Source organism: Amphiura filiformis, chromosome 20 (assembly GCF_039555335.1).
Source record: "Amphiura filiformis chromosome 20, Afil_fr2py, whole genome shotgun sequence".
In the NCBI taxonomy this organism is placed as follows: Eukaryota; Metazoa; Echinodermata; class Ophiuroidea; order Amphilepidida; family Amphiuridae; genus Amphiura; species Amphiura filiformis.
The window spans coordinates 32,964,582-33,036,670 of NC_092647.1; the positions used below are offsets into that span (position 1 = coordinate 32,964,582).

At 37.0% G+C, this 72,089-nt stretch overlaps 1 protein-coding gene across 1 annotated transcript; it reads right to left on the reverse strand.

The window, feature by feature from the left end:
• Positions 1-20,018: 20,018 nt before the first annotated feature.
• On the reverse strand, positions 20,019-54,318 carry LOC140142959 (beta-1,4-galactosyltransferase 6-like). Its single transcript, XM_072164987.1, has 6 exons — positions 54,246-54,318; positions 53,239-53,537; positions 44,543-44,659; positions 36,957-37,144; positions 23,019-23,252; positions 20,019-20,214 (listed from the first exon to the last, which is right to left on the reverse strand). Exons 1-6 carry the CDS (start codon positions 54,316-54,318, stop codon positions 20,019-20,021), a joined length of 1,107 nt encoding a protein of 368 aa, XP_072021088.1.
• Between the last annotated feature and the right edge of the window lie 17,771 nt (positions 54,319-72,089).

Sequence of the window (72,089 nt, forward strand, 5' to 3'; positions counted from 1 at the left end):
TGTTAAAGATAGTTCCGAAAAATGGCCAAAAGCAATTCGACAAATAAAAAAATAGGCAAATGTGGTGGCTAATTTGCATATCTTGCGAAAAAAATTGATTCGGATCTTACGACTGCCGATTACCACAACCTCATCAAGTTACATCCCTATACGTCTCACCAGTTCGAAATGGCAAAAACAAAAACACCCAAAAACAAGTTTTAAGTTAAATATGCAAATTAGCTACCTAATTTGCGCCAAAAATTGTATCAAGTCTTAGGGCAGCCACTTACCACCACCCTACCAAGTTATATACCCCAATACACCTCACCAGCTCCGTGAAATTGCCGCTTACTACAACCTCATCAAGTTATATCCCTATACGCCTCACCAGTTCTTCGAAATGGCAAAATAAAAACCAAAAAAACTATTTTTAAGTTAAATATGCAAATTAGCTACTTAATTTGCATATTTTGCGCTAAAAATGCATCAAGTCTTAGGTCAGCCACTTACCACCACCCTACCAAGTTAAACCCAGATACACCTCACCAGCTCCGAGAAACTAACCTGGAAGCCAAAGGCATTTAAAAACAAAGTTCACACAATACAAAATTATAAGACCCCATTATAGCATAAGGCAATTTATAAGTCATTTTAAATGATTTTAAATGTGACGTATACAATTTGTCTATAACACAGGGAGATATAAAATGTAGGGAATTGGGTACTTTTTGTTCAATTTTCACAGAAATTGAAGGATTTTGACCTTTTGTTTTTGTTTGTCTGTTTACCCCTGGGTCGCTGAAACAAAGAATTATATTAATTAAATCACCTAATTTATAATTAATAAAGGACAAAGAAGGATAAAGCAAAAGTATGCTTCATTTAGTTAAAACAATAGTAACATCCCTGTTGTGTACAAAAATATAACTCTATACGACAATGCAAATCAGGATCAATTCATGGACTAAGTGCACAGGGAAATGTTGAGTATGTAAATTAAATGGTACAGCCAAAATGCCAATGGGTATGTAATTTAACTAGAACAGCCTTAAATTGATATCGATATTAACATTGACGTCACAGATTCGATTTGTCACGTGATCGTCAAACCTGTACTAAAGGTGTCAGTTCTGCAGGAACTGACACAAAAACATCTTTATAAAAAGGCGAAGGGCACAGAGGGTACCTACTTCCAGTAATAACCTTGTCATAAAACTTTAACCTAGCTTTAAAAATTAGAAAATCTTCTGCTGAGAAATTCTAAATTATATACTAACAGCCTATATAGTGAAACCTTATCTTGGTTTCTAAAAAGAAATATCAAAGACTTCTTACATAGTTGTAATATTCATTTTAATATTATAGGCCTTGTCGAAACGTGGTTGAAAGATAAACCTCTTGAGTATTATCAATTAGATGGTTTTAATTTGGAACTCACAAATCGACAAAACAATCGACATGAACGAGGTGGTGGTGTAGGCCTATACATTGAAGATGGTTTAAAATATACTGTAAGAACTGATCTGAGCCAGGTAAAGCACCCTATGAATACTGAAACCTTGTTTATTGAAATAGAGCGTAAAAAAAAAAAAAATGTAATTATTGGCATTGTATATAGATCGCCAGATCAAGATATAAATGAGTTTAATCAATTTGCTGATAACATATTAGCCAATGTTACTAAACATGAAAACAAACTTCTGTATATAATGGGTGACTTTAATATTAATTTGTTGAATGAGGACATCCACACACCAACTTCTGACTTCATTAGTGTAATGACAAGTCACTCTTTGTATCCTAGCATTACTAAACCAACCCGAATTACTTCAAAATCAGCAACGCTTATTGACAATATATTTACTAACTCCCATACAAAGCAAATTGCTGGTATTATTCTAACTGACATTAGTGATCATTTACCAATTTTCATCTCAACAAATCTATCGATATATCAAAAAGATGTAACCCATACCAATGTAGAAGTTAGACAGATAAATGATCAAAATGTACAAGTTTTTAAAAACAAATTGAGTTGCGTTGATTGGGATATTGTTTGCTCATCAGAAGATGTCAATGTATCATACACTTCCTTCCTTGATAAGTTTAATCAATTGTACGATGAGACTTTTCCAAAAAAGAAATTGAAAAAGCATACTAGAAAAAACAAACCAAAATCACCTTGGATAACATTTTCATTGTTGAAGTGTATTCGTAGAAAGAATATTTTATATAAAAAATCACTAAATAAACCAACTGAATGTAATATCCAAAAGTACAAAATGTACAGAAACAAACTAAATAGTTTACTTAGATTGGCGAAACAAAATTACTTTAGTACCTTATTAAAAAAAGAAAAATACAATATGAGAAATACATGGAAAATTCTTAACTCAATTATTAGGTCTTCACGAAAATCAATTTCTGATAAATTTGTACAAAATGGAAAAACAATTACAGATCCAAAACAAATTGCTAATGAATTTAACAAGTATTTCGCTAACATAGGTCCTTCGTTATCTTCTAGTATCAAACATACTGGAAGCGATTATAACACTTACCTTAAGAAAACTTATTTCAGTGCTGCTTGTTTTTTAAAACCAACGGACGAAGATGAAATAACTAAAATAATAGGTAAACTTGGAAGCAAAAAGAGTCCGGGTCATGATAATATAAAATCTGATATTGTAAAACAAATTGCAAATGAAATTTCCTACCCCCTAAAAATACTTTTTAACCAATCTCTTGGTAGTGGAGTTGTTCCAAACGATTTAAAGATAGCTAAAGTTGTGCCCATTTACAAAAAGGACAACCCTGAAATATTTGGTAATTACAGGCCTGTTTCTGTGTTACCGTGTTTTTCCAAAATTTTGGAACGTATTATGCACAATAGATGTTATGATTTTTTGACCAAAAATAACATCCTGTACAAAAAACAATATGGTTTTCGAAACAAGCATGCTACATATATGGCTGTTCTGGATTTTGTAAAAGACATAAGTGAGGCTATATATAATGATATGTATACACTAGGTATTTTTATGGATCTATCAAAAGCCTTCGATACCATAGACCACGATATATTACTCAGTAAGCTGTATCACTATGGTTTTCGTGGCGTATCACACAATTGGTTTTCAAATTATCTCTCTAATAGGAAACAATATGTATCGTATAATAATGTTGTGTCATCTAATGAAAATGTAATTTGTGGTGTGCCCCAGGGTTCAATACTGGGGCCATTACTGGGGTCATTCATAATTTATATGAATGATATTTGTTTTACATCCAAATTATTATCATTTATTTTATTTGCTGACGACACAACTGTATTTCATACTGATCGTGATGTAAATGTGCTTTATGATACAATGAACTGTGAGTTAAAAGAAGTATGCAATTGGTTCAAATGCAATAAATTATCACTCAATGCATCAAAAACAAACCTTATGCTTATAGGGACAGCATATCGAACAAAACACGCTCAAATAAATGCTGATATTCACTTAGATGGTTGTAAATTAACTCGTGTTTCTACTGCAAAATTCTTAGGTATAACAATTGATGAGAATTTGACGTGGAAATCACAGATAAATGAAATTTATAAAGTGTGTTCGAGAAATATAGGTGTCTTAAATAAAGTTAAGCACTTCTTGCCAAAACAATCATTGTATCAATTGTACTGCTCCCTAATTTTGCCTTATATGACCTATGGAATATTGTTATGGGGTAATGCCAGCAAAGAGTACCTTGTGAAAATTTTTAAACTTCAAAAAAGGGCTTTAAGAATCATCTCTAATAGCTCTTATCTATGCCATACAAAGCCTTTGTTTGAAAAGTACAATACCTTAAATATTTTCGAATTGTACAACAAAGAACTGGGTATATTTATGTATAAGTATAAAACTGGTTTACTTCCTCAATCATTTGATAATTTATTTACAGAATTGGAAAGTATTCACAAATATGATACGAGAAACAAGACTGATTACAGACTCGAAATACACAAAATTAAATCTGTATTAACTTTGGGACCGAAACTTTGGAACTCGTTCCCCCATGATATTAAAGCGGCTCGAAATTTAAATTCTTTTAAAAAGCATTTGTCGTCTTTTCTCATGGAGAAAAATCTAAGCATATAATATATCTTTGTTGTAAATTATGTATCAGTATTTGGTACATGTATATAATTGGTTTAGGATTTGTTGAAACTATTTTTCTTATCACATCCGTAATTCTGACTTATTGATCAAATGATTTATTTTTGTGAGTTATTTTCCTACATTACCTTGCTTTTGTTGCATGAGACATCTGTTTTGTGTGTTTGTGTAAATGTATGTATCTGTATTTGAGTGTAATTCTTAATTTCTGTAATTCTAGTATTATATTAATTAGCCTAATATTTCTTTTAAGGTGGTGTAACGCTCAATTCAGGCTTTTGCCTTTTGTTACATCTCCGCCATCTTTTTTAAATTCTATTTTGCCGTTTTGTTAAATTTGCTTGCATGTATTTTGATATGATGGAAATAAATAAAATATGTATGTATATGTATGTATACATAACCAAAGTCATGCTTTTAGGTTTATAATATTCAAAACTATGAATATTAAAAGATCATTTATAACATTCAAAACTATGAATATTAAAAGATTATACCAATCATATCTGTCTTTTGTGAAGTTTTGGTGGCTCTGAAAAGAGCCGTTCATTCTGCGGTTCAAAAAGTTACTATCAATTCTTTCTGAGAAAGGTTTTTTTAACACAAGTCTCCACATACATAAATGATAGCCAGTGAAAAAATTTCACTGACCATCCAGGATTTGAACCTGGGAACTTCGGATCAATTCTTATTGTATCTGGTTTATAGGACCACATTGGATATTCATATTTTATATTTTTGTTGTGCATTTTCTTGTTTACTGTTATTTACTGTTATTCTTTATGTATTTAGGTTAATTCATATCAAGATAATTATGACAGCTTACTGTTACTTCTTCATTGAAATGACAATCTGATGCCATGTCAAATGATGAATTAACCAAACAAGGGATCACAGACTTCCAGGCCTCTTCTTGGTCTTTCCTGTGATTCCTTCACTCTCACTTGTATTATGAATGAATGAATGAACGAATGAATGAACGAATGAATGAATGAATGAATGAATGAATGAATGAATGAATGAATGAATGAATGAATAAATAAATAAATAAATAAATGAATGAATGAATGAATGAATAAATGAATGAATGAATGAATGAATGAAGATAGAACCATAATGGCAACATACAGTCTGCTATATACTGAAGATAGAACCGCAATGACAACATACAGACTGCTATCAGCTAAAGATAACACCATAATGACAACATACAGACTGCTATCTACTGAAGATAACACCATAATGACAACATGCAGACTGCTATCAGCTGAAAAAAACACAATAATGACAGTATACATTGAGAAAAAAAAATGATGAAAAAAAGTCCAATTAACAAAATGTATATTTCAGAATAATCCACAATTATCAAGTTATTGAACAGCAAGGATGAACAAAACTGACGAGTTTCTTTTTGTGCCTGGTGTATACAAAAGAAATGTTTACATTTCGCAGCGCAATATTCACGAGGAGAGAAATCGAGCATGTCAATCTACATTGAAAAACGTAGTTTAGAAAACCCAATAAGCCAGGGCTATTTTAGCTGTGAAAAAATATAGACCATCGAAATATTTGCATTCGACATTACAAAAGGGGCGACTATTGTAATTGTAGGTGTTATAAACAAAATCGATTCATGTCCTTAATCCCATGTACCAGAATTGACAGTGCAAAATTGAGCAAAAAATTTCACATGTGCATGAATTGATGGAGAAAAGTTGCCAAAATGCAAGTCTGATATATATCTAAAGGTTTCTCACGAGTACATTTGAAAAATTAATCTTACTATAAATAGGGAATGTTGTATCTATGTATCTATGTATGTATCGCTATAAAGGCTCCGTCAGTTTCGATCCAAATGTCGCCAAATTCATACGGGAGATCGAGGAATATACGGGAACGTGTTTAAACTTTATTTGGTTGAAAACGGTCAAGAATTGGCTGCAAAAACAGTGAAAATATGGGTAAAAACGGATTTTTTGTTATGAAAATCGGTTGTCCGCCTACGCGTCACTGCAGCTGGCCGGCAGCGCGTCGGCGCCTCGTGCGTAACGCGCACTACGCCAATGGGCGCGTAAACGGCGCAGAGCCACGCAACTGCGAGCCAGAGACCAGTGGACATGATAATACGGAAAGAAGGAAAAATAAAGGACAAAAAGGTACATATGGACGGGTCACGGGATTATGATAACGGGTGAACACGTCCGCAGACACGCTATATGAGAGGACGTAATAAATACGGGAAAAAGATGTTTGTTGTATAAACAACATGAAGCGGTACTATAAAGAAAAATTAAATTAAAATGAGGACAAAAAAGTACGAATAATAGGCCAACGGGTTAAAGTAACTAAATGAAACGGAACGAAACAAAGAAGGAAAGAAACTAATCAGGAAATGTAAGAAGCTAAAATAATGAGAACAGAGATAAATAAAAAACATGGAAACGGGAAATCACAAGCAGCAAATAAACAAAGAAGCTAAAGGGAAATGTAAGAAAGAACAGATTTAGAAAAATAAAATGTACCTTTTCAATGATTCTACCTGTTCAGTAATTATTCCTGTTATGGTGAACGCTCCCATCTAGCGGGGACCCGCGCGAAGCGCGGGTATCCCGCTAGTCTTACTATAAATAGGGGAATGTTGTATCTATGTATCTATCTATGTATGCTATAAAGGCTCCGTCAGTTTCGATCCAAATGTCACCAAATTCATACGGGAGATCGATGAATATACGGGAACGTGTTTAAACTTTATTTGGTTGAAAACGGTCAAGAATTGGCCTCAAAATCAGTGAAAATGTGGTACGTTGCTATGCTGGGTAAACAAAAAAGGGAGTCAGTTGTCAAGCTAGCCCGTGCGCGTCGTACGGGCGTATCTAATGCCAAGCCGCTCGCGTAGCGCAGCGATAGCGCGCGGGTAACGCAGCACTACGCCATGTCGCGCGTAAACGACGCAGAGTCGCGCAATGAATGATAATACGGGTGAACGACCGACCGTAGGAGTAATAAATACGGGGAAAAGATGTGTGTTAAAAAGTACAAACAACATGAAGAGGTAGGCCTACTGCAATTAAAAAAGAAAACAAAATGAGGTCAAACAGGTAGGCCTACGAGTATGTGGGTTAGCCTATAGTTAGTCACAGTAAGAAAATGAAAACGGGAATACAATAGGCTAAAGAAGGAAAGAATAATAAAATCTAATAAAATTAGATGATTTAAATTTTAAAAAAAGCTATTAAACTGAGGACAGAACTAAATAAATAACATGAAAACGGGAAATCACAAGCTAAGCAGCAAATAAAAAATGAAGTCAACAGGGAAATGTAAGAAAGGACAGATTTAGAAAATAATGGGAACGGGGTTGAGTAAATAAAAAACATGGTAACGGAAATTTGCAAGCTTAGCAGCAAAATGTTTTTAAAAAATGGAACAAAATTGGCCCATGTAGAAGAAACTAAAAAGAAAGAAAGAAGCTAAAATGGAAACTTAGGCTTAACGAGGGTCAGACTCAGATAAATGAAATTTACCTTTTCAATGATTCTACCTGTTCAGTAATTCCTCCCGTTTTAGTGAACGCTCCCATTTACTCACCTAGCGGGGACCCGCGCGTAGCGCGGGTGTCCCGCTAGTCATTCTAAATTGAAAACATCCAATATTGTACCAAATATGCTAAAAATTGAAGTAAAGTTGAACTTTGGTACTTTTTTGCAGTATTGAAAAAATAAAAATACAATTTTTAAAATTATGAAGAACTCTTTACAACTTTTTTCATTTTCTCATTATAAAGGATACTAAATCACATTCAAATATGAATTTTAAGTCATTTTAAGATCTTTTTTATTTCTGAAAATGAAGGAAAAATATTACTTTTGTGTCCCAGTTATGTTGGTCATTTTTCATGTTGGGTCTGAATTGGGACCTGCGAGTTTCCTATGTATGCCCAGCCAATTTACAACCATTTATTGTTTTGCATATTTTTGACCATGCTTTATCTAAAAACATCCTTCAAATTAATTTTTTGCCATATTGAAATTTTTGAGTCATTGTCACACTTTTGGACCCCTTATTTATGGACATACCCAGGGGTCATTTCGTCAAAGGTCATTTAGGGTCATTTCTGCTTAACGGCTATGGCTACGTTTAGATCTATAGCTAGATCTAGTTTCTTCTTCTTTCTTCTGGCAACCAATTAACTGCATCTAGCTCCGCAATGGATTAACAGATTTCAACCATACTTGACCCAAATGACCACTGGGCTAGGCCAAACCTTTCATTGGACTTCGACCGGCTGTCATCTAGCTACAATGGTAAAAAATGTGATTTATCTTTTAATCATATCTTCTTCTACAAATAACATGCGATGGTAACATGGTTAAGTCATGTGACTCGACTTTGGTCGGTGCATATGGGGTGTTCACTGATAAGGGGTAAAAGGTCATAAAGGGGTCATTTCTGGTCAAAGTCCAAAGAACCTCAAAAATTCATGTCTGCTACGTGTGAAATAGCTAGGTGATGTCACTTGCATTGGAGTCAAAGGTCATCTAAGGTATTTTCTGACACTCGATAAAATGCTTGAAATTTAGCCAAATTGGCTGTATCTCAGCCTATGGAAGACGGATAAGGCCCGTTATTGCTACAGTGATGCAACATTTATAGTAGGGAAGGTCTATGATAGTCTCGACCCCATAGGTTAAAGTTCAAGGTCAAATGGCAAAATCTGCAAACAAGCTCAGATTGAGCTGAAATTCACTAGGAATAATCCTTGTGACATCCTAAACATCCCCCCTTACATATGCAAGATTTTGGGGAACCTGAATTTAAAACCTTAAATTCATTTATCATATAATGCGAGCGCAGTGAGCAGGACATTTTGCATATTTGAACGTGTTCCTAACGTTTTCCTACACCTTTTTAGGACGTAATATGGAAACGGCGCTTAAAGTATCTGTGCCACGTCCTCGAAAGTTTCTTCCAGATATTAGAGATTAGATTCCCATAACGACGAAACAGTAATCTTTAGTCGGGACATAGGTAAAATTTACATAAAATGTTTACCATCAGAAAAAAAAAAAAAAATCAGAAAATATTTTGGCGTATAAAATTGAAATAAAATTCTCTGCCTCCTAAACCATATAAATTTGAGCACGATAGGGTGTTACGAATCGTTATACATAATGTGCAGTTAATATTAATATATTATTTTATATATAGGATGCTTCAGTTTTAACACAAAAAAATATTTAATTGAAAACCCTCCCACTCGGCGATTTCAAAGCAAAATAAAGCTCTGAGAACGGCTGATATAATGATATTGAAAACTGAATTTTGATTTTGATCGACATCAGACTCATTTTGCTTGATCGCATCACAATGTGCAATAAATTAGCATTAAGAATTTTCTTATTTTAGCAGAATTCTAGAAACTCTGGCGTACGGCGAGTACTACTGTAAGTCCCTACTACACAAATTGTGTTGTTCCCAAAACAAAATATTGTCCCATGGGTGGGGGAAAGGACATTAAACTTTACATGGGGTCAGATTTAAAACTTCATCCAATTGTGTCGAAAACATTACTAATGTATTCCTCTGGTCATAAGGATTCACAGTTTTACATATCTAGGATGTACTGTTCAAAAAGGTCAAAGGTCAACCGTTGACCTCTAAATGGTCAACTTTTTAGGGAACAAACCAAAAGATCGATGACGTCTTTTAAACGAAACTCGTTTGGGGGGGGAATAGTCGATTACGTTTGTTCAAAAACATCGGTGTGATGAATGTCTAATAACTATATTATTGCAGATATCAACATGTTTCTCATTTGTAGCAGTTGTAAACATATAAGGGCATGTAAGCGACGACGACTGAATAGCTTCAATCAATACTTCACCTACTTCACCTGGTATTTCAAAGAAGCACCGTACAACATTTGCATATTCCCTGAATTTGTTCTTTAGCCATATACATAATGTAATTGTATCTGCAGGTATAGACTTTAATTATGAAATACATAAAGCCGTCATTGGTGATTAAAGGAGGGAACGGGCAAGTTTCCCCTAAGGGGTGGTGCAATAATTATGTGTACCCCGGGGTGGTGAATTCTCAAAATGGTCTGCCAAAAATCGCTTGACCGAAATTGACCTTCAAAATACTGCAAACTTTTGTCCGCGTTCGTTTGTCCTTATAGTTTCACGGTCATTGGTTTTAAGAACAATAACATGAAATCTATTCAATGATCCAATCTGGGGATCCTGCAATGACCCGTGAGATCTGTCATTATACATATGACCTTAACCTATTCAATTCTGTACGAATGACTATATTTGTGGTTATATAGGACTTTTCAACGTGTTCCGATATAATGACACCAAAAACTCAGAAAATTCATAATTTAAATTTAACCACAGAAAATATGAACCCTATAGAAATAATTATGTGTAGGCTACATTGTATTCGTGTATCGCCTCTAAAACTGGTATCAATTACAAAAAATAATCATGGTAAAAACAAAATTATATATGGGTAACATTTTCAAAATGCTTCAATTGCCATGAACGTGATCACAAATTATCCGTCTTAAGGGGTGGGGTATGAACGTTTGGACAGTATTTATTGTGGCACATTAGAGCACATCACACATATCGAATTGCATTCTGAATACGAAGAATGTCCTTCTGATATCAAATAATTTTGATTTTTTTAAATTCGCAATGTAATACACATTTTATGGCAAATTATTAAAAATTGATATTTTTGATATTTAACAGTAGGCCTACTCGAAGTAAGCTTTATAAAAGTGATGATTTATACTTAAAGTATATGTAGGTGGGATGAAAATCCGACGATCAATTGAACATTTTGAGGGTGTTTTTTTTTTTTTTTTTTCAATCTCGGCGATTAAAGTCCAAAAATGAGCAAAAACAGCCTAAAATACATTATCCAGGAGGCCCTATGTCACATAGGGAGAAATGGGAGCTCGCACAAAATCAGCCACATTGCTATAAATTGCGGTAACATTGTGAAAAATTGCTGTAAATTGCCTGAAATTATGCTAAATTGTAATCGATCACTGTAAAACATGCTAAATTGCGACCGATAACCACAAATCATGCTCAATTTTGATCAATCACAGGAAATGCGGAAATTTTACAAAGATTGTTTCAAATTTTGATCAATTTCCTAGGGTCGACAGAAATCACGACAAAATCTGTTCAAACACTGCAAAATGGTGATAAATGAGCAGAAATGCTGCTAAATATATGTGATTTATCATTTCCCCCATGTGACCTGCGGCCTTCCAGTGTCTAAATATTATCATGTGGAAGGTCAGGTCTGCTGTCTGCAAATGAAATACTATAGCTGGATATCATAAAATCGTGATGCGTTGTGTTAAGGACGACAAGTATTAATTTCTAACTTATTATACCAGAAGGCATGGCCGTCTTCAAATGATGAGGGATTTTTTTCTTAAAAAAACACACCAAACCGTTTTTAGGTCTTTCGAGCTTGTTTGAGGGCGCTTGTACTTATGATATCTTGTTCAGACCAGGTAGAACAGATCCAAAACTTTGTATGCATAATAATAATAATAATAATATTATTACATGCCCTAAACTAAAGCTGTTTACCATTGCGATGCTAATCCGGTAGCAAAGAAACCAAGGCTGAAATGAGATATGAATTGGTGATATCCCAGCAAACACAAAAACGTTTTAATAACGTTATATTTTGGCTTTTGGTTTAGGTAAAAACGTTTTAATAACATTAAAATGTCGGGTTATATAAAGGTCATGATAACGTTTTAAAACGTTTTGTATGAAAACACACTACAACAATATTTTTTAATGTTTTCAAAAAATGTTATTGTAAACTATTTTTGAAAACATTTTGCCAAATATTGTGTCAATACTTCAATAACACAGAAATGTTCTTAAAATGTTTTTTCTAAAACCTTTTAATAACATTTAAATGTCGGGTTATATAAAGGTCATGAAAACGTTTTTAAAACGTTATTGAAATATTTTGAGCAAATATTTTTCGCAAGATATTTTTCCAACCCCAAAATGACATTCTGTTTTAATGTTTTGTATCAAGTTTTCAAGAGTGTTTTTGGAATGTTATTAAAACGTTTTTATACCCTTTATATAACCCGACATTTAAACGTTTTCTGTAAAACATTTTTGTTTGCTGAGCAGTAGATTATCAAAATTGTTTTTAAGGTTCTAAAAGCGTTTTATACTGTTAATATACCCCAATATATATAACCCGACATTTAAACGTTTTCTGACAACCTTTTATAACCTTTTGCGAATGATGTCAAAAACGTTTTGTGTTTGCTGGGATACTCGTAGAACTGTTGGTCTTTATCATCGTCCACATTCGACGGAACGGTGTGGCTAGATGGTGGCACTATAACAATCAATCACACGATCCAGATGAGGTGTGCCACGAATTTGGGCAAAGTTACTATATTTGGTCTGTTTTTTCATTAACAGGCCATGTGAAATAACAAAATTTACTTCTGCTTTCATCTGTATGGACACCATTATTGCGGTGCATTGGTGTTTTGCACCAATGCATCTTATTAGGAATAGAAAAACAAAAAAAGGCTTTATTTGAAATGAGTTAAACACTCACTCATTTCAAATATAAAGCTTTTTTTGTTTTTTATTCCTAATATAAAAGGTATAATTGGTGCCACTGCTCAGGTCATAGAATAAGTCCAGGAAACGACGACAAGCCTGTTGGTGGTAATGATTCTAAGACGAAAATGCTCATTCCATAGATTGAAAAGTAAAGCCTCAGTGACAGTTGAGATTGGATTAAGGGTTTCCTTTCTCTTTGCCCAGAGAAACCAGTAAATGTGTTCTTGGAAGTGACCTTCGTTTCCCCTGATTTTCACTGTTGAGCCATTCCATGTCAACTCCTGGGATGTGCACCGCAGCACCTCTTCATTTTTTTCTTTTTCTGTGTTGTGGTGGATATTGATAAGAAAGTAAAATCCTGAAAATTTGAGCTTCATACTCTATTTCGTTTTCCCGTGGCATCAATTTGAAATTGAGCGGAATCAGCGTAAAAAATGTGTCGCAACGCGAAAGACGATGTTTGAAGGTCTATAAATGTATAAAGGGAACCCCTACAACTTTGAAAAGTATGTACCCTGGGGTACTTAATTGTGTAGAGTTTAAATCTGGCAACAGAAAACTTGTAACCTTTACTTTAAAAGATATAGGGCCCTCAAAATGCAACTTTGTCCATCCAGGACCAACTTCGCGGGGTCAGAACTCCAAAAGTAAAAATAATTTTTGGTCCATTTTTTGCCAGTCAGAGCCCTTTGGTAGGACATTACTCTTATCTCATATTGAGTCAATTAGAATACTTTTAGCTTAGATATTACCCATGCAAAACTCCAATAGTACATTTTTTTGTACATTTTGACCCCCTTGAAAACCAATGTCAGACATTTTGCCCCACCATCATCAACTTAAATTAGGTATTTTGAAAATATGTTCTTGGACAACATTTCTGAGAAATAGTGGCTTGGGGTCTTGATGACTTTGCTTTAAAAATTTAATTTAAATCAGTTAGGCTTGCCTACTCACATATGAGTCATTACAGCCACATCAACAAAAGGGGTTGGTTGGTCAGTGGTCATCCCCTCAAATTTTGCTGAAAATGGTTTCTAGCATACCTCTATGAGCATAATGAACACATGGAAAAAATGAATGCTCAACTCCAATCGGTTTTGGAGATATGGCTTGTTACACCACATTTCGCCATAATACATTCTAGAAACGCTTGCTGTTAGAATAAGAAAAATTGTAATGCTAATTTATTGCACATTCTAGGGAAGCGTGGTTACCTTTTTAAAATAACCGAGTGAGAGGGTTTTCAAGAAAATATTTTTCCTGTCAAAACTGAAGCATCCTCTGTATAAAAGAAAATATGAATATTAACTGCACATCATATATAACTAGGCCTATGTTGAAGTTGCGATTATATCTTCAAATAAGTTTCAAATGAATTCCAAAAAGACAAGTGGCCGACTGGTCTAAGGCGCTGGGTTCATAATGTTTTCAAAGCAGTCCGCCGCCGTGAGTTCGAACCCCGCCTCCGCCAAACTTTAATGAATTAAAATTAAAATTTTACTTTTAAAAAATTTCATATTGGGGAAATGTGACTGGCATAATTTATGTATGGCGCACACCGTCATCATTCCTATATCTTCGTGTTAAAAATTGCCGTGATAGTACGATGAATCCTCACGTTTTTCAACAGCTACGCACGTGCTCTATATACTATACTTAGTCCATGATTTTATTCGAGATAGGCCGAGCGACTCAGGCTAAGCATACAATTTGAGATTTTGAGAGCCTGCCACACTGTTTCTATTCTATGTTTTTACGATTTTCGCATGATCAGTATATGGCTGGCCGTAACCGCCACAACGTGGAGCTGCTACGCGTAGCTTACTTTTCGCTTCGCGGAGCTAAATTGACCAATCATGTTAGATCTTTTCATTACGCGGAGCCAGTGGATGCATCCTCGTTCCAGAGAGAGAAAACTCTTGCCAAAATTAATGTTTACTATGGGGATTTTAAATGAATCGATTGTAAATAAACCACGACCAGTTGTACAGGATCAATACCATTGTTTGATTAGTGTATAGTCAATGTTACCTTGCATGCATGTGTCATGTGTGTGGCGTGTTTGTTTGTTTGTTTGTTTGTTTGTCTACTGTGTCAGGCCTGGATCACTATACCAATATTTCCAACCCCCTAAATTAGCACATGTTACAAAACTATATTTTCTAGAATTTCAGAGAATACTTTAAATATTGGCCGGTTATTTTTTACACAGTGACGTCAACTAGGCAATGGCCTATACTTCTAACATACACTATTTGTAGAGGTCACGCGTCAATGGTGAGCGCACTGAGTATTGTGTATAGGAAAACGGACAGTAACTACAGTATGTATGGCCTACTACTAGTATATAAAGTAAATCCGAACTGGTTTGCAGTTTGCTGAAGGTCGAATTCCGCAGGGACACCGCGCAAGTTATACAAAATAGCTCCCGGCGATACACAGCAGATCGCAGAACTGTGTGCATAGTTTACCACCACTCTGCCTAGCTATATAGTTATGTACAATACTGTATGAGTTTCTTATGAGTACATGTCCATCTTAATAATAAGTCAGTTCGTACTTTTCATAAACTACTTTTTGAATCATAACTTTCGTGACCGAGGATATCTTGCAACTACGTGACGCTCGTCTGGCAAATTCTTAATGAATAAATTCGCTTCACGTAATGAGTAAGTCGTACTTAATTGGTCAGTTTTACCTCCGAGTAATGAAAAACTCTAACATGATCATGATCGGTCAATTTGGCTCCACGGAGCAAAAAGTCAGCTACGCGTAGCAGCTCCACGTTGTGGCGGTTGCGGCCTACCATATCAGTATCCCATATGATATTTCTATTGCAAGAAAATTTTATTTGTTGTCAAGTTTTATCTTAAATACACTAACTGGAAATTAAATACACTAATTAGTGAGGACCGGTATTTTGCTGTGGATATGTTTAACTGCAATTTGCGGGTAAAAATTTGAAATCCTGGGTAAAAATTGTGATCATATTCAACTCTTTGAGAAATAATAAAGGAATGTATGTAAAATCCAGCTGCAATACAATGTACATTATTGACACACTATCACTCTCTTTATCTACGCCAATAATAGAATATCGATTTCAATCGAATTGAATACAAACTCAGTTTTGAGTTTGTAGTTGACTACTAAGCGACCTAAGCGATCGATTGCTAGCCAATCATATAGAACTCCTGTTCAGTAAAGATAGAACTCCTTTTCTTGCGTTCGGTGAAATACCACTCGCCCGTCGCTCACCAACGGAGTATTAAATTTATATTTATCGTATAGGACGTCGACACTGTGTGGCGTGGAGTGGTGTGATGGCTTGTCAAAATTTGGCCCATATTAAACGGCCCGGGGCCACCTGTATTTCGAGGTGGAATTCTAATTCCAGGGTCTATGATATCATACTCGTGCAAAAGAGGTAGAAAGGGTTGGTTTCACGAGCAAGCGATGTACGCGAGTATATCGTTTCAAAAATGTCAAAAATTAAACAAAAGGGTATGTTTGATAGGACCTTGAAAAACATAAGGGGCTGTGCAATACCCGTAAGCCCGGGGAGGGTAAAATTGGGCGGGGTAAGAATTTTTGGCAAGCCTTGTAAATATATTAAAAACCTCAGTCGAGGTTTTCCAAAGTTTGAGAAATAACGGTTAGTTAATGAAATAACGGTTAGTTAGTGAAAAAGAAGAAGTGAAAATTCGCTATTGTATCCGCTATTGTATTCTATTCATAAAAACTAATGCAGGAATCGCGTGAAATCCTGAAATACACATTTATTGTTTGTCTCTACAGCCGGCGTTTCGCAGTTATTGACATCCAAATGATCCGATTCTCTTACAATTATAGACTTATACGAGCTTTTTATATAATATTAACAAATTGCAATTATGAAACCCTACAAACTTTTAAATTGAAAATATATTTACCATCGAAAATATATCATACTTAATTGTATCTAATCTATACCGAACTCAGAGGTGTCCAATTATATCAACTGGAAGTTCATACTATCACCTATGGGCATCTGCATGCGTATAGCGATGTTAACTCGTTTATTTTACACACTCCACGCAAGAAGCATATTGGTAAGGCTAAAATCGAGCGACGGCAATAGCGGCGGTAGATGCAAGTATGAATACAACATCATTCAAACGTTTAATCCCTTATAGTCTTTAGGTTTGTGAATGATGTTTCCTATAGTCAGTGAAGAATTATGGTATGCAACTTTATCCACAGTTACATATTGTGATACAATGCCATTAAATATTCGGACTAGAATCAAGAATCCACATTCTTTTGATAGCAATGGTTGAGTAAATATGGTCTAAACACACGATAAAAATACAGCTTTGTACTACAGACCTTTGGTTTAGGCTACGCACACAGAATATTCTGTTACTCCCCGACGCGACGTAAGTATCACAAATGCGGGCGTTTATCAAAAACAATTAATATGTTAATTCAAAAAATCCCAAAACTAAATAACACGTCCATATTCATTTATTCATTATACGCCTCTTTCAAACTGGAATGTGTATGTGGAGAATTATAATTTCAATAACCGATGCAAACTGGAATGTGTATGGGGATAATTATAATTTCAATAACCGATGCTAAGGAAACAAACAGGTATGGCTATAATATTAATCAAAATCAAGAATAATATCAAACAAATCCTCCTACTCGCACAGTACACTTGATTTAGGCCTGCCTAATATGATTATACGCCTACGGTAAAAATACTTAAAGAGATAAGTTGCGCTAAACAAGAAACCTTTCGTGCTTGGCTGATCCTTGCTGGATGAAGGTCATATTGAATTACTTGCTTTTGTCATGTTTAAGAAATGTAAAGTGTGTGTAAATGTAGTGTTATTTTGTTACTTTTGTATCAATCAATCAATCAATCAATCAATCAATCAATCAATCAATCAATCAATCAATCAATCAATCAATCAATCAATCAATCATCTTTATTTCATTCAAAATACAACAATACAATAACAGCAAAACATACACATTTGAATGAGGAGATGTTCAGAAGGCCAAAAAGGCCTGAACAAACACCCCCTTAACCTAATTAGTTTCATAATTTATCTAATAAAAAACAAGTACATACATACAAACACCCCCCTACCACCCTCTTTCATACCATTCATGTAGAGCTAAGCAGAAAACAAAATGATGAATAAAGAACATACAGAAAATAAATGTAAGACAAATTAAGATTTCATAACATATGCTCACGTATATCGCACAAGAAAGCTGATAGTTTGTGAATATAGTATAAATGCTACGAGATTAGTTAATTCTAAGCGAAGGGAGAAAAAATAGAAACAAGAAGTAAATCCAAACTAAGAGGTATTAAGTGTATATTTCCATAAGGTTTGTTTTAATTTGGGACCTAAAGAGTTTTACTGATGTAGCCGTTTTGGCGCATTTGTCAATCGAATGTCATTTTTTTGGCCCGGCAGTTCTTATTGTTTTGTTAGCAAACTCTTCTTTTGTTAGACAGATCTTGTAATCTTCAGCGTTTCTTGTGTGAATCCTGTGGTGATTCCTCTGCTCAACAAAATAACTATTGAAGGCCTTTGGTAACTTAGTGGTATTATACTTGTACATAAAAGTGCTTAGTTCGAGCTCATAAGTATCATAAACATTAAGCAAATTGTAATTCTTGAAAATAGGGGTGAGTGACTTAAAAAGTGACTACCGGTATTCGATATCATTCTAAGGGCTTTTTTTTAAAGTTTGAAAATCTTTTCCAAATATTTTTGACAAGTATTGTCCCATGCTAAGATACCGTAGTTTATGTAAGGAAGTATTAAAGTACAATATAGTGAATACATTATTCGCTCGGGAACAAAATGTTTCAGTTGGTTTATTACAACAACACCTCTAGACATATTCTTTGAGATGTTGGTAATATGAAATTTCCAAGTTAGATTCTCATCAATTGTCACTCCAAGAAATTTGGTCTTATTCATCCTTTCTAGGATTACATTATCTAATACAATATTATTAGTAACATTGTACAATACGCGTGGTGTTTTGTGATTGGTACCAAGCACCATATAATTAGTCTTGCTTACATTCATTCACTGATAACTTATTAGCCTTAAACCAATTATTAACTTCTTTTAATTCATTGTTGATAAGATCGTATTTGGACACAATGTCCTTATGTGAATAAGTTATAGTAGTATCATCGGCATTAAACAAGACAAATTTTAGAATGGTGGAAGTATTTATGATATCATTAACATACAAAATGAACAATAATGGGCCTAGGATGGAGCCTTGAGGTACTCCTTATATTAAATCTTTATATTCAGATTTACAAGAATTGTAATACACATACTGTTTTCTATTATGTAAGTATTCTTCAAACCATTTTAAAACGTTTCCTCTAAAACCATATTTGACAGATGTGTTGTTTTATAAACCAGACTCCAGCAAGTCTCTCAAAATCTCCTTCGTTGCTGTATCACAATAGCACATTATTGGCTATGCAAACTGGTTAAAATGTAGTTCCTTTTGAAGCACAATGACGTCCAACACACAACTAAAACTTTTACCTTTTATACATACAATTTATTAATAGACCATTCTGTCATTCATTTCCTGAGGGATTTCCGAAATGTCCATTTCACAATCTAAGGGATTTTCCCAATGATGCAATACAGAGAATCTTCTGGAAAAGGGAATTTCCCAAATATCCAAAATTAAAAATGATTCAATTTGTTTTTGATCAATTTGATTCATGAAAGGGGATTCCCAGAAATGTCATCACTCATGAAATAATCTAAATTGTAAACACAGATGAATAATCACATTAAATTACTCAGGGCACATCACAATGTCAGTGATTATGACTCCTCGTTTGTTGCAATGGTTTCAAGATTTGAAAGTTGCAACAATATCCTATTGCCTTGTATTCAGATCCATGTAAGGACATGTGTTCGGGTCTCATTGGATTATTATTTTTGTGTCGTGAATATGAAGGCGGTCAAAACATGTGATAATCAAAAATAAAATGTCATTATTCAGTTATCATTGCTTACTTAATCCCATATTGAAAATTGAAAATAGGTGCGGATTATACGTCATTCGCGGCGATCACGTTGAAGCCACGTTACTACTGAGTACGTCCACCTAATCTGTTCTTTGCCTGCCTCCGCCATAAGTAGGGTGAGCACACAAAATCAAAGTGGGCGCGTGCGGTCCTCGATTACATGGCTGGTGGTATTTGATTTACGTTGATCAATTTGATTACTGAGTCCTTGTATCCTGGGATAGTAAGTTTACGGATGTCAGCGGCAATGTGTGTATAAAGTGGACGCGTCGTTATCACAGGTTCGTCATACATCAAGTTGCTGAATCCATCAAATGGTACTCTTGGCAAGAAGTTCCAGAGTAATTTATATCTGTTAGAGAAAAGTGTACAGAATATTAAATTTTGTCTTTATGTTATTTTTCACACCCCATTGTTTGCAGTTTGTACATGTTTGCTTAATATTTTATTTGATCTGGTATCGATAAATTTTAAGTATTTACGAGAAAATGTTTTCTACATCCTTGCACTCATGGACACCACCCCTCATAGATTTTCTTTAAACTTTGCCAGGTGATAGACCTTTTACCCGGAATTTAGAAAAAAATATTTAAAAAATCAGCAGACGTTTGTTGCCATGACTTAATGAAAAGACCAAACTTCAGAGCGGATGTGATAGAATTGTCATGAAACAATGTTTCCGGTTTGTTAGCTTGTTGCCACGTTAAAGTAAGAGTGGCCATTTTGGAAAGTACAAAGTCCTTCAAATTTTATGCCAAAGATTAATTGACCGTTTCTTCAAAAAGAGTGAATTCATGTCAATATTAATTAAAAATGTAATGATGGCATAATAAACAGTGATTTTCAAGAAAAAATGTGGGCAAATTGAGGCCTATTAAGTCACGTGACAATGAAAATAGTAGTCATTTGCAACATACACCACCTGTTTTTTGTTATACAATTTGAGGTTGTCGGCCCAATATTTGGGTTAATATCCTTCATTAATATATTCTCGTTCATTAATTGGCTAAACGAGTATCATGTGACCAAAAATAATTTTGCAAAGCAGTCAAAAAGCCGATTGATGATGGAACGGGGTACTATTGGAATTACTATTCCCAGGGAATAGTATTACTGTTCCCTCTGAGCCTCGATTCTGCGTCGTAGTTCCTAGCATGCCTAGGGGTACGTGCAACTCGTCACGTACGCAGGATTTCAGTACCGGTTTCGGGGTATTAATGTGTAGAAAGTCATATTGCCTTACAAAGCACACAAGCAGACGCACAAAATTGCAGCTAAAATACGTGGTTTCATGGCATCATCTGAGTTCAGTTTATCAGGACCAGTATCTTAAAACCGACGGTGAAATAACAAAGAACATGGTTACTCCAACAGGTTTCTCGTTTCACGGGGGTTTTGCTTAGCCGTAGAAGTTACAACATTTTCATGCACGGTAAACTTAGCCATTCAAAGGTGTGCGTGCTACGTGCAAGTGCATGAAAGCAAAGCAAGGCATAGCCTAGCCTTGACTAGGCCTAGCCTATATGTATGCGTTTCTAATATTTAACCAATCAATGAAAAAAGAATATATTAATGAAGGATATAAAACAAATATTTACTGCTCTAAATTCGGTGAACTGGAGACCGTGAACCTACTATTTTCCCTCGACCTGGCGGTCTCGGGATAATAGTAGGCCCACGGTCTCCAATTCACCTCTGGGACCAATAGATTCCACCAGATCCCCACGAGTAGTAAATATTTGTATAGGCCTACTAATTCTTAATTTTTTGATGGTTTGTATCAGATAGTGAAGAAAAATGTTTGTTCTTTTGTGGCAATATGAAACAATTGCCTCAAGAAGGCGGTATTCAAGATGGCTGCCACAAAATCAACTAATACTGTCAATTTAACTTGAAACATGGGGTGAGTTCGTGTACATGACCTTTTTAGCGAGTTACTTTGCATTTTTATGTTATATATTATGCCAAGATATTTAAAACGGCTTGGGTAAGAAATTCAGATAAAGCAAATTGACATCCAAAATGACCACCATGTTGGATTTCCTCTATAAGGCCAAAAAAATAATAATAAATTGTTTGCGTGTCCATAGATCAAGTTCGGTCGGTCGGTCGGTCGGGAAAAGTTTGTTTTGTTATATCTTTCAGTTGTGTAGACACTGCTGAGGATGATAACACGAAATATCGGAACTGTCGTAACTGTCAGCCAGGTACGAATGGACAGGGGAAAATAAACAGGAAATGGTATATTACAACATTTCTTTTAAATCGTCAGTTTTTCAGACGAAAGGTTCATGACATTGTAAACCAAAAAAAGAAGTTCTACGGTCGGAAGTTATAAGACGGTCGGAAGCAAATAACGCTTTTTTTTTTTGGCCTAATAACATTATGACCCAATGATAAACACTTATTACAGGAATTAATGTTTCTAATCAATAAAAATAAATATGTGCCCGTTTTGTTTAATTAGCATTTTTTCGATTCTTTCGAAATCCATTAAATGTGCCTTTTGGGCTAAAAACTTGAAAATTGCTGTTTCGAGAAAAAGAGCTTTAAAATATGAATACTTGGGTTTTTCTTTTTTCATCAAGTAAATTAATAATCACATTTTAATATCTTATAAATATAAAAATCTTACTATTGCAAAAATTTGGATAACTTGGTTGTTTTATAAATATTAACTTCGTAACACACGTAAACACAACAAGAGTCATTAATTTGGTAAAATGATCTTGAGATAGATTGTTTTGCGTTGTTATCGTTAATGCCTTAAGGATTGTCTGGCGCCTTCTAGAGGTTCTTGGCTAAGGAGGTAATGACCTACCTTTGACCACATTAAAACACGGAAAGTGACAAAAAGTGTCACGATAGGTTCTGCTCTCTTCAAAACCAATACAGTGGTAATTAATGACGATGGCATCAACGGATAGAGCGCCCTCACATTACCCAAGATATGGATTAATTTCAAAATTTCCATATTACAAGTTAGATCGTTTTACCAAATTAGGGATAGAGAAAAATCATTTTGATACAGCCTGTATAAACTGCCTTTTAAAAATGTCCGTTTCTCAACAGTTTTTGAAAGAGAGTTATGAAGCAATAAAATTTCAGTTCAACTAATTTAAAGTGAATCAGGCGAAACCTAACCCATAACCTTACTTGATATCATGTTTAATTTTGGGAGCGCTTTGGTGATGATGTTTGATGGTATTATAAAGTCCGATTGGATGGCTGGTACGTGTTATGTTGTACTTCCCCACTTTTCTGGCGCGGTCATATATCTCGTCATCTTCAGCACCCCAACCCCAGTAAACGTTAGGAAAACCATTGATATTAAAAAGTTGCTCTGGGGTAAATCCGGTCACACCACCAAAGATTGAGGCATATGGCAACCTAGGTAAATAGACGGAGAAAATATAATGATTACATCTGATATGAGTGTAAATTCTTGACTCCAATTATTGTACCATATAGTCATAATCATAATTAACACTAGTGCATCATTTCCACAATAATGATTTCCCTTAAATCACTAGGTTTCAGAAATACGAACACTATTGTAGACAAGTCCCACCCAGCCCCCCCACCCCCCTTAAAAGATATGAGTTCCGAAACCGGTGTATTTCTGGCTTTTTGTTTTCCACCTCTGCAGTACCGTTCCAGAAAAAAATACCACAAAATATATTTCCTAGTGCAATATGTGACCCCTCGGCACAACTGAGCCCGGATGTCGCCAGTGCCACTATTGAGATATGCTCCATCGAACTTAACAATAAACAATAGGAAACAAAGGATTTATTGACTGTTTTATTGATTTTTCACTACTTAAATGTCAAGTACTATAGACATGATATACATCATTTTAAAGCTAATTTCAAGCAAAATATTTTGGTTGAATATCTCAAAAATGATGATTGGCGACTTCAGGGCTCATTTGTGCCGAGGGGTCACATATGTAAATTTCACATAAAAGTAAATAATGTTGGGTTATAAATGGACAGAAAAAAATATCTGATTCGCCTTTACTGGGAATTGAACCCGCTCCCTCTCGCGAGAATCATAGCACTTGACCACAATATAGAGCTGCGTTGGTACCATAAATTTATTAGGCTATATACCAATCCACCGGCGCGACTAGCCCTATGAGGGCAGTACAACATTCGCCATTACTGCGGTATACACCGTGGTTCACATTACGTAATAGAGAGATTGCGACATTTACGTGAAACGTGAAACGGGAACGGGAACGGCAAACTACATTAGTCAAAAATAGGTTAGTGTGCCCTCTAGAGAGTGAAATCTATTGTGAATTGGTCAATCGTGGAATTACCGTAAGGCGATTACGTTGCGGTCGGTTGCAAAAAATGACGTTCCAAAAATTACAAAAAGACGCATTATAAAATGCAGAAAAATGTTATGTTTGTCTTATTATGAAGCGAATCAAAGTATCCTAATAGAGCAAGTAGAGTCCGACATGTAATAAAATCCATTTTGGGGGTTACAATTTGACCTAGTATAGACCAGAAGAGGTGAGTAAATTTCGATTTTTTTTTTCGACGCGAATTCGAACGGGAAGATTACCTATTCATTTCTGTGTGGAAAATGCCGTCCAAAAATCAGCTTGCGAAGAGGCGTTTTAGGCAAGATCGAGTCGTGTTACGGCAAATTTGCCGTTGAATTTTTTTTTTGGACGGGGGACAGAAGTTCATGCAACGCCATTTTCGCCTTGCTTTTTGAAGTGTGTTAAACAGCTGTCAGAGTGTTTTGCTTATGGATACTATTCAGCAAACATCAAAATATTTTTAAAACATGATCACGTGTTTTGGTTAAAACATTTTGATAAAATTTTATTAAAATACCAGGGAATGTAAAGGTCACGATACTGTAGGAAAAGCAATTTTGTAAAATGTTATTTTGCAAACATTTAAATATTGTATGAACACTTTATGTACTAATAAGTCTATTGTGTTAGCTCTTTTTTTACCTAGCTGGGGTTTACAACCCCGATCTAGGTACTGTTTTTCTATCCGATTCTTCTTTCTTCTTCTGGCAACAAACTTTAAAATGCTCCTCCTCCTACATGTTACACCCTACAATTACGTAACTTGCACATATGTATCGGCTATATCCAGTGCCCATAGGGTCTAAACAGAATTGGGGTCAAAGGTCATTACGGGGAATTTCCGGTATTTAACCAAATACCTTCAAAATGCTACTAATGCTACATATTATAATTATAGTACAATGATGTCATTTGCATATGGCATCGGCTATACCATACGCCTATAACTTGTATACAGAATTGGGGTCAAAGGTGATTAAGGGGCTAAATCTTACAATTGCATGATCTGGACATCTGTAAGGGGTATGGGGCTCAAACTCGGTGACAACAAATCTCATGACCAGGGGCACATTTTGGAACACTTTGCAGGGGTCAAAGGTTATCATGGGTCAAATCTTATAATTTCATTTTCTAGATATATGTAAGGGGTATGGGGGTCAAACAGACTAGATGACCATGGGAACATTTTTGGAACATTTTGCAGGGTCATGTCAAAGGTCATCTGGGGTCAAATCTAAAAATTGCATTTTCTGGACATCTGTAAGGAGTACGGGACTCAAACTCGGTGACAACAAACCTCATGACCAGGGGAACATTTTGGAACATTTGCAGGTGTCAGATACCTCCACAACACCAGCAAGTCCCAGCTAGGTTTGTGGTCTATGACCACCATTTGCCACTAGTCCTTTATTTCTGCCCCTGTGTAATTCACGTATACTGTATTATTCTCCTTTTCTTTTCTTTTTTCGTTTGTTTATTGCAGTACCGTAGCGTCACAGGGGCATGTGCCCATGTGCCCACAATCTATTTTAAAATTTAGAAAATCCCATTTGAATATTGCCGGTAAACCTTTTGTGGCACCTGATCAGGTGAGGTGCCCCTAAACATGTTTGGTGCCACCCTGACACCCCACCCCATGAATTCTGGTACGACATTGGTCCATTCCGCCCATTTTCATATGTCAACATTTGATATATATAATATTCTGTAGATCCTTAATTTTTGGACCAGTTATAACCAAACTTCCAAACTTGGGCAAAAGCTTCACTGCCCCAGCCGTTGCATTTGGTATGACCCAATTGGGGTAAAACATCACGGTTGAGTAATTTTACCAGAAATGCTTCTTCTCACATGTTCCATGGCACAGTAATGAGATTTGGCTATAGCTAGCCTGGGCCTATAGGGTAAACATAGATTTGGGGTCAAAGGTCATTAAGGGTGTATTTCCGGTACATAACAAACAGCTTCAAAATGCTTCTTTTCCTATATATTACATGGCACAGAGATGTGACGGACACATAAGCATTTACATTAGCTGGTGCCTATGGGTAACCGATTTTGAGTTCAAGATCATGTAGGGATCAAACATATGTGATGCGATCAAGCAAAATCAGTCGGAACTCGGTAATATTGATTTTGAGATATAGCCACCCAAAGGGAATATTTCCTTTTGTTTCCTATTGTTTTGGAAACTCTTTAATTGCTCATATCTTTGGAACTGGTTCTTCAATTTCAATAGGGTTCTCGGCAAAATTCAGCTTTGTAAATGCATTTTACTATCCTATAAGAAACTGAAAAATTAATATTTCCGAGTTCCGACTGATTTTGCTTGATCACATCACATATGTGATTACTGAAAACAACTAAAAAATTCACTTTTTGCTGCATATTAAGTGTTGTAATCATCAGAACAATGCCAAAATAGCTATAGCATTAGGTGCATATAGGCACTGAAACCCAAATCCGAGTCACAGTGACTCATAAACACGTGTCCAGCCCTATGTCTAAAATGTCCCAGTTAAGTGAGTCAGTAAAACGTTTTATTGACTCACTCAACTGGGTCATTTTAGACATAGAGTCAATGTGACTAACAAAGAGTCTAGCCTTGACTCACATGGGTGAGTCAAGCTATGTCTAAAATTACCCAGTTAAATTAGTCAATAAAATATTGATAACACATGAAAAGTACCATAGCAATAGATAAATACAATTTTTGAATATGCATTGAACCATAATTATATGTCAAAGAAATGCTGATCACTCGCACCTGTAAGCTACCGTATCTTTAAAAAAGCGGTATCGTATTCAATCTGTGATTGCAGACATAAACAGGTGATGAGTGCAACCTGCTTGTAGTGTAGGGTGATTTATTCAAAATTGAATTTATCTATTGCTATGGTAGTTAATCCGATTATTACGTCACTTCGACGGCGAATACGCTGGCGAAGTTACGTAATAATCGGATTAACTCATAGCAATAGGTACAAACAATTTTTGATTATATCGCGCTGCACTACTACGTTCATGCAGTACCTCTGCATTAACCATAGATGTCAAAGAAATGCTAATCACTTGCACCTGTAAGATTAGTCTCTTTGTAAAGAGCGGTATTGTATTCAATCTATTATATGATTGACGACAGGTGATGAGTGCAACCTGCTTGTAGTGCAGCGCGGTATATTCAAAATTGTTTGTACCTATTGCTATGGTAGTTAATCCGATTAATTACGTAACTTCGCCAGCGTATAGAGTGTGTCAGCAATTTATTGATTTGGCCCGTGGCAGCGCACCATGCGGAATGCGTATTGGGCTGTTCCATTTGATATCCAGAACCCTATTGAAGATATTATTCTTTTGCACAGGGACCTGGGGGCACTTCAATATGAAATGGATATAGGTGTAGGGCTGGCACTTTCGCAGTAAGCGACATTCGGTGAGAGCAAAATATACAAAATATGGGGTCATTGGGTGAGAGCATGTGTTTGGCTTTCGGTGAGAGCAAAATGTAACAAAATCAGCGATACATGACTTGTTGGTGATCAAATGAAAATATAAGGGTATTTGGGTGCCAGATCGAAAGGACAGCTATGGGGTCTTTTGGTGACAATGTGCTCATAACAAATATGGGGTCTTAGGGTGACAGCGGTGCTGGAAAAGGGGGTCTTAACAACCCTACATACGCGTCACCTCCAAAGTGGGAGTGCCCCCGGGCAGAGGGAGTATGTATTTCAAATTGCTTTACCTGAATGGGCGACTCCATTGAAGTCTACAAGCCCTTTGGATAAGGTCGTGTCCCGGGGGGGGGGGCACTTCAATTTGAGATGGATATAGGTGTAGGGCTGGCACTTTCGCACTAAGGGGCATTCGGTGAGAGCAAAATACAAAAAATATGGGGTCAGTGGGTGAGAGCATGATTTTTGGCATTCGGTGAGAGCAAAATGTAAAAAATATGGGGTCATTGGGTGAGAACATGACCTTTTTTTAACTGGAATCTTTGGGTGAGAGTCAAAACAGCGCAACAGAAACCTCGAAAATCGAATTTCTAGTTCTAAATGGCTTCAAGTTTCTTTGTTTTATCAAAATAAGTGACAAAATCAGTGATAAATGAAAGTTGCTGTTAAATTGAACAAGTAAAGGTCTTTGGGTGACAGATCAAATGAAAAATAAGGGGTCTTCGGGTGACAGAACATGTGTTCGTAAAAAAAATATGGGGTCTTTGGGTGACAGCGATGCTGAAAAAGGGGTCTTAACAGCCCTACACACGCGTCACCTCCAAAGTTGGAGTGCCCCCGGGGTCGTGTCTTCCATGTATGTGTATACACTAGGATCAACAATATGCTTATCTATTAGGGGAACAGTTCTTAAACAGTGTGTTAAATCCCAATATATTTCTACATTCATTGAATGAACAAAAAAACTCATACTCTGCAACTTGAGGTCAAATTTTGCACTATGATTATGTAATTGAGATTATTGGACTATGCCATTGGGATGATGCTCTTGTGGTCCATAGTGATACTAGTATCGGGTTCCAAAAATATCCCAAAGGAATAGATTTCTCAGATTTGCCAATTTGGTGTTTTAATACGACCTATACAAAATAAATCAAATTTTGCAATCGAGTCAAAGCAAAATGTCCTTGGTTTGAATAATAGCGTCAAAATATAACATTTAATGTACAAGAAAATTGTCCGAACATTGCTTCAATTCAAGTGACAATCAAAAAGGAAACGTGTATTTCGATCATCAAATCATCATAGCACATTTTGAACATTGTCCAAGAATCTCATCAGTGGATTCAAATTCGTACAATCTGTATAAACTCAGGTTTTTACTAATCATACTCGCTTCGCCATCCGACACCAAACTCTTGTTTTTCGTTATTTAGACAAACATGACAAATGACATACACCTGTTAAAAATACTCGTTTAAAAAAGGCCCGGAAAACATCGATGCTATATTCTAAACTGGACTGATTGCAGCCAGTCGTATTTGCATACCAATACAAATGTGGGTTCGATGCACCAAAGGGTGAATGGGTGATTCATATCTCTTTATAGATGTTGTGCATATGACTACTCAAATGCATTCAACAAAAGCATGACTGCAATCTACCGCGACAGTTCGTCTCTCACACACATAGCAAATGCACTACGATCAAAATTTAATAGGTTGATGACAACATTTGATTGAATAGACTGGACTGCGCCATGATTGCGGTGAAGGACACCGGTTCAAATCCTTTGTTTGGATCCAATCGAGAAAAGCATGCATGGCATCTATAGTATATTTGTTTCGGCATAGCGCCACCATGAATGTATTGTATTTGATTTTCGCGGCGAACGGCATTATGACGGTCGCCCGCAAAATGCCGAAACACGTAACCCGTATGGCGTTTCCAGTGAACGCCTCTCCGCAATCTCTCTATTCTCTAAACTTACCGGAAACTTTGTCGATTATTTAGCCGTTTTATGTGATATTTATGATAGTATGGAGACCCCACGAAAGAGGAGACATTCAGGCAGACATTGTCCGAATATTAACCAAATAACTGAAGAAATATCGTTTAAGTACAGTTGAAAAAGGTTTGATTAAGAAAATAAGCGAACTCAAAAGTCGGCCCTAATAATGTGTGTGTCTTCTTTGCGTATTTCGGGAATCAAAAGTATGCCTCGAAAAAAATCGTGTTTTTCGCAAGCCAAAAGTTCCCACTATAGCCGATGATATTTTGATGTAGAAAAGACATTAACTCAACTTATCATTGGGCGAACTTGAAGCACAAGTATCTGGAGAGAGAAGCAACGAGTCACCTAAAGTCACAGCGGCAGGTAGTGACTGGGTCTCTAAGTGCGAACAATGTATTTATTTTGGAAGGATCGTGTTTTTATTTTGTTTTATTTTTGGGAGCGTTTTTTGATATTTTTGGTGATATTTCAAAAAAGCGACATGCCAAAGACAACTCTTTGGGCATATCCTTTGTTATTGTTATTGCAGTTCTTTTCCATATACCTACGTTACCATTCGCTTTTGTGATTTACTAATAATATTATATATTTTGTGACTGCACTTTGACATTTTCAATGCGTTTTAAGCTGATCATGAAATCAAGGCGAATATCTTTTCACGCTCCTTTTAGAATTTTTACCTGATCGTCGACATTTGCAGGCAACAGAATGCAGATTAGATGTCGTATTCCTCTATGTGGGTCACTTGATGATAAAATTACTTTGAATACCTTGTAACCACATACAAATTTTTGGAAATAGGGTTTCAGATTATGGAACAGCCGTAGTCTTCGGCGGCCTATCATATCTCATAAAAAAGGCACGACTGGCGAGTATTTTGTTATGTTTCCCGCACGAAAGCTTGCGTCTAAATCTATACTATGCTTCTTTGGAAACGTTGAACTTTGACCATTCTTTGTATAATGCCCTGATATGACCTTGATATGTACGGTTGATTGTACAGCAGTAATTTTAATGCTAATTTATTGCACATTCTAGGGAAGCGTGGTTACCTTTTTGAAATCGCCGAGCGGGAGGGTTTTCAATGAAATAGTTTTTGTGTTAAAAAAAGCATCCTTTGTATAAAAGAATATATGAATATTAACTGCACATCATATAACGATTCGTGATACCCAATCGTGCTAAATGTGGTTTAGGAGGCAGAGAATTTTACTTCAATTTTATATACGCCAAAATATTTTCTGAATTTAGTCAAAATTAACACTCAATGGTGAAAAAACTCCAAACCTCGCAACCGACGCAATGTCCTGCAGAGCACGTGGCCGAAATCAAAATCGAATTATGTATTGTGTATGTATTATAGGACCCTCGTATTAATTGTCTGTATGCGCTTGAGAATTCAACAATATTAATAATGGCAGCACTATTATAATACACATTAATGTTTTAAGCACATAACCTTCCAAAATATGGTACGTTTTCTGTCTTTGCTTGTCACGTGGTATGTTGAAGTAATGAAGTTGCGATTATATGTTTTAATTCACGATGACACCAACAAGTCTTGTGGCCGGGCGATGTAAGGCGCTGGTGACATGACGATACTGCATACATGATAGCGGCGCAGTGCAGCGTGGGTTCGAGCCCCCACGTCTGCCGAACTAAATTTCCTTTTTTTTAAATTTCATATTATGTTAGGGAAATGTGGCTGGGAAATGTATGTATGACGAAGAGTGGTGTGGGTTGATTGGGTACTGTTATACCATCCACTTTACGACAGTTGTTTTGCACCTGGTTAGTAGATAATCCTACAGGGATACAGTAGTTTAGCTATGGAGTGAACATGGTAAAAGACCCATTATTGATTTAATAGGAGCGGGTATTAAAAGCACATACTATGTGTCGTTTTATCCTTTCTGTTTCGGATCTCATTGTTATTCTGAAGCGTTAGCATGGTACGTGTGAACAATCCTTTTATTCTAGTCTTTTGTTGCCTACAGAAAAGTTGAACGAAGATAACTTCTGTTTCGGTTTCGGGAGTTATGTTAATTTCTGACATGAAAAACGTGAGATGAGAGGGTTGATGCTAATCTAGACAAAAGAAGTGTCTAAATTTTACGGTCATAAATTCATGATAAATTGTACGGCTTCAATTGACTTGCGTTGGGTATATAGGTACTTCAGCCTAGGCGGGAGTGGCTCGTGAAAATAGTCCAGCGTAGAAATATAAATTAATCACTAATAATCAGTGTTGCCAAGAATTACGTATACTTGTTCATGCAATCGCGCAAAAAATCAGTCATATGATTATGTAGAGATGAAACGGGGAATTTTTTTCGTCCCAAATACATCTTAAAACTTGGTAATATGCAACACCAAAGAAGTGCGTTGAAGTAAAACTAATTGGATTTCTTTCATTGGAATTGGTAATCTGATAATTACTTCAGGCAAAATTGCCAGACTCAAATCTATTTTAAATGTATATTATTTGTCATTCATTGACCAGCGAAAGGAGCGCTAGACCACTAAAAACACCGGTGTTCCACACACTGTGGGTGTTCCATAATCTTGTCTTATCCAGCCTTTATTAACAACAGGCATCCATCTCTATTGAAATAAGCTGATTGGTACTTCAAACTTAACAATGTATTCAAGGAATAGATCAACTCACATAATCCCTTGCGTTTTCGTTTCTGAACAATACAGCTCCCGAAACAGAAAAGATAAAACGACAGTAGTATGAATGGCCAAGTGGACCAAAAACGTGTAAGATTATACATGTAACCTTACACGTGTAAGATGGCATCTTATACGTGTAAGATCGCATCTTATGTCTTAAAAATCTAGTGGGTTGCTTAAATTGACGAATCATATATAAAGAACACCAATTATCTTACGAGTATTAATCTTTCACTAATGAAATCTCGCCATAGAACTTTTCTTACACGCGTAAGAAAAGTCCACCAGTGTTACTAGAGACATTGCGATTTCCGAACGAATGAAAATTCACACAAATTTGTCCATTTTACAATATGTTAAAGACAGTCAAAGATAATTAACATACGAAGGAATGTCTAATTAATATTATGATCCTTTTTGTTCGTAACAAATCATTATAATAAAGGTACAGCGATGTGCTAAAAATGGACTAAATTTAAACCATGATTTAAATCATACGCAGAGATTGCCTATTGAAATGTGTGTGATACTTTGCGTACAAAAAAATGACATTGCGATTTCCCATTTTGGATTCCAACGTAGAATAAAACGCAGATGAGAAAAATGCAATTTCTGAACTGCTAACTTATCCTGCGCGCGCTCTTACTCTTACTCTTACAGGCACACATACTCTGGAATCCAAACCAGGTTCCCGCCCATCATACCTCCCTTAAGTTTTAATGTTACGCGCAATATCCGTGATCAGTATAGCATTTCCTATGTAAATACACACAGCACCTGGCGTTTCTTCGGTAGCTTCGATTTCGATTGTCTGACCAACGGTGCTGTACAGCCTTGTTTTTGTTGTAATTTTAAATATATGTCGCAATATTTTTTTGGATTTTTATATTTTCAGATTTACAGTTATGACCTTCGATTTTCACCTCGATACCCTTTCCAAGCTATGCCGGATAGGTGGCTGTCGGGTTACGTCAGGTTATTCCTTGGAAGAAGAAAACATTTTTGCTGGACAGATCTCATCACACACAACCACAACAATGTCTAATGGCTCTGTCACATTACGACGGACTGGGTTAACGAACATCACCGTATACAAAATATTTCATCCGGTGGAAAAATCACCAGTCCGGAGGGATTTGGGGTCCGATTCCCGTTCGTCTCTCTATGCGTTGTGGCCGTTAATAATCCTGCAGGCGTCTTATATCCGATCGTTCAACGTCCGATATAAATGACCGGAGAATTAAGAGGGTTTGAGGCCCTCAGAGGCATTGGCGTAGCAAGCACTTTTTCAGAGGGTGGACAAAGTGGGGAAAGACAACTTTTAAGGGTAAAAACTTTGACGAAAATGGTCAAAAATGGGCTATTGCGTCCGGGGGGCTATTGCGTTCGGGGGGCAATAGAGGTGAGAAACCTTTGGACAATGAAGACCCAAGCCATTTGTGGATTAATTTTAGCACTATTATTGGATACTATTTTAGTTTGAAAAAACCGCTAATTGGTGAAACAAAAGCCTAATTGAAGCCATTGAAAAGTTTTCACCATTATTGTATATATAAACAATTGTTTTAAACATAACACGTGGATGTCCAAAGCAGAAGCAAAAGGAAGACTTGTCCATTTTTCAAAATGAAGGTCCTATTAAAGCCATTTGCATGGGGACTGTATTTACATTATTAGGCCTAGGCCTATTGTGTAAAAATTTAGGTTTAAAAAAGGAAAATTTGGAAAGTTGTTTTTTGGTGCATCATTTTTACACTATATTATTGCCTTGAACAAAAACTAAAAGGCCCGAACTGAATTTGCAAAATTTAAAATGTTACACTGGTCCACTGACACTTAGATATATAAGACTTTAATTTCAGGTAAAGCATGCATGGATTAATATGTTAAAGTCAGTAATAGACCTAAGTCCGTCTTAAATACTGACTTTGGTGACAAAATGTCACGGGCCCTGCATATCGACGGGCCGGCAGTAATTTTCACAGGCTTTTGGGCCAAGGACCCACCTTTAAGCACTGCCTATAATAATCACAGGCCTTTACTTAGGCTTACTACTGTCCTGTGCCTACTCAATAACAATGCAATTTAACCTTTTCTCTCCTTTTCTTCTTTCTTGTCAATCAATAAACTGGGAGGAATTTGATAAGTTTTGCATATTTTGCTGTTTTTGTTCAAAGGACAATAAACCTGATAAGCTGATGAAACTTCATTATTTGTTTTCTTTAGTTCACCACGTAAACTTGTATGGCTCAAAATTCGGACCACTCGCCATTGACAGATAGTATCAGTTTGTGAATGAGGACATCGTATAAGTTCCTTGTACTATGTTTTCTTGGATATAAATATCACATAATTTAAAGTTTTGCTCATTGCATGTAAAGGAAAGTCAACGGACTTGATAACGTATACACAATACGCAAACAACAGATACACACAAAACTTCGGCATTCTTTGCATTGACCAATGTTAAAATATTTACGAACTCTTATCAGAAATATTAGGCCAGTGTCGATCATAATCTTCTTACGTAGTGATAAGCTGATTGTCAGTGTTAAATACCCCGCGGGAACACGCGTAGTAATGGCAGCGTCGATAGAGGGCCAAATGCATGAATTGGCCGACGGATAATTGGTGTATTGTCAGTGGCGTAACTAGCGCCCCCCCCCCCTCCCTGAAGAAGAGCAGTTTATCTGCTCGAAACGTCGGTTGTTTTTTGTCTGTCAGTGTTTGACTGCTATGTACACAGTGATTTTCATCACTTCCGGTGTACTGTTTTCCTGACACTTTTGTGGGCTCTGGAATTGGCAATTTTTGGCCATCGAACATTGTCTGTTTTGTGCCTACTCTGGATGTTTGGTTAAGTGTGTCTATTTATATGCACAGTGATTTTCATCACTTATTCTAGTGCAGTTTTGTATTACCATTGATCCTTGTTGTTTTTGCAGGTTCAGCACCTACTTCTGTGGGCCTTGGAACTGGTAAATTTTGGCTATCGAACTTTGCCTACTTCTTCTGCCTACATTTGCTGTTTTTGTCCCCCTGCATACTGTCTAGTCTGCATTTTACTTGTTTCCCCACATCAAGTTGGTGTACCTTGCTTTTTTCTTTCCTACAATCGTTAGCTTTAATAAACCAAAACAATTTTTTCAATCGGCTCATAACTTTTGATGATATGTCCTTTTAAAGAAATGTATCCGTTTTTCACTCTGTCCACGGAGGAGGTTTGGCTACTTCAAAGATTGAAAAGTGCATATACCATGCATGAATATAAAACATTCCTCGATGATAACTTTATAAAATAACAACTTTATTTAAGGGAATGGAATGGGCTTTACCGGTGGGCTTATGGGTTATGGATTTTGTTAAGTGTCATTAATTTGGGCAAAATTGATGTGGGATGGGACTTCTTTTGCTATACTTGCAATTACTTATGTTTTTCTCGTTTCTTGCTTTCTTTTTATTGACAACATAAGTCATTTCTCTTTTTGGAATAAAAGGTAAAAGGTAGCCCTGAAAAGGGCTGTTTAGTTTGTCTTTGGTTCTTTTGAAGTGAGTTTACTGTGCTGCTCTGCCCGCTACCTTGTTGCCTCCTTGACGAATACAGGTTTCAGCCCTAGTTCTCATTGCATTAATTGCATTGCGTACCATCCTTAAGGCCTTGTGCGCCGGATACTTGCGAATGCAGCAGTAATAGGGGGTTGCGAAGATGTTTGAAGCTAGCTGGTGATCCTCGCTTATAGCGAATGCTTTCCCAAGATTAATGCTATTATCTATCCATGTCATTAACCGTGTCTTTCGTTTAAATCTTTGATGTAACCAAACCTCATCCGTGGACAGAGTGAAAAACGGGTACATTTCTTAAAGAGGGCATATCTTCAAAAATTGTGAGCCGATTGAAAGAGTTGTTTTGGTTTATTAAAGCTAACGATTTATGGTTTCTTTACATACCAAAATATATTTGATCACCGTTTCAGAAATAGGAGAAAAAGAGGGCGCAATGTGGGGCCTCTTTTTTTTGGGACACCCTGTATTTGATCATTTTAACCTAAAAAAACCTTTTGCGCTTCGCGTGCATTTATTCAACTTTTGTACCATATGCCTTGCCTGCGTTGGATATACTCGCAGAGTTGCGCCGCGTCACGCAACGCGAATCGCGCGCGTAATCACAATATTTCGCATTCGCGCATTTCTGACTCATATTTCCCGCCAATTTACAAAGATGTCGTGAGCCATGTGAATTTTTAGAGTTGAAAAGTGTGAAATAAACTCAAGCAAAATACGAATAAATATTATTAGCAAGTTGTATTTTATCAGTTGCAAGTGAAAGAATACATCTTAGTGTTGATAAATATCGAAAAATCTCAAATTCGGGCGTGGACGAACGTGTCTTCCATTACTCTGGCCTTAACGACAGGCCATATTCTATGAATGTTTGGTATTTCTATAAGAAGCAAGATGTACGACGTATTAGCACTTTATCAGTATATATACGTGTGTTATACAAGCACTTTGAATGGAAGTACGAAAATACGAACAATATTAAAATCAAAAAAAAGCTAACCGACAAAAAACACAACATAATACAATTTAACCACTCCTTTCTTAACACTTACTTGTTATTAAACTGATCTGAACCAGACATGAAATGTCTCGGCATTCCACTGCAACCATAGTAGTTGTGGTCATTGAGTGGTATATGTTCAACATCGTGAAAAACAAAGCAATCCCACTTTGTGAAGTTTAGCGATTCTAATATTGCAATATTCATCAGCATGGCTTTATTGAATAACAGATCATTCATCTGCAAAGGAAGAAGAAGAAGGAAAAGATGTATTTGATAGCAAACTGTATTCATTTTTACGTAAAGTTGAACAACGATGGCGCCATTTATCTTAAATCTTGTTTGTGTCTTTGGGGTCTTTACAAGGGGTAGATACTTGTGTAATGTTATTATAGTTACAAGCCGTGCCTTTAGGCCGGCTTGTATTGTTTTTCAACGATTTTTACAAGCCGACGACAAAGTCGGCTTGTTCTGTCTTACGCCAATTCTTTCTCCACGCACGATATCTTTTAAAACTCACAGCTCGACCAATATCTTTGTGTATCATGCTCAATCTATCCAATTTTATATCATACTTGGTCACAAATACCACTGACCATGTCCCCACATGTGACATGACATTGAACTTCATTTGACCTTTGACCTGCTCACAATGGCAAAAATGCGATTTTTACTATAAAATGTATCTTCTTCCACAAATAACATGTGAATGGTGACATGCTTAGGTCATGTGACTTGACTTTGGTCGGTGTCTATAGGGTGTTCCCAGATAAGGGGTCAAAGGTCATTAAGGGGTGATTACCGGTCTGAAAGTTAAAAATATTCAAAAAATCACTGTTTTTACACATTACATAGCAGAGTGTTGTCATTAGCACACATGCATTGCTACCAACCAGGGTCTTTGGGATGTCTATAGTTTCGGGGTCAAAGGTCATTAAGAGGTCGCTTCCGGTCAAAAACCAAAAATCATCAAATATGTTCATTTTTTTTTATCCCAAAACGTAACCAGACCAGAGTGACATAAACTTCATATATGCATTAGTGTTACCCGATGTATGCACGGTATTTTTATTTTTTTGGTCAACTGTCTTTTAGACGTCATTTCCGGTTTTAAGCTAAATAACTTCAAGAATTTTTATCTCCATAACTAAGCATAGTAGATTTTCTTTATTTAAACTGTAACAATACATTTTCGCGGTGTATATGAGGTTTTTTATATTGGGGTCAAAGGTCATTAAGGAGGTCAAAACGCCCAATTTGCAAAAAAATGTTTCAAATTACGGAAAAGTAGCTGTATCTCAGCCTATGGAAGACGGATAAAGCCCCTACATGCTACAGTGATGCACCACTAGTGGTGTGAGATGTCCATAAACTTTAAGACTGGCATTTCCGGCCCCGGCTAGGTCCAGATCTGTATCCAGATCTAGTTAGTCTAGCCGAGCGGCGGCTAGACTCTTGTATCTCTTCACGCTTTTTCAATTTAGCGCGATTCCCTTCTTCTCCTAGAGCAGTTGACAGAATTCCACGAAATTTACTCAAACTGTTTATTGACTAATGTAGTTTAGGGGGTCTTCACAGATTTTAGATCAACCGTCATTAAGTGGGTCATTTTGGTCTTTTTAATTACTGCAGGCTCTTCATCGGCTATCAGTCACGCGATAAGAGCCTATACCGGTCATAGGAATTCTGTGTTATTCTTCAACGTCCATCTGACACGAAAACAACATGATGGCGAGTTGATGTGTGCCAGATGAGTTGCCAGGATTTATCCCGAATTTGCCGCGCCGGCGAACGCCCAAACAGATTTTATCATCGTTTTATAGAGTCCCCGACGTTTTCTAATCACCCACTATGACTGTGTATTCGGTGTATAGGCAACTGCTACGATAAAGCAACACTATGGTTCTAATCCTTTTCATTCGTCACTATACATTACATAATATTAAATAGGCTTTCTAAGGATTATTACCAAGCCCTGAAGCAATTCCGTTCACCATGCAATGATTCCGGCAAGTCACTTTCAACACTTGTATTCCCCTACTACTTTTCTCAGTAGGCTTCTCAGTATGCAGTCATCGGCGCATGTGCTATCAGCCTGATTATTATCAGAACGTTCCAATCATTTATTAGTCCAGCCGAGCAACGGCTGGACTCTTGAATCCCAGCGGTTTCTTCTTCTTCTTAGTCCAGCCGAGCAACGGCTGGACTCTTGCATCCCAGTGGTTTCTGCTTCTTTCTTTCTTTCTGTCAACATTTCACATAATTGGCTCTAGCTCCCTAATTATTTGACCGATTCTAACCAAACTTGGGCAAAGGCTCCACTACCCCAGCCTATACATTTGACATGACCCATTTGGGGTCAAATGTCACGCATGAGTAATTTTGGCTAAATGCGAATTTTACCAAAAATGCTTCTTCTTTTACAGATTACATGGTAGCGCAATGAAACTTGGTCATCGGCATCGACTATAGTTGGAGTCTATAGGGTAAACACAGATTTGGGGTCAAAGGTCATTAAAGGGGATTTTTTCTGCACATAACCAAATACTTTCAAAATGCTTCCTTTCCTACAGATTACATAGTACAGAGATGAGATTGACACATATGCACTGACATTAGCTGGTGTCTATAGGGTAAACACGGATTTTGAGTTCAAGGTCATGAAGGGGTAAAATAGGGTAGATTACTGGAAATCACCTTAAAGTTCACTTTTTCCTGCATATTAAGTGCTGTGATCATCAGAATAATGCCAACATGACTATAGGATTGGGTGCATGTAGGGTTATAATCAGATTTGGCTTGAACATGGGGAGGGGTCTGTTTTGGGGTCAAAAGGGTAACATTTTGAAATTTGCCCAATTCAAATGAAAATTAGTATATGTAATCACAGTAGGATTCAAAATATGATGGGGTCATTTCAAGGTCACCAGAGGTCAACCAAAGGTCAAAATGGGTCAAATTCCAAAATTCGTCCAATTTAAATCTAAATTAGAATATGTAGTATTGATATGATTTAAAACAAAATGGAGGTCATTTCAAGGTCATCAGAGGTCAACAAAGGTCAAATTATTTTATTAGGTAGATTGTTATCAAACGTAATGCCAACATTTTTTATGAAATGGCAATTGTGTTCCAAATCATAGAAGGTCACTTCAAGGTCACGGCTGGACTTCGCAGCCTTCTGAGGATGCAATATATCTAGTTAGTCTAGCCGAGCGGCGGCTAGACTCTTGAATCCCAGTAGTTTCTTTCTTCTTCTTCTTGCACAGCCGCCATCGGCGCTGTGCATTCTTTTTACCGCGTTCTTCTTCTTCTTTCTTCTTCTTCTTCTTTCTGTCAACATCATTAAATCAGCCATCGTAGCCACATGCTTTCAGCCATGTTGATCATAGTTGGTCACTAGGACTATTGGGTGGTGCCACAGATGTCACATGATCAACTTCCGATCAAATGTCATCCACTTCCGGTCAGTGGCCCAAACCGTGATTTTCACTAAAAATGCTACTCCTTCCACATATTACATAGCACCGTGACGGCACTTGCACACATGCATCACCTATAGCCAATGTCTAAAAGTTATACCACAAAATTGGAATCAAAGGTCATTAAGGGGTCACTTCCGGTAAAAGTCTGAAAAATTTGTAAAAAATATTCAAAAAATCACTGTCTTTACAAATTACATAGCAGTGAGTCACCATTAGCACACATGCATTGCTACTAGCTAGGGTCTTTAGTATGCCTACAGTTTTGGGGTCAAAGGTCATTAAGGGGTTACTTCCGGTCAAAAACCAACATTATCAAAAATGTTTAAAAAAATTTTATCTCAAAATAAAAACAAACCAGAGTAATATAACCATCATACATGAATAAGTGTTACCTGATGTATGCGTGGTATTTTTATTTTGGGGGTCAAAGGTTATTAAAGGGTCACTTCTTGTTTTAGCTAAATAACTTCAAGAATTTTTATCTCAACAAATAAACATAGTAGAATTTTTTAATTAAAATTGGAACAATACATTTTGTCGGTGTACAAAAGGTTTTATTTTCATTAAGGTCAAAGGTCATTAAGGGGGTCAAAAGATCGATCATAAATTTAAAAAAAAAATCAAAATCCATGTATAAGTTCCGATTAAGCTGAAATTCACCAGGAATATTCCTTATGACATCCTAAGCACTATGTAATATTTTTGCGGGGTCAAAGGTAATTAAGGGATCACTTCCGGTTCTCACAGATTCATTTGTCACTGCTGGCTGTGCATGCTCGCGGTCGCAGGCGAACGCAATCAGATCTCGTTCTTCTTCTTTCTGTCAACATTTGATATAATTTGCTATAGCTCCTTCATTATTCGACCGATTATGACCAAACTTGCGCACAAGCTCAACTACCCCAGCCTTTACATATGACATGACCCATTTGGGGTCAAACGTCACGCATGAGTAATTTTGGCTAAAAATGTGATTTTTACCAAAAATGCTTCTTCTCCTACAGATTACATGGTAGAGTATCGAGATTTGGACATTTAACTTGGCTATAGCCGGGGCCTATGGGGTCCTCACAGATTTGGGGTCAAAGGTCATTAAGGGGGTATTTCCGGCACATAACCAAATACCTTCAAAATGCTTCTTTTCCTACAGATTCTATGGTACAGAGATGCGACTGACACATATGCATTGACATTAGTTGGTGTCTATGGGGTCCTCACAGATTTTGAGTTCAAGGTCAAACAGGGGACAAAATGGTTGATTACTGAAAATCACTTTAAAATTCAATATTTTCTGCATATTACGTGCTGTGATCATCAGAATAATGCCAAAAGGGCTCTAGCATTATGTTCATATACGATTGTAATCAGATTTGGCTTAAACATGGAGGAGGGGTCTGTTTTGGGGTCAAAAGGGGTAAAATTCTAAAGTTTGTCCAATTTAAATGAAATTTAGTATATGTGATCTTGATATGATTCAAAATATATTGGAGGTCATTTCAAGGTCACCAGAGGTCAACGAAAGGTCAAAAGGGGTCAAATTCTAATATTTGTCCAATTTAGATGAAAATTAGTATATGTGATCTTGATATGATTCAAAATATATTGGAGGTCATTTCAAGGTCACCAGAGGTCAACTAAAGGTCAAAAGGGGTCAAATTACAAAGTCTATTCAATTTGAATGAAAATTAGTATATGTTATGTGGATATGATGCAAAATGTGATGAAGGTCATTTCAAGGTCATCAGATGTCATTTCAAGGTCACGGCTAGACTTCGCAGCCTTACTAAGGATGCAATATATCTAGTTCTTCTTTCTTTCTGGCAACAAATTTCAAAATGCTTCTTCTCCTACATGTTACATCCTACAATGACGTCACTTGTACATATGCATCGGCTATATCCAGTGTCTATAGGATATTCACAAATTTGGGGTCAAAGGTCATTAAGGGGTCATTTCCGGTATAAAACCAAATATCTTCAAAATGCTTCTTCTGCCACAAATTACATAGTACGATGATGTCACTTACACATAATGCATCGGCTTTATCCAGTGCCTATAAATTATTCACAGAATTTGGGTCAAAGGTTATTAAGTGGGTCATTTCTGGTCTGAAAGCTAAAAATATCAAAAAATCATTGTTTTTACAAATTACATAGCAGAGTGTTGTCATTAGCACACATGCATTGCTACTAATCAGGGTCTTTGGGGTGTCTACAGTTTCGGGGTCAAAGTTCATTAAGGGGTCGCTTCCGGTCAAAAACCAAAAATCATCAAATATGTTCATTTTTTTTATATCTCAAAACGTAACCAGACCAGAGTGACATAAACGTCATATATGCATTAGTGTTACCCGATGTATGCACTGTATTTTTATTTTTTGGTCAAAGGTCATTTAGACCTCATTTCCGGTTTTTATCTCCATAACTAAGCATAGTAGATTTTTTTTTTTATTTAAACTGTAACAATGCATTTTCGCGGTGTATATGAGGTTTTTTTTGTATTGGAGTCAAAGATCATTAAGGAGGTCAAAACGTCAAATTTGCACACACAAAAGTAGCTGTATCTCAGCCTATGGAAGACGGATAAAGCCCATACATGCTACAGTGATGCACCATTAATGATGTGAGATGTCCATAAACTTTTAGACAGGCATTTCCGGCCCCGGCTAGGTCCAGATCTGTAACCAGATCTAGTTCTTTCTGTTAATCTGCTTCTTCTCCCACAAGCAACATTGCAAAGTGACGCCATTTGCACATATGCATTGTTATTACATTGTGCCTTTGGGGTGTTCACAGATTTGGGGTCAAAGGTCATTAAGGGGTAGCAACTTCCGGTTTATGGCCAAAAACGTGATTTTGACACTAAAAATGCTTCTTCTACAAATAACATGGAACAGTGACGCCACTTGCACACATGCATTGACATTAGTCAATGTCTATGGGGTGTTCACAGATTTGGGGTCAAAGGTCATTAAGAGGGTTATTTCCGGTCTGAAATTTAAAATAATTCAAAAATTACATTCTTTCTAAAGTTACATAGTGCAGTGATGACACTTGCACATAAGCATTGCTATTAGTCAATGTCTTTTAGGTGTTAACAACTATGGTGTCAAAGGTCATTCAGTGGTCACTTCCGGTCCAAGACAAAAAATCTTTAAAATGCCTCTTCTGCCACAAACAACATAGCAGAGTGACGCCACTTGCACACATGCATTGACATTAACCAGTGTCTATAGGATGTTCACAGATTTGCGGGTCAAAGGTCCGTAAGGGGTCACTTCCGGTCCATAACTAAATACCTTCGATACTTTTTATTAGCCTGGAAAAACATAGCAGAGAGCCGGTAAGTTCACACATGAATTGTTATTACAAAGTGTAAATGAGACCTTTTTTTTTATTTGGGGTCAGAGGTCATTAAGGGGTTAAAAACAAAATGCCGTCAACAATTTTTATTAGCCAGGAAAAAAATAGCAGAGAGCCGGTATGTTCACTCTGATTAAATGGGATGGAACTACTGGCTATTTAGTTATGAATAAAATGTTGGAAAATACCATAATTTTTGTTTTTTGCACAAATAATTTTATTTACGCACACATGCCCAAAATTGTTACCCCCTCCCTCCTCTTACGCACGCTTTGTGCATAACTTAAAATGGCGAAAATTATGGACGGCTCCTAAGCTAAAAGGCTCTGAAGTATTTGGCGATTTCCTTTAACCCCGTAAGATATAAACACCAAGCATTTTCAGTTTGAAGTAATTCACAATATTATGCCGATTTGTCAGCTTCATTCCATAGTGGCGTGAGGTGAGTTTTAATCACTTTCTTTAAATTCTAACAAATTATGTTTTCTTGCATTTTGCTAAGTCAGAAGCCAAATTTAGCTAAATTAATAATTCATTAATTTAATTACAAAGTGATACTGTGTGTTTTTCATAGGAGCGTATCCACCTTACCTACTTTTTATTCAGATTTTATAATAGTAAACAAAACATATGGGCAAAATTAAAAACATTGCATACATACGGCTGATCGTTATCGCTATCAATTGTCTCCTTTTAATACATAAACTTTCAGCTGCCATTCTCAGCACTTCCTTCGAAAAAAAAGTAAGTCATGTTATGAATTTTTGATAAACAAACGATTTAACACGTACCTGTTCCACAACGAAGAAATGGAACTCCAACAGTTGACGTTGCAGAAATGGTGTAAGATAGCGTAGTAGTATAGGTAGATGTATGGCTCGATCTCGATATGGAATGATTATTGCAACCTGCGAAATAACGGACACACTTGCAAAATTTAATTGGTTGAATATACAGGGAATTTCGTGTACAGGTATACCACCCCAACAATACTACCTAAAAAGGGAGTCCGACGCAAAATGTCTATGTGCCAAGGGAAATAATTGCTACCAGTCAGGGGGCAAAATCTCGTCTATACCTAGACGAGGTCTATACCTAGGGTTCATGAATTGATATCATAGACATTCCAATATAGTAGCTTATTGAAAGATATGCAAGATGGTGTCGAAATTGGCCACCATTTTGACCTTATAACCTATTTTATCAACATATTTAAGGGTTATTAAAGATAATAACTTTTTCTCACCATCACTACCCAATTTGAGGACTTTTGTTTCAAATTTGAATTTGACCCATATTTTGGTCAAAATATTTTTACAGCTTCTTTTCGTTTTCTGGTGGTCGTGGCGATGGATGCAGGGGGTGTAGCAAGAGCATCGGGGCCATAGACCAGGAGCAGTGTAGGTAGTAGCCTAGCCAGCAGTGGGGAGAGTGTCCCCTGACAAAAATAACAGATAAAAGTGCCCCTCTGACAAATATGAAAGTAAAAATCAAGAAGGCAAAGGAAAAGAAAAGTGGCAACAAAATTCATCCCCAAAGTGGGCAAAAACAGTTTAAAATACTAAATTTTGCAAATTATTCCATTAAAGTCCTGTTTTTGAAGCGCAAAGACTTTAACATGTCAATTCTCTCTAAAAATGCTATGGAAATATATCCCACCAATAATACTTGGGGCAACTGAAACCTTCGTCTATCCTGTCCAACCGCTTGCTACGCCCTGGTTGAATGTAGTTAATAACTGACTCGGATTATAGAGTGACCTGTGAACTTTAGCCTGCGAGGCCCGGACCCTTAAACTGTTAGTGAATAGGCAAAGCGGTACGCACAGTCAGGTTAAATACCACTAATTATGTATTACACGGGTTTCAATGGGAAAATTGCTAATTTCGGGTGGAACTTTCTCATATTCAGAACTCTCACAGTTAAATGCCACTAATATCAGGTGAAACTATATGATTTAGATGCCAAATGATCAAAAACTCAACATAGGTTGACCTGAGACTTTTCTTGTTTTAACGCACTGAACCGTAAACACCTTAAAATGGCAATGGGCCCTCGAATGTATCGCCCAGGCCTATTAGTGGTATGCACAAAAGTGTTCCAATCTCGGGTAAAATGCCATTAATGTAAACATTGATATTTGCAATACAGGTTTTAAGAAGAAATTTTCTAGAAAACTGCAAGACGAGTAAAAGATCAATGATTTTCAGACACCCTGTATGATGACTGTTTCGCTGTTTTTGCTTCAACCTAGGACTATATTTGGAGATTCGTATATGTAGCCAGTCTTAGCACGATCAGATCAGATTAAGATTGATTTAGGGTTAGTGTTCTCATTTAGGCTTGCTGATTAGTGTTAGAATTGTTGATTAGGGTCAGGTTCGCATTAGGATTAGGGTTTTATAGGGCTAGACTCGTGGATATGGATAGAAATACGGCTAGGTCCGAGGATTAGATATGGGTTAGAGTTATAGAGTTAGGGTTCCGGCTAGAGTTAGGATAGAGTGAGGCCATACAGGATGCTGTAGAGGCCTTTTATTTTACACGTGACTATAGGACTTACGTGCACCTTAAAGCTGAAGCAAAATGCCTAGCCTAGGCCTGAACTGTATTTACAGGTATATGTGACGTGTCATGTCAAAAGGAGACACTTTTGGGCAGGATCGTAAATGGAGAAATGGCTAAAAATCTGCCGGTGGGTGATTTTTCACAATTTGGGTTTGTTGCGAATTTGTGATGTTATTAATGTTAAAAATATTGTCTGAGAGTTTCAGATCGGAATGTAACTGACATCTTGTATTTTTTGAGACATTTTTCAAGTTAATTCCTACACAGAAAAAACAATATGTAAAAAAAAAATATGTATTCTCTTGTTTGGTAAAAATAACATAATATTAGGTAAAAAAGTGAACATAACTTCTGTGTAAATTTTAAACTACACATTTGTTATGTAATCCTCACATTTTGCAAACGTTCAGCGTTTTTTACACATTGTTATGTTCAAAATTACAATTTTTGAAGTAAAAATAAAAATACCGAAAAGTTATGTAAACTCGGTACATGTGCTTTGCATAGTTACTATGTAGTTTTTCGTGGCAACAGCGCAAAACGAAACGATGGCGGATGACACGGTGGAAGACATTCTCGAGCGATGGGAGCTGTCCAAATATATTGAGAAGTTTGAAGGTGAGTATATAGCAGCATTTTTGTTTGTATCTTGTGTTTTGTCATGTTCTTTTTAAATGCAGAGCGATATTTCAATTTTTGGTGCCGGGTGTATGCGTTGCCGTTGTATATCTGCACACGCACATGATGTACACATGTAAGCTTATCGATGCATCACACACATGACACACGAACTATACGAAGAAAACAAGTCTTGATTTCGTCATGTTTAATAGTGCTTCGGTTCCTTGAAGCTATGGTCTGTAGTGTAAGGCACCCAATTTCCACTGCTCCAATAGTGAATCACTATGCTAATAATGACAATGGTTATAAAAATTGCTTCCACAAAAACAATAACTTGTTTTTCTTTTCCTTTTTTCAGGAAAGCACGGATTTGGAGCATTGTGTTACCAACACCCAAGGTGAATCTCAACCGTACGTTCTTGTCCTCGGTGGTTCCATAGCAAACCCCCAGCAGGTTTTCACAATTGTGGAAAAGACCATTTTGCCTCAAAATTCACTCTTAAAGGCTGTTGACATCTGCTTGAAACTAGTGTATGTCTCTGACAATTCTTGGAGAATGTTGTCTGTACCAACGTTGAACAACTGATAAAATTAGCCTAGATTGTAAAGGCAAAACACACAGGATATCTGTGAACATTATTTTTTTAATGAACGCTCTGGTGCCTGGCAATTCCTGGAGAATGCTGTCTACGAGTTCAAAGTATTAGTGAGAAGTGAAATAAAACCTTGAATGAGTTCTTGTTTACACGTTGGTTCTGGCAAGTGTGTTTATGTTGTGTCAATGTTCTTCTTTTTAAAGCCTCATTTACAAAGAATTTAATTAAAATTATTTTACATAATTTCTTTGTAAATAATTTTACATAATAGTTATGATGTTCTATTTTTACATCAAATTGTGTAAATAATTTACTTAAAAGCTATGTAAATTGAATACTTATTTATTATGTAAAATTTACATAAATAATTGGTAAAATTTTACATAACAAGTGTTATGTAAACTTTTACATGATAGTTATGGTGTTCTATTTTTACATCGGAATTGTGTAAATAATTTACACAAAAGCTATGTAAATTGAATACTTATTAATTATGTAAAATTTTACATAAATAATTGGTATAATTTTACATAACAAGTGTTATGTAAACTTTTACCTAATAGTTATGGTGTTCTATTTTTACATCGATATTGTGTAATATTTTACACAGGTTGTGTAAACTGTTTTCTCAGTGATACTCTCATCATCATCATCAGTCGGCTGCGGAGCAGGCGACTACAAGCTTTCTCCAACTGTTGCGATCTTGGGCAAGCGAGACAATTTTGTTTGGCTGCAGCATCCCTTCAGTATCTCCCAGGAGGTGCTATACATACTGTAAGTACAGTGTCCGCGGCCGTCCCGGTTTCCTCTTCCCATGTCGTGGAATATACAGGGCATATTCTTTCACAGGCTGGTCATCTTCAAGACGCAGTATATGGCCGAGAAATTTGAGTTGATGAATCTTGACTCTGACAACCAGTGGAGTGGTGTTGGTCAGATTGTAGATTGTCTTATTTGGGATCCGATCCACACGCTTGATGTTTAACATGACTCTGTAGCAAGATGTTGCAAAGGCATTGATCTTGTTTTCCATGTCCTTGGTGATTACCCATGACTCGCACCCGTACAGAAGGATAGTGACACAAGTTGTCTCAAACAGCTTGATTTTTGTTCCGATTGGCAGGGATGGACTTCTCCAGAGGCGTTCCAGTTTCCAGCAAGCGGCACAGGCTAGTGCTTTTCTTCTTTGTAGGTCTCCAACACTAGAGCCCATCTTGGAACCCAAGTACTTGAAGTCTGTGACATGGTTGATGGTACTACCATAGACTTCAAGTGCTGGCTGGGCATTACAGTTTGCAGTCATATATTCTGTCTTAGGTGCGCTGATGACAAGACCTAGATCTGCTGCTGCTGTTGCAGTCCTAGTAAGCTGTGACTGGGCCCGGGCTATAGAAGATTCCAACAGGGCAATATCATCAGCAAAATCCAGGTCATTCAGCATCCTAGCAGGATACCTGCTTGACCAACGTGGGTAGGTAACAATTCCAGCATCAATTCCAGAAGTTGATTTCTTCAGGAGGTAGTCTACCAGAATAATGAACAGGAATGGTGCCAACACATCACCCTGAAGCACTCCAGTTGTTACTTGGAAAGGCTCTGAGATACTTCCATCTACCATAACGGCACTATTTGAGTCCTTGTAGAGCACCTGCATGGCATTGACCACAACCTTTGGTATTCCATAATGCCGCAGCACTGAGAACATGACGGACCTGTTGATGGAGTCAAAGGCTTTTTTGAAGTCCACAAAAGTGACTGTCAAGGGAAGTTGGTACTCCTTGAAGCCTTCCATGATCCTCCTCAAAATGTGAATTTGCTGAGTACAGCTTCGACCTGATCTAAAGCCAGCCTGGTTGCTTCTCAGTAAAGGATCAATATGAGGTCGAATCCTGTTCAGAAGGATCTTGTTGTACACTTTTGCGGTAATAGACATAAGCGAAATACCACGGTAGTTTGTCATGAGAGAGAGGTCGCCTTTCTTTGGTAGAGGAATGATGACATTTGTGACCCATTGACGTGGCGGTGTCAGTGTTGAGAATACTTCCATACAGAATTTAAGAATCATATCAATCATGCTATCCCCTCCTCCCTGAAGTGCTTCAGCAGTTATAGCGCAGTCCAATGCTGCTGCCTTGTTGGTCTTCATGGCTGCTATTGCTTCGACTACTTCTTCATGAGTTGGGGGCTCAGTGATAATAGGAAGATCTTCAACAGCTGGTGCAGGAAGTTCTGAAGCTGCTGTGCCGCTGTCGTTGTTAAGGAGTGAGCTGAAATATTCCTTCCATTCCTCAAGCAGTTCATGGTCACTGGTTGGGGCTGATCCATCTCTCTTTTTGACTTTTACCCCTTTCCTTGTGTTCTTCCCAGAAAGCGAGTGTATGATTTTCCAGGTGGTGGTGTAATTCCCCATTTCATCGGCCAGTTTCAGGTCTTCCATCTGCTTATTGAGTGTAGCAAGCTCATCAGATTTATAGGAGTTTTTAAGGCTGGTGTTCAAGTTCCTCCATCTTTCTCTAGATTGACGAGACTTTGAAACGGAGTACCGCTTCTTGGCCTCATCCCTTTCAAGTTTAAGTCTGATGGTTGCATCTGATACCCAACTTGGCAGTCCGCATGGCTTTTCCTTTCCAATAACTTCCTCAGCAACTTCACGAACTGCTGTCTCAAAAGTCTCATACCTATCAGAGATGGGTGTGGCATCATCCATGCTCAAGACCTGGAATCTGTTTGTTAGTTCCAGCTGAAATTTCTCTTTTGTATTAGGATCTTCCAACTTCTTCCAATTGAATTTTGGTCTCTTACAAGGTTTTCCTTTGCTTGTTCGCAAACTGGCAGCTAGACGGATGCTCACAATACGATGATCAGAGTCCACTTCTACTGAATTGTATGCTCGACAGTTGCGGAGAGAATTTACCCACTTGCTGTTTATTAGAATGTGGTCTAACTGTGCATGGGTTGATTCAGCTGGATGGGTCCAAGTCCAGAGACGATTCCTGGGTTGGGGGAATCTCATTTGGGCCGGTCGTAGGTTGTACTCATGGCAAATGTTGACCAGACGCTCACCATTGTCATTGGTTGAATCATGGTAGCAGTATGGACCAATCACCCAAGGATGGGAAAGATGACTATCTGTTCCAATTCTGGCATTAAAATCACCGAGGACGAGATGGATGTCGTGCCTTTTCATACCATCCAAGTGGTCAGATGGAGATGAATAGAAATCCTCCGTGACAGAAGATGTTGAGCACTCGGTGGGTGCATATACAACAGTGATGCTAAGCTGAGGGTTACCATGGAATGTCACAAATAGTATCCTCTCGGAAACAGCTTCAACACTCTTTAGACATCTGTGAACATGCTTGGACAAGACCAGAACCACTCATCCATGCCTTTGCTTGGTAGCAGAACTGTATACTATAACCCAGTTCCTATCATCTGACCAAAGTTCATCAGTTGGGCTTGGTGTAATGAGACGGTGTTCTTGAATTCCTGCAATGTCAATACCTGCATCAGCACAGCCCATGAATAGCTGATGGATTTTCCCTTGTTGATTAATAGTACGGACATTATAAGTAGATATTACAAGAGGTTTGAAGGTAGACAGGCGACAATAATCAGGGCCAACAGTTCGTGATGGTGTGCCGAGTTCCCGCTGGTCCGTCATGGAGTCAACAGTAGACTGCCGCTCATCTACCCTCGGAATTTTTGGAGATTTGCTTGTAGTTTTCGTAATCATTGAGTTGCAGGGAATTATTTTAGTCCAGTCCCAGCAGCTTTACGGGTGATCAGCCCTGTTTCAGCTTATTTCTGGACACACAGCAGCCGAGATCTACCAATATGCCTCTGATCTGGAACATGTTTGCCAGTGTTGGAAGGTTGACCAATGATGACATGTTCAACACCAGCCTATTGACCGTTGGGATACTCTCAACATTGTCAATAATATCTTTAAAGGCCGATATCTCAATTTCCAATTTTATAATACTATAACTTCCGAACTCAATATCTTCGCTTAGGAATGTCCGATTTCATTTGGGGAAAACGGCGTTGTAGAGCAAAATATCTCAACATTTAAGATATGTAAAAACCTCAAAATTCATAACCTGCCCAAAAGTGTCTCCTTTTGACATGACACGTCACATATGTACGATATTTAGGGCAATGAAATCAATACTAATGTCACAAACCCACCCCCTCCCCCCTCCCACCCGTTAATACCTCAACGGCTTCTAAAAACACACCTTAGTAGTCGAAGTAGATGTACGTTTTTTCGCCAGAGCAAATACAGTTAAGGGGGTACTACACCCCTACCTAATTTTGTGCCTATATTTGCATTTTTCTCAAAAATTATAGAGCATTGGTGACAAGTAAGATATGTATTTTATAGGGAGAAGGACTACAACTACTGCACTGGAAATTGTATTTCAGTACAGACAACAGTTGTGGAGTTACAGTCAAAAATGAGGAAAACCAATATTTGATCAATAAATCAATAACTACTTGCCTTGAGTTGCTGAATTTTCAGTGCAGTAGTTGTAGTCCTTGCCCTATAATATACATATCTTACTTGACACCAATACGCTATAATTTTTGAGAAAAATGCAAAAATAGGCAAAAAATTGACCAGGGGTGTAGTACCCCCTTAAATATTGAGAAATGTAAGCAAAAAAATAGCTAGAAAAGCCTCCATGACGAATATCAGATCCATAGAACTAAGTGTTTCTATATATGCACAAAAGTGCTCCAGTCTCGGGTAAAATGCCATGAATGTAAACATTTACATTTGCAATACATGTTTTTAGAAGAAAATTTCTAGAGAACTGCATGACGAGTAAAAGATCAATGATTTTCAGACACCCTGTATGATGACTTTTTCGCTGTTTTTGGTTCAACCTAGGACTATATTTGGAGATTCGTATATGTAGCCAGTCCTAGCACTATCAAATCAGATTAAGATTGCTTTAGGGTTAGTGTTCCCATTTAGGCTTGCTGATTAGTGTTAGAATTGTTGATTAGGGTCATGTTCGCATTAGGATTAGGGTTTTATAGGACTAGGCTCGTGGATAGGGATAGAGATACGGCTAGGTCCGAGGATTGATATGGGTTAGAGTTATAGATCAAGTTAGGGTTCCGGCTAGAGTTAGGATAACGTAAGGCCATACAGGATGCTGTAGAGGCCTTTTATTTTACACGTGACTATAGGCCTTACGTGCACCTTAAAGCTTAAGCAAAATGCCTAGCCTAGGCCTGAACTGTATTTACACGTATATGTACGATATTTAGGGCAATAAAATCACCAATAAAATGTGAATGGGGGTCAAATTAACAATGTGGCATGTCTATATGATCATCAACATTGATTTTTCATCATCATTAAGCTTTTTATATGTATACATAGGTAAGCGAAGGTTGCTGAATTAAGAAGCCCTGAAATCACAGAAAACAGCCGTAAACTCAACACTAATGCCACAACCGAACTATAATTCAAAGTCAACCTAAATCTCTGTAATAACAGTTTGTGTTCATTTTGTCAATAGTAACACAGCAACAGCACCAACAAGGGATAATTTGCGCTCACAGAACGCAGACAATCGCAAGGCATGTAACCCTTTAATGACCTTTTGACCCTTTGACCTCAATGTTTCCTGGGTCACGAGGTTTGTTGTCACTAAAGAAACTGTTATGTAATAATTAAAATCTACCTTCCATCTTGGAGCACAATCTGTTGGTTTCCAATGTCCACCAGGCATGTATGTGTATGATGACACCGGTATACACTGAGTCGTAATGGACGTGGGGAACATCTTCTGACATTTCTTTATCTCCTTCAGTTGAATGCAAGAGACGGTGTATTGTTCAGAATTTGTGCGATTTATTTTGGTTAAGAAATTATTGGTTTTGTTAATCAATGTTGTGACATTAACAAGACTTTTACCGAATAATTCTTGTTCTACTGTTTGCATTAACACAGGACTGAGATCAAGGGATTTAGCAGCACCGACTGAAAATGAAAATAAAAATAATTATTTAAAATGTGTATGAATGAAGGAATGAAGGAGAAAGAAAGAAAGAAAGAAAGAAAGAAAGAAAGAAAGAAAGAAAGAAAGAAAGAAAAAAAGAAAGAAAGAAAGAAAGAAAGAAAGAAAGAAAGAAAGAAAGAAAGAAAAGAAAAAGGGAAAGACAACTACACCATAACACAAAGAAATGACTAAATACGATTTTAACTTTTACCCATATGCGGAATGGCTTTTTCATGGCAAACTTCTACTGCTGGTTCAGTAATGTTCTGATCAACTTTCACTGCAATAATAACCAAAATATATATATAAATGGATGAGCGTCATGTCAGAGTAGTCCATCATCGGGTCATATTCGTACACAGTACAACGGATAGAGGGTAAGGGGTGTATACCCCGAGCCAAGGGTTTTAAGGGGCCCATTATAAGTCAAGAAAAGGCGCCTTACAAATGCATGTAAAACTAAGATAGAAACTAAGATAGAGACATTTGGGAGCTCGTAGAAAACAAAGAAAATATATCACTTTTCATGACTTTTACATTGCTTTTAGCGGGCCATTGGGTCCTTTTTATGTGCTTTATATTTGTCCAGTTTATTAGCCCATAAACGTACATAGATATAGATATATTGCCAATGGCTTTAAGAAGCTACTCAGAGACCCCGTAAGCTTTCCGGATTTTCAGCATGTTGCCTCTGTGGATGGTATCAAAAGCCTTTTGAATGTAAATAAAGATTACTATTGCTGGAAGGTTGTTAGCTTTCATCCTTTCGATAAGACTCCGTAAAGCAAGAACATGTTCGACTGTCCTACCAAAATGGATTGACCTTTTCTGTAAATCCCATAAGTTTTGCGAGTATACCTGAGATGACGTTTGACGTCATTTGACGTCACGCCGACTTGCCATGCGCAGTAACGATGTTCGCTAAAAGGTATGCACATCGGTGCAGATCGGCGTGCCGTCTCAGCTCTACTCGCAAATGTTTATGGGATCTAACAAAATGGTTAATTCCAACTCGGAATCCATTTTGGTTGTTTCTCATGTGATCATGCTCGGGTCTTTTTGCCACTATCGAACTTTAGCCGATCCCCCATTAGTTTCTTGCTTGGCTGAGATCTCAGATTTAGAGTCAGATTCAGATTAAATTTGTTTAAAATATACATAAATCACAATAAAATTACTCAAAGAAATTAATTGCACTTGATGAAGCAAAATCCCACACTCACACTCATACAGCTCACACACCCCTACACCCCTACATCTCGACATACACCTTACATACACCCACACCCAAACTATCAGCCCTCTGCAAACACACCCCACACACACCAGACTAGGTATTGGTAATATGTTCAGGAGAGACCACTGTCAGTAGACTTCGGCTATATATATAAATGCGCTTTTATAAATGCGCACGTGACCAGATGGCCAGCGCCATATTTGCATTACATCACTCTCAATCACTGAAATGACGATCATTGAGGGAGTGGCTACAGTTGTGACCTTGTTTCGTGGCTAGCACCCGGCAAGGAACATTGGCTGGAGGTTCGATGCTATAAATTTGCAAGGATAAATCATGGATATCGAAGGATCGTGATTATTGCACAGCACCCCCCCCCATCCCATGTACAAAAAAAACTAATTTTTATTTATTATTTATTTATTTATTTATTTATTATTTATTTATTTATTTATTTATTTATTTATTTATTTATTTATTTATTTATTTATTTTATTTATTTATTTATTTATTTATATATTTATTTATTTATTTATTATTATTTATTAACTTAGGCGGCAAAAAAAGAAAACCCTGTTCTACGGGCCCGACCGACCCAGATTGAGAAATCGAGAAATTGAGAAATAGAAATAATTTTTTTCGATACAAATAAATGTTTTTTTATTTTCTCAAATTGCAAATTATTTACAGATTTGGTGATTTTTTGGGTTATTTCAACAACAACCAAAACGACCGACCGACCCTACTTGAAAGGTCCGTCCGCCCGTAGAACAGAGTTTCTTTTTTTCTTAGCCTTACTTATATAATTTTATCAATATTATTTGTTCCCCCTTTCGGCTAGGCAAAACCCACCCTCCCCCTTTTATACACATAGATTAATTGTTTTTTGCTTTGCTTTTGAAGTTTCCCCTTCAGTGTAAAGTAAAACTTTATACGCCGTTTGAACCAAACTGAACAAAATTGACGTATACAATTACAATATATAATACCATGACAATAATGTGTATGACGACCATACTAGAAGAATAAACCATGCATAACATACGTGACTGTACGTCAAATTGTCATATAACGTATGAGCGTGATGTATAGTATACGAGTCTTCCTCAACATCTTCCAGCCGGGATGATTAGATCATATACAGTCATCTACGTATTTATACTCTAAATTGTACGTCAAAGTGTGTAGAGATTACCGATTTAGCATGGGGGACACAAAAAGGTGCTTAAAAACACATTTTGAATTTGTTTTTTGTTTTTTTTCCATTTTGATACTTAATTGAATGTGAGCGAGCGAATGAGTAAGTTGGGGTTGAGGAGACCGGGCGAGGACATCTATCTAGCCTATTAAGTTCGAGAGGGTCATTTTTCCGCAAAGGGCTAAAGTTATAGTTTCGTTAATTTACGTTAAAATTAAAGTTAAAATAGGGTCAGGGCTATTTCTCCTTATTAACTTCTATGTCAACGCTTGCAAATGAGCTATATGCTTCGAAATTCAACAGGCTTTTGCTCCATTTCTTTTTCGGACAAGGATGTAGTCAAGTTGATATTTGTTTTCACCAGGACGTACAAGTGTCCAAAGTTTGTCCTTTTTATGAAGTGTTATGTTTGGAATGATGAGATTCTTTTCAATAGCGAGGTCCACAAGAAATTTGGCATTCCTGAATGGTGTTTCATGATAAACATTGCGTCCTCTTGATCAATTCTAGCGTTGTATTCTCCTGTGGTCATCAAGAAATTAATGAACAGGGATGGATGCTCCTCCATGAAGTCATTATTATTATTATTATTTTAATAATATTATTATTATTGGTAGGGCAATAAGTAATTATGATAGTTGTTGCTGGATTCCCTTGGAAGTTGGCAATAAGTATTCGGTCAGTGTGTGTGATATAATGCTTGCTAGAGACTTTTGAGCATGTTTGTTGAGTATTCACGCCAATGTAATTGTGACTTATTATATCAAAACCGACGGTTGTTTGCTGCCTTCATTTGCAAATTAAAATGAAAGAAGATAAGAAAATTAAAACGAAAATAAAATAAATTTGAGCTTGTTTCGCCTCATAGACATTCGTCTGTACCATACGTAATTTCAACAAGGTGTCATTTTCAAGCTACAAATCGCAGTTTATTCTTGTTTTTAAATCTCAATGTTCATATCTAAAGACAACTGGTAGGTTTTGATGTGATGGAGCACAATAAGTATTTTGCCTAGAACGTTTTAATAGTTGATTGCCTCATTGTATGTAAATACGATGCTCTTGAATTTACTATTCGGGCCCCTGAGTTACCAAGTAGGGGACCTGAGTTACTATCTCGGACCCGACTAGAAATAAGGACATAGGCCTACCTTTGTGAGATACAACGTGCTTATTGCTTATTAGTGTATCTGGTTTGCTTCTATGGTGCCGATTTACGAGATAATCATATTCCGTAGAGGAGTTATCTTTAGTCGCTTCTTTTACTGGTCGTATTTCAAAGAGATGTGCCGCATCGGAAATATCTGCTGACCAACCGTTACGAGATTTTAACTTATGCTGTCTTAGACTAGCACCATTGATTGGAAGACCTGTAATCCAATATGAAACATGAAAGGAAGAAAAGATTTATTAAAAATACACTTTTACGAAAACGTCTAACTTTTCTGACGATAATAAAATAACGAAACGCGGAACAAACTTTGAATGTGCGAACATGGCAAAAAGTGTCCCAACTCGGGGGATTAAAGTTAGCAACTATTTTAAACTGTTGCGATTTGGTAGTTCACAGCACCTTGCGAATGGTAGTGAGGTTTGACAAAAATTGCATGGATCATTTCATAGCGAATGTGTAGAAGAATTCAAATATCACAGATATAACCAAGAAAATTTTAAAACTTTCAACGGAAACTGAAGGCGGATAAATAAATATTTACCTGCTAATATTTTCGGTAACTAACAGTTACCATCCTCAGGCAATAATGACTGGCTGACTGTCTTCTTCACACTTGGATGATTTTGGTGTTTCTAGAAGACAGTCGTAAATTCTTGGAAGATCCCGTCTCTGTTGAGCTTGACTTGTTTTTCCTGTCTGATGGCTATGGACTCCTTTATCTTCCGATTTAGGAACTTGCTTTCCTTCTTGACAATCTTGATATTGAGTCCAATTTGTGACCTGTGTTCTTAAGATGTTCTGCGACAGCAGAACTTTTGACCGCACTTTTGCTTTGTGACGTGTGTTCTTTCAGACGATCACCCAAAGCCCGTGCAGTCTCGCCGATGTACACACTCTCGCAGTCCGAACACGGAATACGGTACACCACACCTGATTGATCTACAATCTTGGACTTGTCCTTCGGAGCAGCAAGCTGTTGACGGAGAGTACTGAGCGGTTTAAAAGCGGTCTGAACGTTGTAGGTGCCAAAAATGCGCTTGAGTTTCTTTAAACACCAAAATCATCCAAGTGTGAAGAAGACAGTCAGCCAGTCCTTACTACCTGAGGATGGTAACTGTTAGTTACCGAAAATATTAGCAGGTAAATATTTATTTATTTGCCTTCAGTTTCCGTTGAAAGTTTTAAAATTTCCTTGGTTATTTTAACTTCCGGAACGTAGGACCCTACATAGCCATATACTTCTGTAGGTCATGTGATTCTTGAGTTATTTATGTTGTAAAGAGGGCTGAAACAACAATAGGCCCCTACTATATATAAAACGTACATAACTCATAGTCCGATTGCAAACACCACATTTCGGGGGTAGATGGTTTTGGCAGTTAAAGTTTGTTTTTTTTGCTGATTATTGATCTTTGAGTGGAGTAGAAAAAGATTCTGTAGGATGTTAAATCGTCACCCTGGGGCAATCCGAGATATTCAAGATGGCCGCCACGTAACTCTGAAATAGCATTCAAATGGTGTTTTAGTGACAAAATGTATCATACTAAATAACTTAAGTGTTTTGGGCAGTTAAAGTTTGGGGGTTTTTTTGCTGATAAATGATCTTTCAGTGGTGTAGAATAAGATTCTAGGGGTGTAAAATCGTCACCCTTGGGCAATCCGAGATATTCAAAATGGCCGACACGAAAATCTGAAATATCAATCAATTGTGTGAGTGTCACATTTAAAACTGTACATAGTTTATATTTAAAGCATCCAAAATGCAAATATTTTACACAAAATACTTTAAGTTATTATTTGTTTCGGTACCACTAGTGAATAACCGAGCTTTTTTATTATCCATAGCGGCCATCTTGAATATTTCTAATTGCCCAAGGGTTACCATTTCACATCCCCCAAAATCTTTTTGTACCACTCAAAGAGTAAAAATCAGCAAAGAAAACTACTTTAACTGGCAAAATCATCTAACCTTGCTCTGCCACCGGACTATAAATAACAATAAATGAAACAAGTTTTCAAATTATATGATTTGTAGAATGAACTTTTGCCGAACATCAAAGTGTTAGTGTTATATTTCAAAAATATATTGATTTAATTAATTAAAAATCGATTTTATTTTGGCTGCTTCGACCAACAATACGTCGTCTACCCTTGAGTACGATCGAGCATAGCGTTTCAACCTGAGCTAGGAAATCAGAGATATTCTTCTGCATATCACTTTTACGCAATGACCCCTTTTATTTCTCTCTGAAAAGCAACAATTCAATTGGTAATCATGAAAGTCAATTTTAGGCGATGCAGGCTTGATATGCGCAAAAATGTCCATTGTGGTCCAACTCCTTTTATGTGCGATTTCGTTAATCGAGAATAATCGAAAAAAACATACTTGGCATCACATGTATGTTACTTTGGATAAAGAAGTAAAATAAGCACAGGGACCGCCTCAATTTTTCATCTATAAGTGAGGTTAAATGTGTTCTAGTCAATGTAAATGATACGATAAACATTTCTAATGTTAAACATGATTAATATATGGATGAAATTGTTATCAAAGGTACACATGTACACACCTACAATTGTCCAAAAACCAAAAGTCGACATAAACGATAATATCAGCAAGAAATACAGCATTCCTAAAGCGGGTCGTCGTGTTAGATAGTAACAAATTCGGGATGTGACGGAAAATCTATGATGTTTGCAGATTGGACTGTTCGAAAGCAATGTAAAGTTTTTATAATTGCGTTTAGACAACTTATTTTCGTGTCGGAATCCTTCTCTTTTCCACGGAACCTCGAATGGTCTATAAATCTTCATACTGGTCGTCAATAAACTTCCAAGTATGGAAATCTAAGTTTATATGGTCAGAGTGGACGCTGTGTATTATGATGATTCTTTAAATCCTGTGCTCAACTTAATTTGGCTGTAGCTCGCAGTTGCAGTTATGTCATCTATATTAAGCCTACATCGGAGAGAAGTCATCTATATATGCTGATGGTGGTATCACATGCCTTGATGAGTACTGCAACATGATTACATTATTGCCGTAATTCTGATTCTCATTATTCTATCCATAATTCAATCTGTGGAAAGAGAGTGTAAACACATGGTTATTTATTGAAATGTCTTGACACTCCTAGAGTCACCCCAACGTATTATATGAATAATGCTACTCGGTTTATTTGTGGTCAAAGGCGTCCGTATCTACTATACACTTCGCTGGATATACACAGGGCCGTTCCGATCATTAGGCCAGGTAAGGCGGTCGCCTAGGGCGGCAAACGTAGAGGGGCGCAAAAAAGGCGAAAAAAGAAGGCGGATAAAAAGAAAAAATGGGAGGAAAAATAAAAAGGGGCGAAAAGAGAAACAGAAAACAGGGCACAAATAACCAGTGGCGTAGCGGTGGGGGCACGTGTGCCACCCTTAGAGCAGGCGCCGCCCTTAGGGGGCGCCGAATTGACCAATTCAGCATCGATTCTGCGCCCCTCCAAGTGATGAAAGTCCAAATTTTCGCGCGCTTCGCGCGCATATTGCACAAAATCGTTTGAAATAACAATTTAAGACCGACATTCCAATTTCATTATAACCAAAATTAATTAGTGGTAAGCCCTAATGTGCACATTTTGGCTCGCTCCACGCGTAATTGTTTCAAGAATTGGTGAGGGCGTCAAGGAGGTATACCCGGTAACTCCCCTTAACACTTTTTTGTATGTTTTGGTGGGGCGGCAAGGAGAGGCTTTGCCTAGGGCGGCAAAATCCCTAGGAACGGCCCTGGATATACATTTCGTCGGCAGAGTGCTACGCTATCGTAAGTGCAGTTAGGACAGTTTTACAGGAGGAGCATTTTTGTGTTTAGCGTAGCCGTTTGTTTCCAAGTAGCCATAAAAATGACATGGGAATGTAAAGCAATTTGATTTTAATAATATAAACTATATATGGATATATAAAAATCCAAGAAAGGTTGAAACCATGGACATGGTAAAATGCTCAACCAAGAAGGGAGCTTAATACATGATAAAACGTAGATGACCCTGCTACATTTGTTTTACAGAACTGTTTCGTAAGGGCCGTAGCCCTCACTCCTCAGAAACTTTGTGCAGAATGAGGTTCAAATTAATATTACAAGACCAACCAGGAAAATATGTGCATGCATCAATGATTATATATAAAGAACAGAGTTATAAAGTTAGAGAACTCATTTAAATCCCGCCATGCTGGACATTTATCGTCATTCCAACATGAAACTAAGATAAATGCCACCGCCCTCAGTGAATACATATGCCGCTGAGTGCACTAAATCCGCGTAACTTCGGAGTAAGCTACTAGTTTAGTAAGTTGGCGAGTATCTCGCATTTTGAGACTTCCAAATCGGCGTAAGTTACTAAACTAGTAAGTTCTATTGTTATATTCTCGGCAACTTACTCTTCATCTTTTGCGGAGTAAGTTCGCGAGTATCTCAGAATGTCGTGACTTCCAAATGTACGTAAGTTACTAGACTAGTAAAGTTAAGCCGCAGCTATTGTTATTTACTCGGCAGCGTACTCTTCATCCTTCGAGGAGTAAGTTGGCGAGTAAGAAAATTTATTTATAAATAGAGGAGAAAATCATTGATATTGATGAGATTTTGCAAGTAAATGATATAATATTTCGTAATAGAGCCTATTCTGCGCGTGGAGCGTCTCGTATACGACGCCACAAACATTTCAGGTCTACTGACGGAACGTTTTAAGTTACTCTTACCCTGGAACTATGGACACCTCATAAGTGCTATACCTATATAAAAGTATAAAATAATATTTAGAATGGCAAAAAACGTGGTGAAAAGGTATATCAAAAGCGATGAGATCCAGGTTGCCACTAACGAAAAATATTATCACGCGAAATGCTGGTGATGTCATCTATATATTCTTGGAAGGGGAACAAAGGCAGTTGGAAGGGATGATCATCGTTAATTAGTATAACCGCGCATCAATCAATCAATCAATCAATCAATCAATCAATCAATCAAACACATAGTGATTATCGAATGCATGTTGGATTCCATTTGTATCTTCAGTAGATAGCAGAATTATATTAGGCATACCTACCATTTAAATTTCACTATAGAGTCATTATTATTATAAAGTCCCGTTATTTTATGCGTTTATTTTATGCCTTACATATTTATGACAATTGCATTCTGCTACACTAATATTTTCATGTCTGGGGAAACATGTTTTCAAAACTCAAGATATCTTTTATCTCTAACATAAATTACCTTTTTGTGCCAAATAGATTTTGAGGAATTACATGGCCCACTATCCCACCCCTGAAAACTCTTGAATAGAATAGGCCCAGTACTAATAAAATATCTGACAATTGTGGGCATAGTAATACTGTACAAGATTGTCAGATATGTTGGCCAAATTGAAAACAATTTCGCGACATTGTTACCAAATAAGCCTATCATTAAAAAAATCTTGTGCTTCATTTTGGTGAAATTTGTGATGTTTTTGAAAAATGTAAATCCTTATACTAAAATTGTATATAAATGGGAAGCCATTATTATACAAAAGGCCCCAAAATGAGACCCATATTTGCGGTTTATTATGACGTATGGTCATTTGAAGAAAAAAAAACCTCACAAAAGAAAATTTGTGCAAAAATAATGTAAACTTGAATATTGGCATAGTAAACAAAAAATATCACCTTGATTTTGGGGTAAAATGGTGTACAATTGAAAATGATTTTCTTAATTTTGGGGTAAAATGGTGTACAATTGAAAATGATTTTCGCGTTTCGCGAGCAATTATCACAAGAACATGGGACCAAAATGATATCCACCAGAATTTTCCTTTTATCTTTATCTTTCCCTCCTCCTACAACTGACCAAGAAAACAGTTTTCAAACGCGGTAAACTGTTCATAGATAACAAACTGTACAAAGAATCAAGTGACAACGCTGAGAATACGGGTTCTCAAGAGAACACGGGTTCTCATCACGATCATTCGGACTAGGACAGAGTTGGCTGTCATCATTCATTACGAATTGGATGCTGGAATATTGGGGGTTGGTACTTAGAAAACTGTGAATTGCGTAAAAATATTATTGCTAAGTGTGATTTTGAATTCTCTTATTTCAAAAGATTTGTATTGGAAATTTGGAAAATTTGAAACAAAAAAAAATTCAAAATTATTTACCCGATAACCCCTTTTTTGAAATCTTATACCCAATGACCCAATTTTTTATTTTGTTTGTACTCAATGACCCCCCTTTTTAAATAACGTTTTGTACCCGATAGGCCCCTACGTCAAAATTAGCCTGATTTGGCTTTGAACATCTTTGTGTAAAATTTGATGTAACAACTATCATTAGGCACGGTGACCTACATTTATAGTAGACAAGCCACAGCACAGCCACAGATAGTCAAAAACTAACCAATAATCCTATTGTTGAAGTGGATAATAAGCTTCTACCTTAGATGGCTATAGAACTTTTAATAGCTCTGGTCTTTGTTTGCTTTTATTGCTAAATCCTGTTCAAGTGGTGGGTTACCAGGCATTGTATTTTGTACAGGTATGCATAACCAACAATTAACAATGAGAGAACTTTCTTAAACCTCGTTGACTTAGGGATGATTTGAAATGACCGCCAATTATGTCTGTTTGATATTTATTGCCAACAATGTGGAAAAGGAGAAACATGTAAAAACGTAAAAATCTATAATTTTGTTGAAGGAGCAAAGTTTAACAAACCATAACCCCGCTTCTGGATATCGTTTGAAGTCAAATGATATACCATTTTTAAGTTTGTGATGTTTATTTTTAAACACGAAATAAAACAAAATTGACCGGGGGAGGAATTTACGGCTCATTCGCCGTGGACGGTCACATATTGTGAAATACCCAAGTATTATAAAAGCAGAATCTTAACCACAAAAGATAGCTAACAGTGGATCTCACATAAGATTTGGGGGGGGGGGGAGGCTATCAACTGTATAAGTGGACCAGGTAAGAGGCATCCAGAACTGTTAGGAGTATAATTTCGCTTGTTCATGGGTGGGAGGGCAATATGGGTAGTTTGGGGGAGTTAAACTTTGCCCAGGTCAAAGGTCAGGGCAAATTTACAGTTAATCCGATGGAACTGTAAGTTTGTGAAAACAATCCCTGGCACTTGGGGAGTATGAAACCGCGAAGGTCATCTGAGGTCAAAGGTCAGATCAAATTTAAAGTTGCTCCGATTTGTCTGTAACTTGGGGAAAATGATCTCTGACACTTGGGGAGTATAAAACTGCACAGGTCATCCGAGGTCAAAGGTCAGGTCAAATTTAAAGTTTTCAAACAATTCCTGGCACTTGGGGAGTATGAAGCGGCAAAGGTCAACTGAGGTCAAAGGTCAGGTCAAATTGAAAGTTGCTCTAATCAGGCTGTAACTACTTGCAGAAAATGATCCCTGACAAGTGTAAAACCGCAAAGGTCATCTCTGGTCAAAGGTCAGGTCAAATTAAAAGTTGCTCCAATCGGGCTGTAACTTGCAGAAAATGACCCCTGACACTTGGGGAGTATAAAACCGCAAAGGTCACCTGCAGGGCTCGAAATAAGGCGCGTCCTTGCGTCAAATACCCGTGAAAGTAGGCGTGGACCCTCAAATTTCCTACGGTACGGGTCCGCGTGACCCATAACAATTGAACTAAGTAAAGAGCAGGAAATCCTGCTTTTGTTGTTTCACTGGGAAATCTGATTAAAATAATACGTACAGCTCCCTAAGTACACTTTAATTTTAGTTTCCCATCAAGTTTTCAACCCGAATCGCCGTAGTTAATTCTCTCGCTTAGAATTTCAAAGGCAAGGGTCCGGGGTCAGACCCTTGAAAATTGGTGAGGACCCTTGACATTTCCAAGGCAAGGGTCCGGTGGACTCTTGGATTTTTGTTCTTATTTCGAGGCCTGGTCACCTGAGATCAAAGGTCAGGTCAAATTTAAAGTTGCTCCGATTGGCCTGTAACTCAGAAAAAACAATCCCTGACACTTCAGGAGTATGAAACTGCAAAGGTCATCCAAGGTCAAAGGTCAGGTCAAATTTGAAGTTGCTCTGATTAAGCTGTAACTTGCAGAAAATGATCCCTGACACTTGAAGAGTATGAAACCGTAAAGGTCATATGAGGTCAAAGGTAAGGCCAAATTTTAAGTTGCTCCCATTAGGCTGTAACTCGGGGAAACTGACCTCTATAAACAAAATAAACAAAAACTATCCTTCCATTTTTAGCATTTCACATTTAATTTCATCAACCATATCAGCTGCCACCTGATATTTGTGCTTCTTGAAGCACGGTAGCTCTAGTTATATAGAGTTTTAGGTTTGTCTTCGGGCGACACAACCATGCTACGGATGGTGTTCGTTGGTTTCACATGAACCGTCACGCCAGCTTTGCGTATCTATGGACTCAGTGACACCGGGTACGTATGGGAGAGTGATGTGCCCCTATGGGCGGTCGGTCCGTCGTTTGGGTTTAGGCTCATGAGTCATGACGCTTGCTGAAATTGGAATTCATTCCCACTTGGTGTAACCGCAGATGGCAAGCGATTTCTTGATATGGTCAATTTCCTGTTCCAGGTGTTCACTATCAGAGGATAGAGTCAAAGTTCGTATAACCCCTAACTTGTACTTGTAACCTTTTCAAAATGACCCAATTGCAATGAAAATGGCCTCAGATTATCCGGCCAAGTGAGCAAGTTGCTTCCCAGTGTTTTCTTTTTCTGATTTATTTCAGGTTGAATCAACATATGGATGCTCGCAGCTAATAATGGAGGCTATTCAGGCGCGTAGCAAGCGGGGGGACAGGGTGGACGAAGTCCATGGGCCCCGAGGGTTCAGGGGCCCCGAGCACAAAAGCGAAAATTAAATAAGGGCTGATAATGGAGAGCAGGGCCGGATGGGCCCGGGTCCAGGACAATTTTGGGCCCCAAAATTTGTGGGGAACCGAAATTGCCCTATGCATCTTTCTTTTTTGGTCAAAATAGGGCAAAATTGCAAAATTTTCCGCGCTTTGCGCGCATTCAAATACCAAAATTTATGTTGATCTGGGGCCAAAATAGTCTGAAATTTAATTGAACAAAATATGATAGTCCCAGCTTGGTCCCCATTAGTTAAACCAAAACTTGGCCACTGACTTGAGTGCACATACCTTCCTCGTCACGTGAGTTCGGGCCTCCAAATTTTGGCCTGGCCCAGAGCCCCAATAATGTAGGCTAAATCCGGGCCTGGTTAAAAGGGCCCGTAATGCTCCTTGTCCATGGGTCCCTGATGCTCTTGCTACGCCCCTGAGGCTATGTGACATGGATGATATAAAGAATGATATACATACGTTCTGGACATTATTTGGACCATTTATACCACATGTAATGATATCCGAAGCAAGCTTATGGCAGGACAAGACGAAATGGGACGGGAACACTTTCAGTATACAATGCGGACATTATGTATTAAAGGGCAGGTATATTGCAAAAACAAGTTCACCTCTATTCGAGGAGAATATTATTATTACATTACAAGTTGACACTCGTTGCATTTTTTATGCGTATTTCTCCTGAAAAAAAGAGAAAATGTGTGGGTAAGTTCGTACGTGTTCGTTCCCCGTTTGAAGCAAAATTAATTTTCAAGGTAGCCGGCTGACGACGTAAGTAAATGAAACGGACACTATATCATGCTCTCATTACTTGTGTGACACAATAACTTTGACAAGTTTGACATTAGCAACAATGAGTTGTACTATTATTTACCATAACAATGCTGCATAACAATATGCAGACTATTGTTCTCATTTCGAAACAAAGCCTCATACACACTATGCATTTGCTTGGTAATATTTCATCCAACTGAAACTATAATAACTATAGCATTGCAATATCGCACAGGGAATCAGATACATGAGTTTATGGACTTAACACAGGTTTATAGGCTAGTCTCGGTTTGATCACGCTGAAATTCTAAGCTCAATAAATTTGAGAAATAGTGCATGAGAAGTTGAACGAAATATGTCAAATATCCAGATTACTTTCCTGAATGTTTCCGGCTTCAGGAAAGTAGGATTAATGTATATGCACTTTTCCAAGGAATTTATATTAAAGGATTGACTCAATAAATCGTCGGGTGCATCACATACTGGTCTATCTTGAATTTTTGACTTTTTTGAGAAAATTGGTATACAGTTCTTTTTTACGGAGGTCTTTCAATACAACAAATTACAGACCTCAATTTTTCCTAGATAATTAGATATAAAATGTTTAATTTAAACTATCTATGATTTTTTCAAAATACGTATTTTCACATACTGATCTATCTCGAAAAAAACACACATTTCTAGAAAATCGCAATTGAAAATCTTCGTATTAAGTTTACCTTTTATAATTTAATTAGACTATGGATTTTTTCATGAAAGTGGTTTTGAATTAAAGCATATACGTAACAGATTTATTTTAGTGGAATCTTTAATTATATTTACGTATGTAATATTGCATAAAACTACACTTAAGTTGTAGTTCTGTATGTGAAATCGTTAATTTCCCGATATCGTATTGAAAGTGCATTACATACTGGTCTATCTCGAGATAGACCAGTATGTGATGCGTCTAAAGTCACATCATTGTTCGCGAAATCGAGATAGCCCCCAAGACAGACCAGTATGAAACGCACTTTAAATACAATATCGGGAAAGTAACTATTTCACATACAGAACTACAACTTTAGTGTAGTTTTAAGCAATACTGCATACATAAATATAATTCAAGATTCCACTTAAATAAATTTGTTAAGTATATGCTTTAATTTAAAACCACTTTCATTAAAATCCATAGTTTAATTAAATTATAGAAAGGTTAACTTAATACGAAGATTTTCAATTGCGATTTTCTCGAAATGCGTGTTTTTCGAGATAGACCAGTATGTGATGCGTCCGACGAAATGTATGTAATCTTCTCTTGAGAAGTTGGAACGGTACCATTTGGGTCCGTATTTTACTGGATAAGCTAAAGTTAAATACAATTCTGGTTTACAAATAAATGGAGATACTCCTGACGGATTTGCCAGCAAAAACTTTTGAGTAAAATGTGCCTTATTTCATCTGGGGTATAGCATTTTAACATTTTTACCCCCTTGTCACGGCTGTTTGATGTGATCATTTAATAGTTTTTCAAACAAAACATTATGTACAACCCAATTTTAGGCTTAAACAGATAGAAGCGATATCATGCTAATGTATACAGATGCTTTTGAGTCATTTTCACTATATTGATATATATATATATATATAGCCTTCTTTTATCTTAACAAAGAGAATGCCACTGAAGAAAGTTCCAGCGAAGATGAAGATATTCACATGCAATCATACGGATTCAAATCAAAAAGAACACCGCCACAAATCGAGGAGATGATGCAGTTTGAACGGGGAATGTTGGATTTAGTGGGGAACATACAATTCAGGCAAGTGAATGACAATTTTCAGTCTGTACTTAAGGATGACGTGGAGAAAATCAACTCTTCTCCAAACATCTTTGTCGAAGCAGACAAGACAAGAAATATATATAAGATGGACTGTGCGAACTATGATAAGCTGCTAGCAGAAAACATAACCCAGAAATACAAATCCGCAGACCCAAAAGTAGTCACAGAAATTGACACGGAATTCAACCACCTAGCCGATAAACTGGGCATAAGTGAAAGAATAACCAAAACGGCTGTAAAACCTGCTTTCATAACACTCAAAGATCATAAAAAAAATTCGAAACTAACACCAAATGTAGACTTATCAACCCTACAAGATCTGAAATGGGACGGGTTAGTAAACAAATGCTCGACAGAATAAACAATGAAATACGATCAAAATCCTCCGCGAACCAATGGAGGAATACAACATCTGTCCTCGAATGGTTCAATAAGCTCCAAGACAAGAAGAAGTTGACGTTTCTGATATTTGATATAGTTGACTTTTACCCTTCAATAACTGATGAACTTCTCGACAAATGTCTGACATGGGCAAAGCAGTACACCAATATCACTGACATAGAATATGAAACTATCACGCATGCAAGAAGAACACTTCTGTATGACAGTAAAGGCAACGCTTGGGTGAAGAGAGACTCAACTGATCAATTTGACGTCTCAATGGGAGCATCAGATGGTGCTGAGATATGTGAACTTGTAGGGTTGTATATATTAAATGAACTTGTATTGCACCTTGATGTAGCCAGTGTAGGTCTCTACAGGGACGATGGTCTGGCTGTCATGAGAAGCTACTCTGGCAGCAAAGCTGACAAAATAAGAAAAGATCTTATTAAGATCTTCCGCTCTTGTGGGCTGCGTATAACAGTCCAAACCAACTTAAAGTCGGCCAACTTCCTTGACGTCACCCTAGACCTTAGCACTGGCTCGCATCAGCCATACAGAAAACCAAATGATGAACCCATGTACATCAACTCCTATCTAACCACCCACCATCAATAATAAATAACATCCCACCAGCGATAGGGAAAAGAATATCTACCCTATCTTCTAACCAAGAGATTTTCAGTAAGGCAGCCCCTAATTATGACAGGGCCCTTAAATCATGTGGGTATAAAGACCCAATTAGTTACAGTACAAGAAATGAAACCAAGACAGCTAGCAACAGTAATAAAAAGAATAGGTCCAGAAAAATCATATGGTTCAACCCCCCATACAGTAAGAGTGTAAAAACCAACGTCGGGCGTCACTTCCTCAATCTCATCGACAGGTGTTTTCCACGGGGGCACAAACTTGCAAAGATTTTTAACAGAAGCACGCTCAAGCTCAGCTTCAGTTGTATGAAGAACATGAAGCAAATAATAAAATCTCACAATGCTGGTGTTTTGAAGAAATCTAAACCAGAGCCTCAGGCAAAAACTTGCAATTGTAGACAGAAGGATAAATGCCCATTACGTGGAAAGTGCGTGGTCGATGATGTTGTGTATAAGGCGCCAGTAAATTCAGGAGAATTGTCTGTATCATACGTAGGCCTAGCAAGCGGCCCTTTCAAGACAAGATACAATAACCATACCAAATCTCTAAGAAATGAGAAATACGAGAAAGAGACTGAGTTATCCAAATACATATGGGGTCTAAAAAGAAAAAACAAAACTTATTCAATATACTGGGAAATTCTGAAACAATCCAACACCATGAAAAGGGAATCAGGGCAATGCAATTTATGTGTAGAAGAAAAACTAGAAATAATCAATCTTAAGGAGGGTATAATCAATAAGCGCAACGAACTGATTTCAACATGCCGTCATGGCAACAAGAGAAAGAAAGCACCAAGCCGTGCAAAGAAGAAAAATAATCAATGTGTAGGGTTGAACACATCAGTTACCTGATGATCGTTGCTCGGCTAGAGCGGCGTGAAACTCAGAGTAGTAACTAAATGTAAAAATACGTGTATTTATATTATATATATATATATATCTATAGTTTGCATTTGCTTTGACCACAATCAAAAGCTTTAAATTTCAGCCCGGAATGAAAGACCCTTTTTATGACGTGTTTTTTGTTGTTGTTATTGTTGTTGTTGTTTTGTTTCTTTTTGTAATTGATACCAGTTTTAGAGGCGATACACGAATACAGTGTGGCCTACACATAATTATTTCTATAGGGTTCAAATTTTCTGTGGTTAAATTTATTACTAATTTTCTGAGTTTTTGGTGTCATTATATCGGAACACGTTGAAAAGTCCTATATAACCACAGATATAGTCATTCGTACAGAATTGAATAGGTTAGGGTCATATGTATAATTGGATTCCCAGATTGGAGCTTTGAACAGATTTCGTGTTATTGTTCTTAAAACCAATGACCGAGAAACTATAAGGACAAATGAATACGGACAAAAGCTTGCAGTATTTTTAAGGTCAATTTTTAAAACGTAATAAACAGCAAGTTGGAAAAGCAAACCATCGGTGTTTGGAAAATGGTCCAACAAATAATATTAAGGGGCTGTGTAATAATTATGAGCCCCTGGGGAGGGCAAAAAAAGGCTTGCCAAAAAATGCTTCCCCTCCTCCTTTGGCCTGCCAAAAATTGCCCTAAATTCACCCCAAAATTTGGAATATTGGTATTACCAGGCCAAAGTGAAAGAAGTGCGCAAAATTGTGCAATTTTACCCTATTTTGGTGCAAAACATATTTATTAGGCTAAAAAGAAGATGTTCATGGCAATTCTGGTTGATTTATTTTCGGCAGATGGAGTATTTTTGTTTTTCTTCTCTTGGGATTTCCCTCATAAATCACCGTTGACGGCTTTATGTATTTCATAATTATAGTCTATACCTGCAGATACAATTACATTATGTATATGGCTAAAGAACAACTTATGCAAATTATGCTGTACGGTGCTTCTTTGAAATACCAGGTGAAGTAGGTGAAGTATTGATTGAAGCTGTTCAGACGTCGTCGCTTCCTGCCCTTAAATGTTTACAACTGCTACAAATGAGAATCATGTTGATATCTGCAATAATATAGTTATTAATTAGTGCCAAACTTGTTTATTGTTTAAAAATTATAATTATGAAACATTCATCAGACCGATGTTTTTGTACAAACGTAATCGAGTATTTTTACCCCCTCCCCTAAACGAAACTAGTTTCGTTTAAAAAACGTCATCGATCTTTTGGTTTGTTTCCTAAAATTTTGACCATTTAGAGGTCAACGGTTTACCTTTGAGGGTTTTTTTGGTAATAACTCAAGAACAGTACATCCTAGATGTGTAAAACTATAAATTTTGTGAATCCTTATGACCAAAGTAATACATTAGTAATGTTTTCGACACAATTGGATGAAGTGTGAAATTTGACCCCATGTAAAGTTCAATGTTCAAATATGCAAAATTTCCTGCTCACTGCGCTCGCATTATATGATACGAGAATTTAAGGTTTTAAATTCAGGTT

Bases quoted from the DNA above. Each gene is read 5' to 3' on its own strand.
- LOC140142959 (XM_072164987.1), bottom strand. From the start codon at position 54,318: ATGAAAGCTAACAACCTTCCAGCAATAGTAATCTTTATTTACATTCAA. The intron at 53,538-54,245 runs GCAACATGCTGA...TTTCATTTTCAG, and splicing joins TTTTGATACCATCCACAGAG to TCGGTGCTGCTAAATCCCTT. The intron at 20,215-23,018 runs GTAAGGTTATGG...TTTCTCTAACAG, and splicing joins AAAATTAAACATGATATCAA to ATATAAATTACTCTGGAACT.